The 72,089-nt window shown below is 42.4% G+C and overlaps 2 protein-coding genes across 2 annotated transcripts; one reads left to right on the top strand and one right to left on the bottom strand.

Moving 5' to 3' along the window:
* Positions 1-37,471: 37,471 nt before the first annotated feature.
* LOC127332336 (protein argonaute 4B) lies at positions 37,472-43,534 on the top strand. Its single transcript, XM_051358605.1, has 23 exons — positions 37,472-37,508; positions 38,161-38,411; positions 38,660-38,865; positions 38,961-39,176; positions 39,286-39,422; positions 39,521-39,618; positions 39,715-39,812; positions 39,969-40,134; positions 40,224-40,340; positions 40,444-40,551; positions 40,641-40,703; positions 40,794-40,907; positions 40,979-41,144; positions 41,240-41,352; positions 41,454-41,591; positions 41,708-41,835; positions 41,964-42,029; positions 42,161-42,224; positions 42,341-42,452; positions 42,557-42,630; positions 42,766-42,860; positions 42,949-42,980; positions 43,084-43,534. Exons 1-23 carry the CDS (start codon positions 37,487-37,489, stop codon positions 43,257-43,259), a joined length of 2,760 nt encoding a protein of 919 aa, XP_051214565.1. The 5' UTR covers positions 37,472-37,486; the 3' UTR covers positions 43,260-43,534.
* Positions 43,535-43,665: 131 nt separating this feature from the next.
* LOC127328495 (secreted RxLR effector protein 161-like) lies at positions 43,666-45,337 on the bottom strand. The gene is made up of 2 exons (XM_051355089.1): positions 44,894-45,337; positions 43,666-43,752 (listed from the first exon to the last, which is right to left on the bottom strand). Exons 1-2 carry the CDS (start codon positions 45,335-45,337, stop codon positions 43,666-43,668), a joined length of 531 nt encoding a protein of 176 aa, XP_051211049.1.
* Between the last annotated feature and the right edge of the window lie 26,752 nt (positions 45,338-72,089).

Genomic DNA, 72,089 nt, shown 5'->3' on the forward strand with positions numbered 1-72,089 from the left:
ACCATTGTGTTCTACTCGTGCAACCATCTATGCATAGACACGGCTCTGATACCACTGTAGGATAACGTTGCATAGAAAACAAAAAATTTCCTACCGCGAACACGCAATCCAAGCCAAGATGCAATCTAGAAGACGGTAGCAACGAGGGGATTATCGAGTCTCACCCTTGAAGAGATTCCAAAGCCTACAAGATGAGGCTCTTGTTGCTGCGGTAGACGTTCACTTGCCGCTTGCAAAAGCGCGTAGAAGATCTTGATCACGGCGCCACGAACGGGCAGCACCTCCGTACTCGGTCACACGTTCGGTTGTTGATGAAGACGACGTCCACCTCCCCGTTCCAGCGGGCAGCGGAAGTAGTAGCTCCTCTTGAATCCGACAGCACGACGGTGTGGTGTCGGTGGTGGTGGAGAAATCCGGCAGAGCTTCGCTAAGCGTGCGGGATGTGGTGGAGGAGAGAGGGCCGCTAGGGTTTGGGAGAGGGGGGCGCCGGCCACTAGGGGTGCGGTCACCTTGGTGGTTGTTGGGGTGGCCGGCCCCCTCCCCTTGGCCCTCATTATATAGGTGGAACACCCAAGAGTTGGTCTACAAGTCTTCGAATAAGACCCCAAACCAAAACCTTCCATAACACATGAAACCTACCCAAGCTAGGACTCCCACTAGAGGTGGGATTCCCACCCTTCCTTGGGAGGGGGTGGCCGGCCCCCCTTGGGGAGTCCACTTGGGACTCCTCCCCCTTTAGGGTTGGCCGGCCATGGAGGTGGAGTCCCTCCGGGACTCCGCCTTCCTTAGTGGTTTCTTCCGGACTTTTCTAGAACCTTCTAGAACCTTCCGGATCATTTTAAATCTTATAAAATGACTTCCTATATATGAATCTTATTCTCCGGACCATTCCGGGACTCCTCGTGATGTCCGGGATCTCATCCGGGACTCCGAACAAATATTCGAACTCCATTCCATATTCAAGTTCTACCATTTCAACATCCAACTTTAAGTGTGTCACCCTACGGTTCGCGAACTATGTGGACATGGTTGAGTACTCACTCCGACCAATAACCAATAGCGGGATCTGGAGATCCATAATGGCTCCCACATATTCAACGATGACTTTAGTGATCGAATGAACCATTCACATACGATACCAATTCCCTTTGTCTCGCGATATTTTACTTGTCCAAGGTTTGATCATCGGTATCACTTCATACCTTGTTCAACCTCGTCTCCTGACAAGTACTCTTTACTCGTACCGTGGTATGTGGTCTCTTATGAACTTATTCATATGCTTGCAAGACATTAGACGACATTCAACCGAGAGGGCCCAGAGTATATCTATCCGTCAACGGGATGGACAAATCCCACTGTTGATCCATATGCCTCAACTCATACTTTCTGGATACTTAATCCCACCTTTATAACCACCCATTTACGCAGTGGCGTTTGATGTAATCAAAGTACCTTTCCGGTATAAGTGATTTATATGATCTCATGGTCATAAGGACTAGGTAACTATGTATCGAAAGCTTATAGCAAATAACTTAATGACGAGATCTTATGCTACGCTTAATTGGGTGTGTCCATTACATCATTCATACAATGATATAACCTTGTTATTAATAACATCCAATGTTCATGATTATGAAACTAATCATCCATTAATCAACAAGCTAGTTAAGAGGCATACTAGAGACTCTTTGTTGTTTACATATCACACATGTACTAATGTTTCGGTTAATACAATTATAGCATGGTATATAAACATTTATCATAAACATAAAGATATATAATAACCACTTTTATTATTGCCTCTTGGGCATATCTCCTTCAGGTTGGCGGCCCAATGTTCTTCTCCAACAATATGCATACTCAAACCATTCAACTCATGGCAAATCACCCTTACTTCAGACAAGGCGAACATGCATAGAAACTCACATGATATTCAACAAATAGTGTAACAGTTGATGGCGTCCCCAGAAACATGGTTACCGCTCAACAAGCAACTTATAAGAAATAAGATACATAAGCGACATATTCTTTACCACAATAGTTTTTAAGCTACTTTCCCATGAGCTATATATTGCAAAGACAAGGAATGAAATTTTTAAAGGTAGCACGCAAGCAATTTACTTGGAATGGCAGAGAAATACCACATAGTAGGTAGTTATGGTGGACACAAATGGCATAAGTTTTGGCTCAAGGTTTTGGATGCACGAGAAGCATTCCCTCTCAGTACAAGGCTTTGGCTAGCAAGGTTGTTTGAAGCAAACACAAGTATGAACCGGTACAACAAAACTTACATAAGAACATATTGCAAGCATTATAATACTCTACACTATCTTCATTGTTGTTCAAACACCTTTACCAGAAAATATCTAGACTTTAGAGAGACCAATCATGCAAACCAAATTTCAACAAGCTCTACGGTAGTTCTCCACTAATAGGTTTAAACTACATGATGCACGAGCTTAAACATGATCTACTTGAGAGCTCAAAACAATTGCCAAGTATCAAATTATTCAAGACAATAATATGAAGCATTTTCTATTTCCAACCAAATATCAATAAGTGCTGCGGCTCTCAGCTTCGCTATGAACATGAAAAATAAAACGAAGAACACCAGTGTTCATATGAAAAAGCGGAGCGTGTCTCTCTCCCACACAAGGATTGCTAGAATCCGAATTTATTCAAACATAAACAAAAATAAAAGCACACAGACGCTCCAGGTAAAGAACATATGATGTGGAAGAATAAAAATATAGTTTCACTAGAGATGACCTGATAAGTTGATGAAGAAGGGGATGCCTTGGGCATCCCCAAGCTTAGACGCTTGAGTCTTCTTGAAATATGCATGGGTGAACCACGGGGGCATCCCCAAGCTTAGGCTCTTCACTCTTCTTGATCACATTATATCACCCTTCTCTCTTGACCCTTGAAAACTTCTGCCACACCAAACTTCTCATAAACTTCATTAGAGGGGTTAGTACTCAAAAAACTTTAATCCACTTTAGTTCTGTAGTGACACATTGCAAGAACTCAATAAAACATTAGCTACAGCTCTCCACGTCTAGAAAGCCTTACTTAAAATCCACAAGAGACAATGCAAAAAACAGAGACAGAATCTGTCAAAACAGAACAGCCAGTAAACACGAATTTTTTCGACGTACTTCCGTTGCTCAAATCATAAAACTCAAAACTAATGAAAGTTGCGTACATATCTGAGGAACACGCATGAATTGTTTCAGAATTTTTAGGTTCTCCTACAGAGAGATCTACTCAATGTAACATCCTTATTTTTATGGGCTGAATTTTTTTTCTAAAACGATGGATGTTGCAACGCAGTCAAATAAAATAAATACTTTATTTTGAGTTGTTAAAATCATTTCTCTGAAAGTATTTTAATATGAGACAAGATTAATTTATCTCTTTGCACTTTTATTTGGATTTGCTTTTAGTTGACAATTCTTTTCTTATTTGGTTCTTTCTTAAAATCCCTTTAGATTTGCCTGTAGCATACACGTACTTGCACCAACACATACACAACATTGGTAAGATCCCATGTCTATTCTTTTCTTTCCTCATCCATCGCACAATCCCTCTCCTTCTATTATTTATTTTATTTTATTTTTTCTTTACTTGGCTGCATGCATCTAGGCCTGTCACTTTGTCTGCTCCTTTTCTTTTTCTTGCCTGGCTGCACCACAACGATGTGTTTCTCTTGTTTTCCTTGACACGTATGTGACTTGCACCTATCGATCCTTACCCTGGTGCTTCCTTTCCTTTTCGTTCCAGCGAAATATCGTTTCGTCCGACCGCACCAAACCAGACGAGTCAACCCAGGTAACACCACTTGATCGTTCTCATCACGCATGAACGGGACGCTTGACTCGCACGCACGAGTCCGAGCACAGCACGCCCAGCCGTCGAGCCCAGTCAGTCAATGCGTCGGGCAGTTTCTTCTTCATGTCCCGCATAACCGCATGCACAAGTGCAGCCAAGTGAAACGCCAGCCATAAACGGACTAGCAAACTGCTGCCATTTACCTAGCCATTAACCTCTCTTTAAGCACGTCTCTTGGAGTACCATTCTTCTCCTACACAGCCTCAGACCGACACCCCGCTCTCCTCTTTCATCCCACACCATCACTGGAGCCATAGACTAACACAACAAACCACACTCGCGAGAACGCCGCCGAACGCCGCCGTCGTTCCCGACAACCCAGGCCACGAGAGGAGGAGCTGCTGCGCCAGGGAGATCACCAGGAGCAAGGAAGCCAACCCACGGAAGGAGAAGGGAAATCGTTGATCATCCACGACACCTCCGGCAACGCCATAGACTCCGGCCGCCGACGTCTACCTCAAACTGCGACGAACTCGGTGAGAACCAGCCGTTTCTTTTGCTCGGAACGCGATCCCCATCCATAGAGCTACCTCCTAGACATGATCCTCAGCCTTAGTTCGGTAGTTCGTCGCGCTGCCGGTGAACCGAATGCCACCCAGTGGCATCAGCCTTTTAGTCTATCTTTCACACCTCGAATCTACACAAGCCCAATCTAGAAAACTTGTCTTATGACTCCATGAAGCCAGCAGTGTTGTTACTAGGCGAATACATCTGATGAGTTGAAACCATCGCATCACTATGAGCATGTTGGCATGTATGTGTAGTCGCATATTGCCAAATGTACTGCTACACCTGCTAGCTAATTCTGCATTCGAGTGATTGCCTAGTTTGATCATAGTTTGTAGATTGATCACACATGCTTAGTTATAGGTGTGTAAATTGCTAGATTTAACTCTTGGCTTACGTGAATCTTTTAGCTAGTACGATTCTTATTTTCTAGACTTATTTTAGATCCATTGGTTGTGTCTAATTAGCATTTGAGTTATGAGAATGGTATTTTATTAATACTAGATATTGATTTATTATCTAGAAGGTTACTCATTATTTTTATTTTACATGTGGTTCAGTAGCATGTTAGTTTGTTGGCTACCACAAATTGAAATTGTTAAACGTGATTGCTTGCCATGCTCTAGTTCCATTCATGTTTATTTATAGTTATACTTGTCGTGAGTGATGCATTTTTATCCTACTAGTGTTCTATGTTATAATCCATTCTTAGTAATTCATGCAATATATTGGTATTGTTATGTCGCGACATGATTTATTCGTGTTACTGTCTTATAATATGTGAGTGTACATTATTTAATTACTTGCTTAGTAGCCAAGATTTGCATATAAGATGATGACATTGTTTAATTGCTCTTGTTTCACTAGTAGCTCATGCATACACTTGTTTGGTCTAATATTTCTTTATGCAACTAGCTTTTTGTGATATTACATATGTGTTGTTTAGCTGGTTTATCATTCATGCTTAGCTACCATGGTATCTTGTGTATCGTGTGTCATATAAGATGCTTGATTCTATTTATTTTAGTAACTTATTGTTATAGTAGTGTGCATGATCATGCTTTGCCTATATTATAGTTATATATGTTGTTCATGTGATACTCCATTGATCTAACATTGGTGTTACATACATAGACGATAGCTTATTTTCATGTTAGTATTGCATACTATATATTGAAGTGTCTTCATGTATGCTAGCATATACTTACTTGTCGAATAGATAGTAACATGTCTTACTCTTGTTTAGTTATTAATAGATTTATTTATTGTCTCGTACATGTATGTTACCTTATGAGATGTTTGTTACCTCACGTGGTAAACCATATATTGCTCTGGCTAGTTCGTGTGTCATGGTAGTAGTATTTTATTATTTGTATTGCCCCTTTGTATTGCGGTGTACATATATGGTTCTCTAACGTGGTGCAATTCATGGTATTAGCATTAGCTTGCATATGTTGTTTTATGATGTATGTTTTATCCGAGCCTTTGTCTTGCTTATATGTTGTGATAGCATGTTAGAGAATCTTCGCTATTGTTTATATCACTAATATGTATGATAGGTATTGTTTGATTATAGCATAGTAGTATGGTATGGTTTATTTGTATGTCTTACAAGTTTGCTAGTTGTCTAGTTATGCAATATTGTGTAGTGCGGGTTCACTATGTAACGTGGCGGTTACCAACTATACAATAACCCTTAGATCATCGATATGTAGTTACCAAGTTATAACAAGCATCCGTTTATATCTAATCGTAGATCTCTATCCCGATAATCTATCCCGGCATCATACCCATACTATTTGATCCTTATTCGAGTTACACAACTCACTTTCTCAATTCCATCCAAGTTGTCCCACCCTATTCGACACCTATCCACCCATTCATTCTTATTTGTATTTCATTCGCTTTTGGTGATTATTGTTTTGGTATTTATTTGTTTTCTATTTGCTACCGTTACGATGAGTAGGGAGTGGCGAGGTTGAACGTGGACATCACCAGGTTATTGAGAAAGAAGAAGGATTCATCAACGAAGGCATGCCCTCTCATCATATTTTATCCCAGATTTACAAACTGCATGCTATTTTATGTTTTACAAATATATATGCTATTTTATTCCAGTAGCTAGCGTGTCGATTGACACACCAACCTGATTCGCTTGTCGCCTTTTACTTGATACCCTGAGTAGAGATTATATAATAATCCTGATAGAGTAGAGATGCTTAGCATGCTAAATAATCATTAGGACACTTTCTATTGCCTCTTTGGAGGAATTGATCGACCTTCGGGTCAAACATACCCTTTTGAAAGTTGATGAGCTCGTTGAGCTAGGCTGATTAGCCGTTGTTTCTTCCTCTACTCTCTCTCTTCTACTCTGGGTGAAACTTACCATCTAAACATGGCGCGGATGACAGCTGAATCAAATGTTGAAGGAGCGATTGGCTGCCCTTCACAAGTTGGAGGGAGCAATCCGTCGTTCGTGCCGATTAAGGGTCCTAATAAGTCTTGGATTTGAAGATTGTGACAATCGTACAACCACATGCTATATGGGCACTGGCCTGGTTAAGTAAGTTAGTCAGCCTTAGGTGTTGATGTCGCCGTACCGCAGATGAGGTGGCTGCCTACGGGAGAACCTTCGGCACAGATGGGGGGACCGGTTTGAGGACGTACTCTCAGTACCGTGCGCCAGACCCGGTGGGCATGTCACATCTTTGGGGGATCTAGCTAAAAGACCTTGTCATGATCCCTCTGCCGGTACACCAATTGGTGTGTACTAAATCAGCGACGGCTGGTGGGCAACAAGACGGGGTTGTGTCGTGTGGGCAAAGTGTACAACCTCTGCAGAGTTAAAACTATTCGAATAGCCGTGTCCACGGTCATGGACGACACATGAATCCTTCTTGACATACAGGAACCTGTCTTGCTATTTCCCTCTTTGCCTCTTTCTCTCCTTTCCTTCTTTCCCTGGAATCTAAATCCTATGGAATACGTGAGTTGTCGAGGACAACCACATTGATGAGAAATATTACACTCATTATAAAACATGTTTTCGTCTAAAACTGCTTTTATCAAATATATATTGCAAATAAAATTGGCTTTTATGCAAAAGAACCTACAACCTTCCTTTGAAGCCTCATGTAGATATATTAGGTCTTGCATCGAGGGGGCATGTTGAGTACGAAATGTACTCATGGCAAAACTTTTGTTGATATTCAGAGTACTACAAAGACAAGGAAGACTACAACAACTACGACGACGTTGAAGAGTGAGGCCTCGTGGACTACATCAACTGCCTGTGGCTGAGATGGAGTCACTTTGCGTTTTATTTATCCGCTGTGCTTTCTGATTGTAATGAATGTCACACTATGGGGCTATTCAAACTTTGTAATTAATCTTTTGTACGTCTGTAATGATATACATTTCGCTGTGTCGTCAACTTTGATCTTGGGATTGACGAGTAACACAGGAGGGTCGGAAAGTTAAGTTCCGGTTCTCACAGAAGTGGTATCAGAGCCGATGTTGACCTAGTTGCGTGGCCTTAGTTAGAATGGAAAGCCTTAGTACTCGTATTTTAATAAAAGTATAGTTGCAAAAATGATATGCTTCTTTCCTCTTACTTGTCTCTCTCATTTAGGATTTACACAATGAAATTTGGCTGAGTGATTGTTCTTCTCTTATTCAAATATGCGTAGATGGATGTCCCTTCGACACGTCGAATTGAGGCCGCTGCAGAGGAGGCCATAACCACCGTGCACAATGTAGACGTCGCTATGGAGAACGTGTCCGTAGGTGACGGACAAGAGGAGCCACCACCTAGTGCACATCGACGGAGAATCATGTACCATGGACGTATGCGGGTTTCAGCGAAGAAGACGTGCCATCGCGTGAAGAAGCGTCGTCTTACAGCCAGTGCGCCACCATTGCTCACTATCCCAGCCGCACCATTAGCACAAGAGGAACAAACCAGCCAATTCGAGGAAGAAATAGAGCCGAGAGAGAGGATTCCTACAAACCTCGAAGCGGAAGACACAACTCGGCCTCGCAACGAAATGCAGTTTGTACCGACACCTGGGCAGCCGTATGGAGGTCCAGAGTAGTATGGTTTCCTAGACGAGTAGTATAGCGAACCATGAGAGAGCCCTTTATTTAATATTATGCGAGAAAATGATTAGTTTTTTCCCCTCTTTGATTATGTGTCTAGTAGTAGATTGCACCGATCATGTGGTATATCTATTACTTTTTGTTGAACCTTTTGTGTGTGAGTTTTTAAAGAAGATTTCTTTGGATTTTCTCTGGCTTCGATTTGTTGTATACATGCAAATTCGTTTTGGGTTAGTTTATTTCCCTCTCATCTATCCTACATCGAAGTGACAAGATGATGAGTTCCAGCAAGTTCGTGGTCATGGAGGAAGGGGGCACATAAGTGGAAGTGGCTGTCACCAAATTCGGAACAGTACTTTCTTGAGTGTGAAGTTCAAGTTACTAAACTTTTACTCACACGGAAAATGATGGGATCATGGGAGACTACAAACTGGGAGTAGAGTAGTTCAAACAAATCTGTCAGTGGCCACCCACCTCTACATCTATTAGCATTAAAACATAATTGGTTTTGTCCAGTTTCATTGCTCCCCATCGTTTTCTTTCTAAAAGAAAATATTTTTGGCTTGCCCAGATGTATTATTATTTTTCGGCCGCCACAGACTACAAACCCAAATAGGCATCCCAAAACTGTAGTGGATTTCTTGATGAACAACTTGAAGAAGATGGTTGTGGCTTACATTATAGTTGTTAAGAATACCTAGATGATATTTCGGAGGAGTTGCCGGGTTTGCCACAAGACCGTAAGATAGAGTATACTCTGCAATTAGATTCATGCACCGCCCCTAATGCGAAGAGTATGACATTTAAAATTCTTGCTGAGAAGTTAAGGACAATGGGAAGAAATATGAGCAGTTCTGCAAAGTCCACTGGTGCGACCACACCGAGGAGGAATCACCATGGAAACACGAAGATGCCTTCTACTAGGAGTTGCCAAATCTTTTCTCTTAGGTCAAATCTCGGGGTCGAGATTTCTTTTAAGGGGGGTAGAATTGTAACATCCTTATTTTTATGGGCTGAATTTTTTTTCTAAAACGATGGATGTTGCAACGCAGTCAAATAAAATAAACTAGCGTGGTGGCCCTCGCAAACGCGAGGGTATCATCTTAAATATGTTGAAATTTAATTTCTGTATATTTAATTGAAAGTAATATATCTGTAAACATCCTAAATATTTTATTATCTAAAATAGAAAATGCACATAAACATGTTTAGTCATCTTAAAGTTTGTGGCAGCCTATATTAGTGTGCGTCCCTAACATTAGTGCATTCGATGTACTCTGCTCACCTACCAAAGCACCGCTGGTGGCGACCGGTCCATGCCAACTTCAAGATGTTTCTACTGAGAATAATCTGTGAAGGAAACGGGAAAGGTCCCAACACAAATAGACCGATAAAACCGTAAAAGTGATAGTGGGGCATATCTTTTCCAACTGAAAATTAAAAATTTCATCTCTTCATTTTCTAAAGAAATACTTATTCATGTATCGTAAAACCGAGAGCCTCTAATTATCATCACCACTTAAGTATGGATAGAAATTCTTGATTGCATTCTGAGAAAAGATAAAGATACTAAACAGGATTCTTAAAAAAATGTCTACTTCCAGACATTTACATTCGCAAAAATATTTGAGCAACTGAAAGACCTCGCTATATAGCAACAGGATCACAATATTTATTACTCGGTTTAAAATGTATAGTGTTCTGATAACATACTTAGTTAGAACATGATATAATACCATGATAAAACGTGCACCATTATTCTGAGTTGCCACCAACACAAATGTTACAAACGCTGGAGAAATAGAAGAAAGCAACCGACCTCTTAATTTACTGGAAAATAAATCACTGGATCTTTGTATATTATTACTCAGCTCTAAAATGTATAGTTTGATGATAAAATACCTGGTCAGAACATCATTATTCTGATTTGCAGACAGCCAAAAAACGCAAACATAGAACAAATAGAAGTAAGCAATTGATCTCTTACTTCACTGGGAAGCATACATGAAGTTGCCCGACAGTGAATAAATCATTGGAGCTCATAGAAATTCCATCACACATGAAAATAGTTCTTTCATTGTAGTAAAAGTCCCAGATTGCAGAAGAAGCACCCTAATACCGCAAAGGAGTTTACCGTGCGATACTTCAACAGCTTCTCATGAATTTCAATCGCTTTCATCTGTCATTATTGTTTTAAATCTATCGCTCAAATTTAGTTGTTTATGGATGACATAGTAACATAAGGAAGATATAATACTGCAAAATACATAAACAAATCCCGAGCCTGGTTGGTTCATAAAACAAATTGTATGATTACATACATTTTTTTGGTCACACATATCATAAGCAAAATAGAAGTATGCAAGTCAATGACAATACTACTCAAGAAAGAGCCATCTTTTCCATAGTAGATTTTGTATAGCCTTCTTGGTTATTTATCATCACATATTCCCACAACATATATACAGTTCTTGTGCATATAATTATCTTCCCCACTTGATTCTTCAAGCTTGATGCTGATTTGTCCGAACCATTTAATCCAAACTCAAAGATTGAGATGCCATCCTTAATTAAAATCTTAATGATCAATTTTCCGCCCATGTGTTGTTGTAACAGGATATTATATGAACTGTGAATGAACTCTGAAAATGAATGCACGAATGTAACATGCACGCTGTACGTTGATGACATTCAAACAATATCCGAAGACTGACCTTCAAACCAAAGTAAATTGGATTAACTGGAGAGAACAATTGATCATATGATCAACACAATGCATAAGGATCACTGCGACTCATAAAAAAAGAATCATTGTGGCAATAATAATTATAGTACAACACATACAAATCTATAGTTACCTTTACCACAGTACCTCAAACACAGGTTGGTCGTCTCCAAAAGGTAAAATATGGGAATATTGGAATTGGCAAGCGGAATGGTAGGCATGCATTGTGTTGAAAGCAGACACAACAGGTTCGATCTTGTTTTTGTTCAAGGCGTCGCTGATGAGCTCCGTATGTTATTTAGGAAGACCTCAACATAGGCACAACTAAAATAACTGTATTTGCTGAAAATACTTTTTGAGAAGATTCAAACCAGCGAATGCATAAAAGTTGTAGCATAATAGTTGTCAAAAATAGATTATATGATGTCCTCAGAATTATAGAGATGGAGTGCTTAGTGCGTACCTTCTTCCATCGACCTATATCATTCAATTTGAATTTGTTCATATAGTACTTAGGCGATCATGCACCTGCTTCGTAAAACAGATCTATCTAATATGCAATTGCCCTAGTTCCAACTTACATATAGCAACTTATTGGTGGAACATACTGTATTTGGTGGAGCGGAGTACATCCCATAGCTAACCTGCCGGCCGGCACTTGTCGAGGAGCTGCCTGCAGGGAGTAGCTCTCCCGGCAGTTTCTCTTCTAGGCTTTCTTTGACAGAGATGCAGGCTTCACGATGGTCCATGACAGCCTCCCATCTGGATGGGCAGCAGTAATCGTGACTATGCCATTGATCGGCACGGATCTGGTTGGACGATCCTTCTCGTCTTGATTCCAGCCGCCGTTTCTCCTCTTTGCTGTTTCCGGCTCGTCGCGCCCGCCCAAGCAGTTGTGGATCTGAACAAATCTTTGTTAGCCAATCTGCATCGTCATTGCACGAATTTGCTGATCCACCGGGATAGACACCTGTGTGTTAGTTATCGATTGCACAGATCCGTGACTCACACAAAAAGGTTAGCGTGTTGGCGCAGGACTTTTAAGACCACGTGAGATCCACATTGATTAATCTCAACCATTTATATATTGTAACACTAAATTGGTAAATCCTGGCCGTTCTATGTCTTGTGTTTTAATTATATAATAGATACTTTATTTTGAGTTGTTAAAATCATTTCTCTGAAAGTATTTTAATATGAGACAAGATTAATTTATCTCTTTGCACTTTTATTTGGATTTGCTTTTAGTTGACAATTCTTTTCTTATTTGGTTCTTTCTTAAAATCCCTTTAGATTTGCCTGTAGCATACACGTACTTGCACCAACACATACACAACATTGGTAAGATCCCATGTCTATTCTTTTCTTTCCTCATCCATCGCACAATCCCTCTCCTTCTATTATTTATTTTATTTTATTTTTTCTTTACTTGGCTGCATGCATCTAGGCCTGTCACTTTGTCTGCTCCTTTTCTTTTTCTTGCCTGGCTGCACCACAACGATGTGCTTCTCTTGTTTTCCTTGACACGTATGTGACTTGCACCTATCGATCCTTACCCTGGTGCTTCCTTTCCTTTTCGTTCCAGCGAAATATCGTTTCGTCCGACCGCACCAAACCAGACGAGTCAACCCAGGTAACACCACTTGATCGTTCTCATCACGCATGAACGGGACGCTTGACTCGCACGCACGAGTCCGAGCACAGCACGCCCAGCCGTCGAGCCCAGTCAGTCAATGCGTCGGGCAGTTTCTTCTTCATGTCCCGCATAACCGCATGCACAAGTGCAGCCAAGTGAAACGCCAGCCATAAACGGACTAGCAAACTGCTGCCATTTACCTAGCCATTAACCTCTCTTTAAGCACGTCTCTTGGAGTACCATTCTTCTCCTACACAGCCTCAGACCGACACCCCGCTCTCCTCTTTCATCCCACACCATCACTGGAGCCATAGACTAACACAACAAACCACACTCGCGAGAACGCCGCCGAACGCCGCCGTCGTTCCCGACAACCCAGGCCACGAGAGGAGGAGCTGCTGCGCCAGGGAGATCACCAGGAGCAAGGAAGCCAACCCACGGAAGGAGAAGGGAAATCGTTGATCATCCACGACACCTCCGGCAACGCCATAGACTCCGGCCGCCGACGTCTACCTCAAACTGCGACGAACTCGGTGAGAACCAGCCGTTTCTTTTGCTCGGAACGCGATCCCCATCCATAGAGCTACCTCCTAGACATGATCCTCAGCCTTAGTTCGGTAGTTCGTCGCGCTGCCGGTGAACCGAATGCCACCCAGTGGCATCAGCCTTTTAGTCTATCTTTCACACCTCGAATCTACACAAGCCCAATCTAGAAAACTTGTCTTATGACTCCATGAAGCCAGCAGTGTTGTTACTAGGCGAATACATCTGATGAGTTGAAACCATCGCATCACTATGAGCATGTTGGCATGTATGTGTAGTCGCATATTGCCAAATGTACTGCTACACCTGCTAGCTAATTCTGCATTCGAGTGATTGCCTAGTTTGATCATAGTTTGTAGATTGATCACACATGCTTAGTTATAGGTGTGTAAATTGCTAGATTTAACTCTTGGCTTACGTGAATCTTTTAGCTAGTACGATTCTTATTTTCTAGACTTATTTTAGATCCATTGGTTGTGTCTAATTAGCATTTGAGTTATGAGAATGGTATTTTATTAATACTAGATATTGATTTATTATCTAGAAGGTTACTCATTATTTTTATTTTACATGTGGTTCAGTAGCATGTTAGTTTGTTGGCTACCACAAATTGAAATTGTTAAACGTGATTGCTTGCCATGCTCTAGTTCCATTCATGTTTATTTATAGTTATACTTGTCGTGAGTGATGCATTTTTATCCTACTAGTGTTCTATGTTATAATCCATTCTTAGTAATTCATGCAATATATTGGTATTGTTATGTCGCGACATGATTTATTCGTGTTACTGTCTTATAATATGTGAGTGTACATTATTTAATTACTTGCTTAGTAGCCAAGATTTGCATATAAGATGATGACATTGTTTAATTGCTCTTGTTTCACTAGTAGCTCATGCATACACTTGTTTGGTCTAATATTTCTTTATGCAACTAGCTTTTTGTGATATTACATATGTGTTGTTTAGCTGGTTTATCATTCATGCTTAGCTACCATGGTATCTTGTGTATCGTGTGTCATATAAGATGCTTGATTCTATTTATTTTAGTAACTTATTGTTATAGTAGTGTGCATGATCATGCTTTGCCTATATTATAGTTATATATGTTGTTCATGTGATACTCCATTGATCTAACATTGGTGTTACATACATAGACGATAGCTTATTTTCATGTTAGTATTGCATACTATATATTGAAGTGTCTTCATGTATGCTAGCATATACTTACTTGTCGAATAGATAGTAACATGTCTTACTCTTGTTTAGTTATTAATAGATTTATTTATTGTCTCGTACATGTATGTTACCTTATGAGATGTTTGTTACCTCACGTGGTAAACCATATATTGCTCTGGCTAGTTCGTGTGTCATGGTAGTAGTATTTTATTATTTGTATTGCCCCTTTGTATTGCGGTGTACATATATGATTCTCTAACGTGGTGCAATTCATGGTATTAGCATTAGCTTGCATATGTTGTTTTATGATGTATGTTTTATCCGAGCCTTTGTCTTGCTTATATGTTGTGATAGCATGTTAGAGAATCTTCGCTATTGTTTATATCACTAATATGTATGATAGGTATTGTTTGATTATAGCATAGTAGTATGGTATGGTTTATTTGTATGTCTTACAAGTTTGCTAGTTGTCTAGTTATGCAATATTGTGTAGTGCGGGTTCACTATGTAACGTGGCGGTTACCAACTATACAATAACCCTTAGATCATCGATATGTAGTTACCAAGTTATAACAAGCATCCGTTTATATCTAATCGTAGATCTCTATCCCGATAATCTATCCCGGCATCATACCCATACTATTTGATCCTTATTCGAGTTACACAACTCACTTTCTCAATTCCATCCAAGTTGTCCCACCCTATTCGACACCTATCCACCCATTCATTCTTATTTGTATTTCATTCGCTTTTGGTGATTATTGTTTTGGTATTTATTTGTTTTCTATTTGCTACCGTTACGATGAGTAGGGAGTGGCGAGGTTGAACGTGGACATCACCAGGTTATTGAGAAAGAAGAAGGATTCATCAATGAAGGCATGCCCTCTCATCATATTTTATCCCAGATTTACAAACTGCATGCTATTTTATGTTTTACAAATATATATGCTATTTTATTCCAGTAGCTAGCGTGTCGATTGACACACCAACCCTGATTCGCTTGTCGCCTTTTACTTGATACCCTGAGTAGAGATTATATAATAATCCTGATAGAGTAGAGATGCTTAGCATGCTAAATAATCATTAGGACACTTTCTATTGCCTCTTTGGAGGAATTGATCGACCTTCGGGTCAAACATACCCTTTTGAAAGTTGATGAGCTCGTTGAGCTAGGCTGATTAGCCGTTGTTTCTTCCTCTACTCTCTCTCTTCTACTCTGGGTGAAACTTACCATCTAAACATGGCGCGGGTGACAGCTGAATCAAATGTTGAAGGAGCGATTGGCTGCCCTTCACAAGTTGGAGGGAGCAATCCGTCGTTCGTGCCGATTAAGGGTCCTAATAAGTCTTGGATTTGAAGATTATGACAATCGTACAACCACATGCTATATGGGCACTGGCCTGGTTAAGTAAGTTAGTCAGCCTTAGGTGTTGATGTCGCCGTACCGCAGATGAGGTGGCTGCCTACGGGAGAACCTTCGGCACAGATGGGGGGACCGGTTTGAGGACATACTCTCAGTACCGTGCGCCAGACCCGGTGGGCATGTCACATCTTTGGGGGATCTAGCTAAAAGATCTTGTCATGATCCCTCTGCCGGTACACCAATTGGTGTGTACTAAATCAGCGACGGCTGGTGGGCAACAAGACGGGGTTGTGTCGTGTGGGCAAAGTGTACAACCTCTGCAGAGTTAAAACTATTCGAATAGCCGTGTCCACGGTCATGGACGACACATGAATCCTTCTTGACATACAGGAACCTGTCTTGCTATTTCCCTCTTTGCCTCTTTCTCTCCTTTCCTTCTTTCCCTGGAATCTAAATCCTATGGAATACGTGAGTTGTCGAGGACAACCACATTGATGAGAAATATTACACTCATTATAAAACATGTTTTCGTCTAAAACTGCTTTTATCAAATATATATTGCAAATAAAATTGGCTTTTATGCAAAAGAACCTACAACCTTCCTTTGAAGCCTCATGTAGATATATTAGGTCTTGCATCGAGGGGGCATGTTGAGTACGAAATGTACTCATGGCAAAACTTTTGTTGATATTCAGAGTACTACAAAGACAAGGAAGACTACAACAACTACGACGACGTTGAAGAGTGAGGCCTCGTGGACTACATCAACTGCCTGTGGCTGAGATGGAGTCACTTTGCGTTTTATTTATCCGCTGTGCTTTCTGATTGTAATGAATGTCACACTATGGGGCTATTCAAACTTTGTAATTAATCTTTTGTACGTCTGTAATGATATACATTTCGCTGTGTCGTCAACTTTGATCTTGGGATTGACGAGTAACACAGGAGGGTCGGAAAGTTAAGTTCCGGTTCTCACACTCAAATTCGTGACAGCTAAAAATATGTTTCTGCGCAGAAATCCAAATCTAGTATCAACTTCCTATTAGAGACTTTACTTGGCACAACAATGCAATAAAATAAAGATAAGGAGAGGTTGCTACAGTAGTAACAACTTCCAAGACGCAACAAAACAGTAGCAAAATAAAACATGGGTTATCTCCCAATAAGTGCTTTCTTTATAGCCATTAAGATGGGCTCAGTGATTTTAATGATGCTCACATAAGGATGAGAGTTGAAGCAAAGAGAGCATCAAAAAGCAAGTATGAAACAAATTTAAGTCTAACCCGCTTCCTATGCATAGGAATCTTGTACACAAATAAATTCATGAAGAACAAAGTGACAAGCATAGCAAGATAAAACAAGAGTAACTTCAAAATTTTCAGCATATAGAGAAGTGTTTTAGTACTATGAAAATTTCTACAACCATATTTTTCTCTCTCATAATAATTTTCAGTAGCATCATGAACAAACTCAACAATATAACTATCACATACAGCATGCTTTTCGTGATCTACAATCACATAATTTTTATCAAGCTCAAAAATAATGGGATTAAAACTTTCAAACCCACTCTTATCAATAATATAACAAGATGATTGATCAATCTCAAAAGATATGGGACTACTAGATGAAGTCAAGACCTTTCCAATCCCATTTTCATTAGTGGTACAATTAATATTATCAAGTAACATAGGACCATCATCTAGAGCTTTATCATAAACATTTGCTAAGCAAAACTCTTTAGTACCATGCATTTCGATATCAGGCACAAACAAAGCATTATCATAAGATTTATCAAAATAGCATGGATTATCATAGATAACAGTAGCATAATTATTCTCACAAGTTTTACTCATAGGGAATATTTCAAGAGAATCCACAGGAACATAACATTCATCCTCCTTTGGTAAGCATGGAGGACAATCAAATAGTGTAAGAGATAAAGAGTTACTCTCATTAGAAGGTTGGCATGGGTAGCTAATCCATTCTTCCTCCTTTTGTTCATCACTCTCCTCTTCTTTTTCATCCAATGAGCTTTCAGGTTCATCAATTTCTTCTTTCACAGGTTCCTGCAAATTATGAGTGCATTCTTGTGCATGAATGTGTCTCTCTTTATAATCAATGATATAAGGATTATTGTTGTAACTTTCTATGCAAAAATTAAGGATAGAAGAGACATAATCTTTAAGGTTCTTACAAGCAATACAAGTTTCATAATTTTTAGACATGAAGGATTCTATTTCAGAAGCTCCCATAAATAAAACAAATTGTTCCACTTCTTCGAACCCAAGATGAATATAGTTATTCCAATTATAGTTCATAATTAAAACTTCTTCACTAAAACCACATTGGAATTTAAGATGTTTAGTATCTGTTTAGAGCAACAGTTTATATCATGGAGTTTAAGCAAGATTTTAGCAATTGTATTCAATTTTTCTATCACAGCACTCATGACTTTACCCTTTCCTGATTCTCTATAATTCATATATATTTCAATAAGCTCCAAATAGGTTGTGGGTTCTTCCATAACAACAGTTCTTAATTTTTCGTTTTTTCAAATTTTTATGGATTTTCGGGTATATAAGAAAAATAAAACAAGACAAAAACAAACTAGACAAAAGTAAACTAAGTAAAATAATACTAGACAGAAATAAACTAAGCACAAATAAACTAGACAAAAGTAAACTAAGGAAAACAAAACAAAATAAAAACAGAGAGAGAGAGGTAGAGTGTACTCCCCAGGTGAACTTATGAGTAGAGCTATGCCTCCCCGGCAACGGCGCCAGAAAATAGTCTTGATAACCCACAAGTATAGGGGATCGCAACAGTCTTCGAGGGAAGTAAAACCCAAATTTATTGATTCGACACAAGGGGAGACAAAGAATACTTATAAGCCTTAACAACTGAATTGTCAATTCAGCTGCACCTGGAAAAGCACTAGTAACAGGGGTGATGTGAAAGCAGCAGTAATATGAGAGCAATAGTAACAGTAACACAACAGCAGTAACAATAACACAGAGGTGATGGCACCAGAAAATAGTTGGTACTACTTCCAATGGCATATAGGACCGAGTGAGTATTTGATGATGAAAGATGGACCGGGGTTCCCAACTATCTACACTAGTGGTAACTCTCCAATAACAAGTGACTCTGGGGCCTTCCCCTCTAGTTATCCCAGTTGCTGTCACTCTGGGGTCTCGGGTTTCGGACATACATATGTGCAAACAACTTGTAGATACAATCTAAGCAATAATTATAGAGCTCAAATCTAAGATCATGCCACTCGTGCACTAGTGACAAGAATTAAACACAACAAGATTGCAGCAACAATAACTTCACAAACTTTATAGATAGACTTATCATAATGTAACAATTCATCGGATCTCAACAAACACAACACCGATTGCATCAGATGGATCTCAATCATGTAAGGCAGCTCATGAGATCATTGTATTGAAGTACATGGAAGAGAGAGTACCAACTAGCTACAGCTAGAACCTGTAGTCCATGGGGGAACTACTCACGGAGCATGATGGAGGCGGTGGCGTCGATGGAGAAGGCTTCCGGGGGCACTTCCCCGTCCCGGCGGCGTGCCGGAACAGAGATTCTGTCCCCCGAAACGGAGTTTCGCGATGGCGGCGTCGCCCCTGGAGTCTTTCTGGAATATGATTGATTGTTGTAGGGTTTTCGCGTCGCGAGGGATTATATAGGCGAAGAGGCGGCACGAGGGGGTGCAAGAGGGGTCCACACCCTAGGGCGGTGCGCCCCCCCTCTTGGTCGCGCCGCCAGGTGGTGTGAGCCCCCTGGCCCTTCTCCGTCTCTTCTTCGGTGTTCTGGGTCCGTCTCGGTAAAATACGAGGTTCGGCTTTTGTTTCGTCCAATTCCGAGAATATTGCCCGAACAGCTTTTCTGGAACCAAAAACAGGAGAAAACAGGAACTGGCACTTCGGCATCTTGTTAATAGGTTAGTCCGGGAAAATGCATAAAATCATTATAAAGTGTGAGCAAAACATGTAGGTATTGTCATAAAACTAGCATGGAACATCAGAAATTATAGATACGTTGGAGACGTATCAAGCGGCGGTCAGGAGGGGTGGTGGCGGCGTCCGTTAGGCCAAGATCTGGGCCCCTTTTGGGCCCGATCTAGGCTTGGCGGGCCGTAGGCCCCTGGTTCGACCTTGCTGTTCCCTGGTGGCGGAAGAGGCTCGTCGGCGGTGGCAGGGTGGTGGCGATGCCATGGCCGGCCTGCTGCAGCTTGGCGGCGAGGACTTCACGGGCCTGGTTGGGCCCGGCTGGGCCAGGAGGGGCCTGGTTTGTCCTTGCTGCCTCGTCCAGTCGGCTGCCATGAAAACCGCCGGTAGTGGTCGTCCGGTGGAAGTTGTTCCCTCCCGCCGGTAGTGGTGTGCTACCCCGGGCCCTGCTGTCTCCCTCTTCCTCCTCTAGGCCTTGCGCCGGTGTCCACTGATGCGTGCAATTAACACGTCCGTTGGGAACCCCAAGAGGAAGGTGTGATGCAGACAGTAGCAAGTTTTCCCTCAGAAAGAAACCAAGGTTTATCGAACCAGGAGGAGCCAAGAAGCACGTTGAAGGTTGATGGCGGCGGGATGTAGTGCGGCGCAACACCAGGGATTCCGGCGCCAACGTGGAACCTGCACAACACAACCAAAGTACTTTGCCCCAACGAAACAGTGAGGTTGTCAATCTCACCGGCTTGTTGTAACAAAGGATTAGATGTATAGTGTGGATGATGATTGTTTGCAGAAAATAGTAAAGAACAAATATTGCAGTAGATTGTATTCGATGTAAAGAATAGGACCGGGGTCCACAGTTCACTAGAGGTGTCTCTCCCATAAGATAAATAGCATGTTGGGTGAACAAATTACAGTCGGGCAATTGACAAATAGAGAGGGCATGACAATGCACATACATGATATGATAAATATAGTGAGATTTAATTGGGCATTACGATAAAGTTCATAGACCGCTATCCAGCATGCATCTATGCCTAAAAAGTCCACCTTCAGGTTATCATCCGAACCCCTTCCGGTATTAAGTTGCAAACAACAGACAATTGCATTAAGTATGGTGCGTAATGTAATCAATAACTACATCCTCGGACATAGCATCAATGTTTTATCCCTAGTGGCAACAACACATCCACAACCTTAGAACTTTACATCTTGTCCCAGATTTAATGGAGGCATGAACCCACTATCGAGCATAAATACTCCCTCTTGGAGTTAAGAGCAAAAACTTGGCCAGAGCCTCTACTAATAACGGAGAGCATGCAAGATCATAAACAACACATAGGTAATAGATTGATAATCATCATAACATAGTATTCTCTATCCATCGGATCCCGACAAACACAACATATAGCATTACAGATAGATGATCTTGATCATGTTAGGCAGCTCACAAGATCCAACAATGAAGCACATAAGGAGAAGACGACCATCTAGCTACTGCTATGGACCCATAGTCCAGGGGTGAACTACTCACTCATCACTCCGGAGGCGACCATGGCGGTGAAGAGTCCTCCGGGAGATGATTCCCCTCTCCGGCAGGGTGCCGGAGGCGATCTCCTGAATCCCCGAGATGGGATTGGCGGCGGCGGCGTCTCAGTAAGGTTTTCCGTATCGTGGCTCTCGGTACTGGGGGTTTCGCGACGGAGGCTTTAAGTAGGCGGAAGGGCAGGTCAAAGGGCATCACGGGGGCCCCACACGCTAGGGCCACGCCGCCCTAGTGTGGCGGCGCCCCGTGGCCCCACTTCGTCTCCCCTCCGGTCTTCTGGAAGCTTCGTGTAAAAATAGGCCCCTGGGCGTTGATTTCGTCCAATTCCAAGAATATTTCCTTTGTAGGATTTCTGAAACCAAAAACAGCAGAAAACAAAGAATCGGCTCTTCGGCATCTCGTTAATAGGTTAGTGCCGGAAAATGCATAAATATGACATAAAGTATGCATAAAACATGTAGATATCATCAATAATGTGGCATGGAACATAAGAAATTATCGATACGTCGGAGACGTATCAGCATCCCCAAGCTTAGTTCCTGCTCGTCCCGAAAGGTGTAAACGATAACAAAGATAATTTCTGGAGTGACATGCCATCATAACCTTGATCATACTATTGTAAGCATATGTAATGAATGCAGCGATCAAAACAATGGTAATGACATGAGTAAACAACTGAATCATAAAGCAAAGACTTTTCATGAATAGTACTTCAAGACAAGCATCAATAAGTCTTGCATAAGAGTTAACTCATAAAGCAATAAATCAAAGTAAAGGTATTGAAACAACACAAAGGAAGATTAAGTTTCAGCGGTTGCTTTCAACTTATAACATGTATATCTCATGGATATTGTCAATGTAAAGTAATATAACAAGTGCAATATGCAAGTATGTAGGAATCAATGCACAGTTCACACAAGTGTTTGCTTCTTGAGGTGGAGAGAGATAGGTGAACTGACTCAACATAAAAGTAAAAGAAAGGTCCTTCAAAGAGGAAAGCATCGATTGCTATATTTGTGCTAGAGCTTTTATTTTGAAAACATGAAACAATTTTGTCAACGGTAGTAATAAAGCATATGTATCACGTAAATTATATCTTACAAGTTGCAAGCCTCATGCATAGTATACTAGTAGTGCCCGCACCTTGTCCTAATTAGCTCAGATTAACACGGATTATCATTGCATAACATATGTTTCAACCAAGTGTCACAAAGGGGTACCTCTATGCCGCCTGTACAAGGGTCTAAGGAGAAAGTTCGCATTGGATTTCTCGCTTTTGATCATTCTTCAACTTAGACACCCATACCGGGACAACATAGACAACAGATAATGGACTCCTCTTTTAATGCTTAAGCATTCAACAACAGTTAATATTCTCATAAGAGATTGAGGTTTTATGTCCAAACTGAAACTTCCACCATGATTCATGGCTTTAGTTAGCGGCCCAATGTTCTTCTCTAACAGTATGCATACTCAAACCATTTGATTGTGAAAACTGCCCTTACTTCAGACAAGACGAACATGCATAGCAACTCACATGATATTCAACAAAGAGTTGATGGCGTCCCCAGAAAACATGGTTACCGCTCAACAAACAACTTAATAAGAGGTAAAGTGCATAAGTACATATTCAATACCACAATAGTTTTTAAGGCTATTTTATCCCATGAGCTATATATTGCAAAGGCGAATGATGGAAATTTAAAGGTAGCACTCAAGCAATTTACTTTGGAATGGCGGAGAAATACCATGTAGTAGGTAGGTATGGTGGACACAAATGGCATAGTGGTTGGCTCAAGGATTTTGGATGCATGAGAAGTATTCCCTCTCGATACAAGGTTTAGGCTAGCAAGGTTATTTGAAACAAACACAAGGATGAACCGGTGCAGCAAAACTCACATAAAAGACATATTGTAAACATTATAAGACTCTACACCGTCTTCCTTGTTGTTCAAAACTCAATACTAGAAATTATCTAGACTTTAGAGAGACCAAATATGCAAACCAAATTTTAGCAAGCTCTATGTATTTCTTCATTAATGGGTGCAAAGTATATGATGCAAGAGCTTAAACATGAGCACAACAATTGCCAAGTATCAAATTATTCAAGACATTTTAGAATTACTACATGTAGCATTTCCCGATTCCAACCATATAACAATTTAACGAAGAAGATTCAACCTTCGCCATGAATACTATGAGTAAAACCTAAGGACATATTTGTCCATATGCAACAGCGGAGCGTGTCTCTCTCCCACACAATGAATGCTAGGATCCATTTTATTCAAACAAAAACAAAAACAAAAACAAACAGACGCTCCAAGCAAAGCACATAAGATGTGACGGAATAAAAATATAGTTTCAGGGGAGGAACCTGATGATGTTGTCGATGAAGAAGGGGATGCCTTGGGCATCCCCAAGCTTAGACGCTTGAGTCTTCTTAAAATATGCAGGGGTGAACCACCGGGGCATCCCCAAGCTTAGAGCTTTTCACTCCTCTTGATCATAGTATATCATACTCCTCTCTTGACCCTTGAAAACTTCCTTCACACCAAACTTCAAGCAAACTCATTAGAGGGTTAGTGCACAATCAAAAATTCGCATGTTCAGAGGTGACACAATCATTCTTAACACTTCTGGACATTGCACAAAGCTACTGGACATTAAAGGATCAAAGAAATTCATCCAACATAGCAAAAGAGGCAATGCGAAATAAAAGGCAGAATCTGTCAAAAACAGAACAGTCCGTAAAGACGAACCTGGAAGGGGCACTTAACTTGCTCAAACGGAAAAACTCAAAACTAATGAAAGTTGCGTACATATCTGAGGATCACGCACGTAAATTTGCAGATTTTTTTGATTTTTTTACAGAGACTTCTGCGCGAATTCGTGACAGACAGCAATGCTGTTTCTGTGCAGCAATCCAAATCTAGCATCAACTTTACCATAGAGACTTTACTTGGCACAAAAACATGATAAGGAGAGGTTGCTACAGTAGTAAACAACTTCCAAGACTCAAATATAAAAAAAAGTACTGTAGTAAAAACATGGGTTGTCTCCCATAAGCGCTTTTCTTTAACGCCTTTCAGCTAGGCGCAGAAAGTGTAAATCAAGTGTTATCAAGAGATGAAGCATCAACATCATAATTTGTTCTAATAATAGAATCATAAGGTAACTTCATTCTTTTTCTAGGGAAGTGTTCCATACCTTTCTTGAGAGGAAATTGATATTTAATATTACCTTCCTTCATATCAATAGTAGCACCAACGGTTCGAAGAAAAGGTCTTCCCAATATAATGGGACAAGATGCATTGCATTCAATATCCAAGACAACAAAATCAACGGGGACAAGGTTATTGTTAACCATAATACGAACATTATCAACTCTCCCCAAAGGTTTCTTTTTAGCATTATCAGCGAGATTAACATTCAAATAACAGTTTTTCAATGGTGGCAAGTCAAGCATATCATAAATTTTCTTAGGCATAACAGAAATACTTGCACCAAGATCACATAAAGCGTTACAATCAAAGTCATTGACCTTCATCTTAATGATGGGCTCCCAACCATCTTCTAACTTTCTAGGAATAGAGGTTTTGAGTTTTAGTTTCTCCTCTCTAGCTTTGATGAGAGCATTTGTAATATGTTTTGTAAAGGCCAAATTTATAGCACTAGCATTGGGACTTTTAGCAAGCTTTTGTAAGAACTTTATAACTTCAGAGATGTGGCAATCATCAAAGTCTAAACCATTATGATCTACAGCAATGGGATCATCATCCCCAATGTTGGAAAAAATTTCAGCAGTTTTATCACAAGCAGTTTCAGCAGTTTTAGCAGTTTCCGGCAGTTTTGCAGGCTTTGCATTAGAAGTAGAAACATTGCCAACACCAATTCTTTCACCATTATTAGTAGGAGGTGCAGCAACATGTGGAGCATTAACATTACTAGTGGTGGTAATAGTCCAAACTTTAGCTACATTATTCTCTTTAGCTAGTTTTTCATTTTCTTCTCTATCCCACCTAGCACGCAATTCAGCCATTAATCTTATATTCTCATTAATTCTAACTTGGATGGCATTTGCTGTAGTAGTAATCTTATTATCAATGTCCTTATTAGTCATAACTTTCAATTTTAAAAGATCAACATCAGAGGCAAGTCTATCAACCTTAGAAGCAAGAATATCAATTTTATCAAGCTTTTCCTCAACAGATTTGTTAAAAGCAGTTTGTGTACTAATAAATTCTTTAAGCATGGCTTCAAGACCAGGGGGTACACTCCTATTATTGTTGTAAGAATTCCCATAAGAATTACCATAACCATTACCATTATTATAAGGATATGGCCTATAGTTATTACTAGAATTGTTCCGATAAGCATTGTTGTTGAAATTATTATTTTTAATGAAGTTTACATCAACATTTTCTTCTTGAGCAACCAATGAAGCTAATGGAACATTATTAGGATCAACATTAGTCCTATCATTCACAAGCATAGACATAATCACATCAATCTTATCACTCAAGGAGGAGGTTTCTTCGACAGAATTTACCTTCTTACCTTGTGGAGCTCTTTCCGTGTGCCATTCAGAGTAATTTATCATCATATCATCAAGAAGCTTTGTAGCCGCCCCCAAGGTGATGGACATAAAGGTACCTCCAGCAGCTGAATCCAATAGGTTCCGCGAAGAAAAATTTAGTCCTGCATAGAAGGTTTGGATGATCATCCAAGTAGTCAGTCCATGGGTTGGGCAATTCTTTACCAAAGATTTCATTCTCTCCCATGCTTGAGCAACATGTTCATTATCTAATTGCTTAAAATTCATTATGCTACTTCTCAAAGATATAATTTTAGCGGGAGGATAATATCTACCAATAAAAGCATCCTTACATTTAGTCCATGAATCAATACTATTCTTAGGCAAAGATAGCAACCAATCTTTAGCTCTTCCTCTTAATGAGAAAGGAAACAATTTCAATTTTATAATATCACCATCTACATCCTTATACTTTTGCATTTCACAAAGTTCGACAAAATTATTAAGATGGGCAGCAGCATCATCAGAACCAACACCAGAAAATTGCTCTCTCATGACAAAATTCAGTAAAGCAGGTTTAATTTCAAAGAATTCTGCTGTAGTAGCAGGTGGAGCAATAGGTGTGCATACGAAATCATTATTATTTGTGGTTGTGAAGTCACACAACTTAGTGTTTTCAGGAGTATTCATTTTAGCAACAGTAAATAAAGCAAACTAGATAAAGTAAATGCAAGTAACTAATTTTTTTTTGTGTTTTTGATATAGAGAGCAAGACAGTAAATAAGTAAAACTAGCAACTAATTTTTGTGTGTTTTGTTTAAGTGCAGCAAACAAAATAGTAAATAAAGTAAAGCAAGACAAAAACAAAGTAAAGAGATTGGATCGTGGAGACTCCCCTTGCAGCGTGTCTTGATCTCCTCGGCAACGGCGCCAGAAAATGTGCTTGATGCGTGCAATTAACACGTCCGTTGGGAACCCCAAGAGGAAGGTGTGATGCAGACAGTAGCAAGTTTTTCCTCAGAAAGAAACCAAGGTTTATCGAACCAGGAGGAGCCAAGAAGCACGTTGAAGGTTGATGGCGGCGGGATGTAGTGCGGCGCAACACCAGGGATTCCGGCGCCAACGTGGAACCTGCACAACACAACCAAAGTACTTTGCCCCAACGAAACAGTGAGGTTGTCAATCTCACCGGCTTGTTGTAACAAAGGATTAGATGTATAGTGTGGATGATGATTGTTTGCAGAAAATAGTAAAGAACAAATATTGCAGTAGATTGTATTCGATGTAAAGAATAGGACCGGGGTCCACAGTTCACTAGAGGTGTCTCTCCCATAAGATAAATAGCATGTTGGGTGAACAAATTACAGTCGGGCAATTGACAAATAGAGAGGGCATGACAATGCACATACATGATATGATAAATATAGTGAGATTTAATTGGGCATTACGATAAAGTTCATAGACCGCTATCCAGCATGCATCTATGCCTAAAAAGTCCACCTTCAGGTTATCATCCGAACCCCTTCCGGTATTAAGTTGCAAACAACAGACAATTGCATTAAGTATGGTGCGTAATGTAATCAATAACTACATCCTCGGACATAGCATCAATGTTTTATCCCTAGTGGCAACAGCACATCCACAACCTTAGAACTTTCTGTCACTGTCCCAGATTTAATAGAGGCATGAACCCACTATCGAGCATAAATACTCCCTCTTGGAGTTAAGAGCAAAAACTTGGCCAGAGCCTCTACTAATAACGGAGAGCATGCAAGATCATAAACAACACATAGGTAATAGATTGATAATCATCATAACATAGTATTCTCTATCCATCGGATCCCGACAAACACAACATATAGCATTACAGATAGATGATCTTGATCATGTTAGACAGCTCACAAGATCCAACAATGAAGCACATAAGGAGAAGACGACCATCTAGCTACTGCTATGGACCCATAGTCCAGGGGTGAACTACTCACTCATCACTCCGGAGGCGACCATGGCGGTGAAGAGTCCTCCGGGAGATGATTCCCCTCTCCGGCAGGGTGCCGGAGGCGATCTCCTGAATCCCCCGAGATGGGATTGGCGGCGGCGGTGTCTCAGTAAGGTTTTCCGTATCGTGACTCTCGGTACTGGGGGTTTCGCGACGGAGGCTTTAAGTAGGCGGAAGGGCAGGTCAAAGGGCGTCACGGGGGCCCCACACGCTAGGGCCGCGCCGCCCTAGTGTGGCGGCGCCCCGTGGCCCCACTTCGTCTCCCCTCCGGTCTTCTGGAAGCTTCGTGTAAAAATAGGCCCCTGGGCATTGATTTCGTCCAATTCCGAGAATATTTCCTTTGTAGGATTTCTGAAACCAAAAACAGCAGAAAATAGCAACTGACTCTTCGGCATCTCGTTAATAGGTTAGTGCCGGAAAATGCATAAATATGACATAAAGTATGCATAAAACATGTAGATATCATCAATAATGTGGCATGGAACATAAGAAATTATCGATACGTCAGAGACGTATCATCCACGGCGAGACAGCGATGAGGACTTCAAGACCGCGGGGGCATGTGTTGGTGGGCGGTAGGTTGGGGGAGCTCATCGAATCGTCCGGGATGGTGGTTTTGGGGGGTTGGGAGAAATCCATGTCGGCTCATCCGACTCTGACGCGGTGGCGCCTGAGGGTGCCGCCTTGCCTTCTTGGAGGGTGTCACATGTACCCCCTCTCCATTTCCTTCCGTATACCGGGGGAAACCCTAGGAGTACTCCGGACAGCAGCGGCGTCGTCGTCGCTCTCCTTGTTGAAGGTGTTGTTTTGGTATGCGGCGGTTCGAGGTGCTAGGAGTGTGGTGGGAATCCTCCGGAGGAAGCAACGGTTGCGGGGTCGTCATCGTTCTTGTCGAGCTACCGGTGTCGGCATTTGTTTCCTTTTTTCCTCTCTTCCGTTTCTTTTGGACCTGGTTGTGCTGCGGCCCCAGCATGCTTGTATCGTGTGGTTGCTATATTAATATAGCGGGGCGAAAACCTATTTCGAGGAGAGGAAGCTTCAGAGAGAGAGAGAGGGTGGAATGGAGGACTGAGAGCGATGGCCGATTTGGGCGTTCTTTTCTCATTTTTCGTAGGAGAGACCGACTGAGCGTTACATTTCTCAGATGTACCATCTATCTCTCCTTTAATTCTTGTCCACCTAAATTATGTGAGTATTTAAAAAAACAAATACACTTCCTGGTGGTTCCGATTATCAATTCAAGCTTTTTAAAACAGACCAAAAGCAAAGATCTCATCTGATTTGGTTACAATGAAACTAATGTTAGTGATTTCTTTTGGTCTAGCTAACTTTAGGATTATATTCACTTTGAGGATTATATTTCAAATTTCAAACAAACTGTTTGCTTCTAAATATTTAAACCTTCTAACACCTTTTTAGCATTTTTGAATTGATTATATTGAAAAATGAATCGCTAAAAATACTATATATGGATGTTAACTTTATGTAGTACTCAATGAGAGATATTTTGTCCGACATTTATCAATATATATGTATTTCCCTTGACGTCATTGTACTTAGTCTTTGGCATACTATTATTTGAAAATTAAATTCCTCGGATTCATATGACACATTTTAGGACAGAAGCTATTGTCTTAGTCGATCGAGTCTGACACTTCACATATGGCGTAAGTAATATGAACCCCTCGAATTAAAAAAGATGTCGTGGGTGGATTATACATTCCATGTGAACGCTTACACCGTTGGGACATGGGGCCTATTTTAAATGGCACATTGAATAAAGATTTGCTATAATGAATTATTTAAAATATAGATGAGATTTTTTAAACATGTGACATGCTTTAAGATAAAATATTTGTGTTACATATTATAATACGTGCGTGGCACGTGCACCTTTACTAGTTCTAAGAAAAACATCATCAACCAATCCTATTGGTTACTTCATTGTTTTATCAGCCATTTAGAGAGTTATACAAGTAGGGATATAATTGTGCAAGTTAAACATCTTACATAAATAAAAAAGCATAACACTCACTCCTGCCCCCAAGTCGCAAAGAGCATTATTAATGATTGCATTACCAGTTCCACATGTGATCGTATGTATACATGTGTCTTCTAATTTGGCTGGCAATCGCCCGACTGACCTATGACTTGTTAACATATCAACTGAATGTTTTTATCTTTAGTTTGTCTCTTATTTTTTACATAAGTATGGACTTGAATAGCATCATTTAAGGGTTGTTGCAAACGACAGTCTTTTTGGGCATACAAAAAAGAGTCATATACTTCACTATCCTTTAGTTTCTCATGTCGACCTGGATATGGTAATGGTTTACCTCCATCTGATTTGTTGCTTATCTGTGGACGTGGTTCCGGTTTATTCGAAACTCGTTTCTTCTTCGAAGGTTTCGAGCTCTTCTTTTCTTTAGTAATTATAATCTTTTCATGCTGCTTGCGACTTGATTTCTCTTTGTCCTTGTCACCTAACGCTTTAGATTCTGAATTGTTTGGTTCTTCTTCCTCTTCGGCTTCACTTTTCTTACTAACTCACTTCTTGGTCCTGTTTTCGCTTTTGCGCTTGTTCTTCTTGGAACAAGTCTAGGCCTAGAGGTCCCTCACTACAACACCTCCTTTAGTAACAAAATTAGTAAGTGAAGTTCTTCTTAAATCCTTTCTTTAAAGATAAGAGCTTGGGTATTAGCTATTTTCTCACATTGTGTATTAACCACAATTGAATGCATTTTTTTAATGTTTAATAACTCGACCCATATCATCTATGTCCTCATTTAATTTTGAAGCATTTTCTCATGGAGGTTGATACAATTATGAATATTATTTTTTCCATTTTTCTTATTCATACTTAAATTGTTGCAAGGTTAAATGGAGTCTATCTTCTGGTTCATATTCTCTAGCAAGATCTACATTATAGTTCTGGATCTCAGCAAGAAGAATATTGTGGTTCTTCATGGCATCCATTCCTCCCTCCTTTCTTTCGTCATCTAACACAGGTATCACTATCCCTTGTTGTATTGCTTTAGCAAGATAGTATTGCTCTTCACTAAGGGATATAATTTCTATCTATTCTCTTCCTTGATCCACTGAAATAAACATAAAGACTCCTCCTACACTTCCATCGAGTACTTGTTTAGAATCATCATTCAAACCATTATAAAAATGTGTGATAAATACCATATTCGGGATAACCATGATTACAGACAAAGTTAATGAGATTTTTCAATATCCCTCAAGCTTGGGAAAAACTTTCTCCAATCTTCAGAGTAAAGCCCACTATGTCGTCCATAGATTGCATCATCATCCCGTAAGAGGTAAATTTCTGCAAAAAGAAAGTAATACACTTGTCACTGTTGGTTATATATCAGTGTGGTAAACCAGGCAGGAGCCTGGCCCTTCAAGGACCAACAGAATAATTTCATAAAAACAAAATCTAGGGATAATTCCTTTTGTTTAAACGTCCTACAAATAGAACCAAATGTTGATAAATGTAGTCTAGGTTCTTCTCCTTCGTGTCCCACATAATTAGCATGATGATGCACTTGTTTGATAATACCTATATTGATACAATATTCATTAGCATATACTTCTGGGATAACTATAGGAATTTTATGATTTGTTTAGATGGAGCACCATACTTCCTCAAAGTCTTTTTCAGGCCTAGGTATGATGGTCAATCTTTCCATCATTGAGTTTAAGTCAATAATTTTTAACTTCATATAATTTTCTACAAACTTCTGACATCTTTCGTCAAGCACATGCTCCAAATATCCACGCAAATATTTTTTTTACCGGAGAGGGTCAGCCCTCTATCATAAACAGAGAGCATTGGTGATCCCAATACTTACTTCTGTCAAGAAACAACACTTGGAATTTAGCTCCTAGCCAATGCCACTAGAAAGTAGCTTGATGGCCTACAAGAACACATGTTCGTCAGAGCATATATTCGTGGAAGTATTATTTTAGTTTTATGTCGAAACCCAATGAAGAAGCGTAAGCAAGTGCTAGTTATGGGAGTTTCACCCCAGGTTTCACTAGTCTTGAGTGATTTGAATGCAAGTATTGAAAATGAAAGCGGTGAATGAGAAATGGTTTTCTAGAAAGAGTATTGAGCATATCGTAAATGAGGATAATAATTTTGTTTGGAGTTTCCTGCACAAAAGAGATTAGGCACCGAGACTCTTAGTTCATGATGATAGTGAGTGTGCCTTATAATATAATGATGAATGAATAAGTATGTGATTGTAACTCCTCTTATTGTGATACAGTTAGGCGAGCAACCTCTGCAATAATCGGTCTCGTCCATGTCAGGATCAACTGACACTATTGTCTTATCGCCTGCTACCATAGACTCATGGTCAACCCGAATGATTAAGTTTGTGAGACCATACCAACACATTAAGGTTTATGGTTACTCGTTATCCTCGAATTGTTTATCGCTTCTCTCTGATATCTCCACTGCCTGTGGAGTCACTACAAACTAGTTCTTACCTATGTAGGTCTCCGGATCATGTTGTCTCAGCCCTTTATTAGACAACACACATTACACAAAACATAGGTAATCAAACTCGTAAGCAATAAAAACAATAGTTTTCACAAGTCTACGAAATAGAATTAAGGCACGTCACTTCTCATTAATCCCTTTGATCTACCACGCCTAAAGAGATTTACTCACACATAAGAGGATAATAACACAAAGACATATTGATAATAATATTAGGGTTCATCTAGATATTACCGTAGCAAGCCACAATAAGAACAAAAATCATACCAAAATCAGTCTCAAGTCACGATGCAAATGTAGTTTACAAAGACGTATATCTCTCTATGCAAGGTCTATATATGATGGGGGAAGCGGTGGAGGTTGAAGAGGAAAATCGTAGGGAAGACTGAAGGATGGGTTCTTCTTCCCCGGATCTCTTCTCTTTTGTTCGAGAGGTTGATTATAGCCGCTGCGTGTCCATTACGAAAGTTGTTCCCTTTGATGAGGCAAAGGCGGCGGCATGCCGTACAGTCATACTATACAGGCGTCCATGACCGTACCACTGGTCCTTAAGACGTTCTGGAACTCCTATGATGGTTCTTCCAGCTGAGGAAGTTGCTTGATTTCCTCTAAGTCTTCACTTAATTCCTTTGTTTCATTCCAAAAGTACTTAATTCCTGAAATCAACATGAAGATACATGGTTTATCTGTTTTCTATAAAATCATGTTAGTTGGAAAACAAAATCCATTGAAACCAAATCAAAACTCAATGAAAACACTATAAAATGGAGCTATCAGATGTGTGAAACCACTCACACCCTGGGATTACTTCCTTGTTGCCATGCACGTCAATTTTTATTGACGCGCACTTGTATCATATGATCAATGTTTTACCTACCGTGTAATTTTGCTTTGTTTCTGGACCTTTCTATAAGTTCGGATGTTTGATATTATCGTCTGTCTCCCGCAAAAAAAAAAGTTTTGCCTACCGTCGCGCCCGTGGGGAGGGAGGGGGGTCTGTCTAGTACTTATTAGCATCACGTATTCACCTCTCCTTCTACCCAACGTAGACAGCGTATTAAATGTTTTTGTTCTTGTAACCATTTTTGGGCTATCAAGTGGCATCATAGGATTTTCAGCAAACTCCTTTTTTGCTGTAGGATCTTACCTTCGTATGGTCACTTATTTTCTCTCAATGAATAGCAAAAACTATGGATTTTTTGTAAGGTTGACTTGAACTGGGTTTTGATCTGCACTTATGCATGTACGACAACATAATAAATTAAGCAACATTACATAATATGTGAATTAAAAGATAAAAACAATTACTTTTTTATCCTACAAATCCTAGAGTTACCCCTTTTTTTTGTTTTTCTTGTATTCTCCAAGCTTTGGCTATCGTGAAAAGGAAGCAATTATAATATAATTAAAACAAGATCTAATTTAATTTAATCTAAAAATCATATCTAGTTGTAAATACCTTTTTAATTCTCTAGCACTAGAGTTAACATGTTTTTTGTTCTTCTTAGTTGTAGTTCCCAAGCTTTGACTATGGTTAGAAGCAATCTACCTTAGATTTTAAATCTAGTTTTCATGTAATCACATGAATAAATGTAAAATTGCTAACTTCTGTGGAAAACACATCCTTGTTGGTGCTCCATCCTCAGAAGGCACTTTGGATGGTTCCGCTATTTTGGCGGTATTTGTCCTCTTATTTGGTGGTTCTCTATATGCACAAAAAGAAAGCAGTTAACATATATGTATAGTTGTTTACAAAATAATAATGCAAGAGTGAGTAAATCTATATTTTACCTCACAACTATCATTCTACCAATGTCTTGAGGGTTTTCCATGGGGAGATTTAGGCTACTAGGAATTGGGCACAAGCTACCACTAGTAGGAAATAGACTACTCGTGGTGTGCTATTTTCGGTACCAATGGTGTGTGGGTGGAACACAATTAATATGGCACCACTGGTAATCCATGTTAGTGGCATGATAGCCACATACCATTAGTAACATGAAAACTAGTGCCATGTTACATTACGCCACATCATTAGTGAAGATTTCCGAAAATAAAAAATACAACAGCGTGTTCGTCCAAGCATTGGATCTAGACGTCGTCGTGGTAGTCCATGTTGGCGAGCTCCTGGTCGTCCATGCTAGCAAAAAATGCACCTGCGAGGCGGCAGTAAAGTGGTGTTGAGCTTGGGGATAGGAGAGGATACGCGCCGATGGCAAGGTCACGATGCAGGTGGCCAAAGGAATCCCACACATGTAGCAGGTTCTGGAGGAGGCAACCACGGCCGTGGTCGTGGAGTTAGAGGATGAAGGCGATGTGGCGGCCCTGGTCCTGGAGTTCAAGGATGGGGGCGGTGATGGGGAGCTGCTCTTGGGGGAGAAGGCGGCGGGGCTTCGCTAGCTAGAGATGGAGGAGAAGAGGTTCGCTAGCGCTAGGGACTTGTAGCATCGAGCGCAATTGAGGGAGCACCGTTGACAAATTGCGTGCATGAGAAAATTCGGGTGGAGAGAGAGGGAGCTTGAGAAGAGGGAGTCTGGCGAGACCGGCTGCAGTGGAGCGAGCGGTGATGCATGCTCGGGGCAAGGGCTTGCTATAATCAGGAGGTTAGGTGGGTTAGGGTTTAGAGTTGGTGGACCATATTATACATTATTACTTAATTTTAGAGCATTATTATTGGATTTTGTTGCCTTATTACTAGATTTGGAGCATTATTAGCAATATTCTAGAGCATTAAGCATTATAGCAATATTGGTTGATTTTATTGCATCATTACTACATTTAGAGCATTATTACAATATTCTAGAGCATTATTACACGATTTTGTTGCATCATTACTCGATCTTTTTGCATTATTACTAAATCTTAGAGCATTATTACTGAATTCTATTGCTTTATTACTAGATCTTGTTGCATCATTACTTGATCTTATTGCGTTATTATTAAATCTTAGAGCATTGTTACTGAATTTTATTGTATTATTACTAATTTCAGAGCATTATTACTGGATTTTTGATGAATACGTTTGCATCATGTTTTACCTAATGTTTCTTCATTAATAGTGTTAGGATTTTCTTATTTTACCGCGTTGCGTGCACTTATTTTATTGACTTCGTCAGAAACTTAGAAATAAAGAGATTGATAGCCAAATCAATTAAGCAATCTTTGGGTACAGAGGGGAAGTCGCCCGGTGGCTTTATGGGCCCAGGATCCGAGTCGTTACTGCTGCGGCCTATGGTGGGTGGTGTACGTACGCGTGTCGTGATTCTTGTGCCCGTTGCTGCTCGTGTCACTTGCGTGGGTGGAGCAGCAGGAGTGCACCTTACTTGTGGGTACACGGCAGTTTCACGCGACGCATGCAGCCGATACGTACTCTGACTCAACTGTGGATAGGCGGGCGGGTGACTGAACCGTGGGCCTCCTCCGACCAGCCGTCGCCGGAATGGATCCAGGCCGTAGAGTTGTTGTGGGTAGTACAGTACAACAGCACGGGTATACGTGACGTGACCCTTTGGAGGGGAGATAGACCAAAAACCGTGGGCTCCACCGCCCACCCACCACTGCGTCCCTTCTCCTCCTAGGGAAACAAATACACTCTCCATCCAAGAGCCAGAGTTGGAACGCCCACATTACTCTCCCCTTCAAGGCAACCAACTCGCCGGAGAAGACGAGAAACCGCACTACATCAAGCCACCCACCGGAGACCAGGAGCCCAGCCGCCTCGTCCTCGTCCTCGCACTCGCCTCGCCGGTAATGCTTTCTCCGATCGCGTCCCCAAACCCCTCGCTGCTTCCACATTTCCATGGTTGATTTCTCTCTTGTTACCACGGTTGTTCCTTCCTTACTCCTCAGCCCCCTTGTTTCCCCCCTTCATCTTCCTTGCGATGCGACATTGCGACGCAATGCGCATGCCATCCCATGCCTTTGAGCGCGGCGATTCATCACAATGTTTCCTTCTTTGGTTGCTTCTTCCCTTCCGCTGTAATCCGAACCCCACGGATTCCCCATTGGATTCCGGGGAGTTCCTTTGTAGCTGTAGATTTGACGTCCGAGGTTCCTTTAGGGTTCTGTCCGTTTCATATGTTGTAGTACATTGCTCTGCCTTTGGGTAGTGTAGTTCTTAGGGGATTTCTTTTTCTTTTTTCAGGGAGAAAGCTTCGTCGTCGTCGCCACTCTTTTCTTGTGATTATTAATTTACGACAGCTTCCTTGCTCCTTCATTCATGCTGTCTTGGGGAGAGGCTGAGGCCCTTCACTCGGGCTACTATATGTTTTGCTCTGTTTTGTACTACACAGGCAGTGTTTATGTTCTGCACACAGCTTCAGCTTCGCTTCTTCCTCTCTTTTTCTCGTGTCGTGAAAGATTCTTGGCAATATTTTCTTTGCTTCAGTGTCAAGATTTTTACTACCAAAATCTGTCTTGTCTCCTCTACTCAACTTCCCAGCCATAAATCTTTGAACCACTGTTTTTTATAGAATAACTAAAAAGAACGAAAACGCTCTACACTAATCCTTCACCAGGGTACATGTTTTACTCTGTTTTGTAAAAAAGGCAGAGTTTATGTTTGCAAAGAGCTTCTGATTCCTTCTTCGTCTTCAGGCAGATTTTCTCTGCTTCAGTGTCAAGATTCTTCTACCAAAATCTGTCTTGCCTCCTCTACTCAACTTCCCAGGCATAAAGGTTTAAACCACTGTTTTTTGGGAATAAATAAATAGAACGAAAATGCCTTAGACTAGGCTCTTCATCCGGGTACATGCTTTGCTCTCTTCTGTACAAGAGCGAGTTTATGTTTTGCAAACAGCTTTGGCTCCGCTTCTTCATCTTTTTATGGTGTCTTGGAGGATTCTTGGCAAGATTTTCTCTTATTCGGTGTCAACATTTTCTACCAAAATCTGTCTTGCTTTCTTCCCTCGATCTCGCAGGCAGAAATCTTTGAACGACAATTTTTTTCTCCAGGATAAATAAAAAGAGGGAAAATGCTCTAGAATGACCCTTCTTCTGGTTCCGGGTACATGTTTTTCTCTGTTTTGCACAAGATCGAGCTTCTGCTTCGGGTCTTCCTCTTATTTTCGTGCTGTGGAGGATTCTTGGCATGATTTTTCTCTGGTTCAGTGTCAAGATTTTTCTCCGTTTCAGTGTTAAGATTTTTAGTATCAAAATCAATCTTATCTTCTTTACTCTCGCCCTCCGAGACATAAAATCTTTGAACCCCTGTTTTTGTAGAATAAATAAAATTTAGGAAAAATGCTCTAGACTAGAAAGTGTTATTAGTTCGTGACCAAGTCAGCACCACAACCTCTCTGTGCTTCTATAATACACAATGCTGCATTTTCTTTGCATCATACTTACAGTATATCCCACCAAATATCAATTTATATTATTTCGCACACTTTTTAATCTGATTTAGACCAGATATTATAGCATTCTGGTAAATCTTTATTCCAACTTCGAGTAAATTTTATAGACCAATTTTCTATGATCAAAATACAAATATCATCACTGCTTGCTATAGTAAGCTGCATTGGCATAATGCATACATTATCCTTCATCTTCATTTAAACAAAGTTAATGATTTATTCGTGGCATTTTTTTTGTTATTTTGAAATTTATCTTGTTTTGTATTTTGTACTAATTACTATTTTTACCCCTTGCATTTGCAGAGAGGTCTTTTTGTCCTCTCATGATGGACCCGCATGATGAGTTGCCACCACCACCTCCTCTACCTCCTAACGTGGTGCCCATCAAAGCTGAAGATGCTGCCAAGGAATCGCCACCAAACAAGCCAACAAAGCCTACGAGGCTCCCAATAGCCAGGCCTGGATTGGGAAAGAAAGGCCAGCCCATCCAACTCCTTGCAAACCACTTTAAAGTCTCTGTGAAGAGTTCAGATGACTTTTTCCACCACTATCATGTAAGTATATGCTATCCCTAGTTCACCGCACATAACTTAGCTCGCCATGCCATTTCTCTAGGCCTAGGGCGCCATCTGTGGCTGCTGGAACCCCATGATCCTATATTGATTCCTGTAGTGGCCTTTGATCAATAAAAATGAGCAAGTTATTCTCCAAAAGAAAATAGTGTTTCAAAGGAGACAAGTTTGTGACCATAATTTTATATATCTCCATGCTTTTGGTAATTCTGTTATACTTTGCTGGGTAGGTTAATCTGAAATATGAGGATGACCAACCAGTTGAAGGGAAAGGGATAGGCAGGAAGGTGATTGATAAACTTCAGCATACGTACCGCTCTGAGCTTGCAAATAAAGACTTCGCCTATGATGGTGAAAAGAGTCTTTTCACAGTTGGGTCTCTTCCTCAAGTAACAAATGAATTCACTGTCATCTTGGAGGACATAGGAACTGGAAAGTTAGTTTCTGCTCCTTGACCTGCTTCCATGCTATATGTACCTATCTAATACCATGATCGGCGTTCAGCATAACTCAATTCTTACCTGGTTGTAGGAGTGCTGCCAATGGGAGTCCCAGCAGTCCTGGAGGTGGGGACAGGAAGAGAGTGAGGCGACCATACCAGACAAAGACGTATAAAGTAGAGTTGTGTTTTGCAGCAAAAATCCCAATGGCTGCAATTGCAATGGCCATTAGAGGTCAAGAATCAGAGAACACCCTGGAGGCTCTTCGAGTTCTTGATATCATACTGAGGCAGCATTCTGCAAAACAGTATGTATTTTTGTGAATGTATTACAAAACTCCAAAGCACTCCCCTGTGCTTAGACTTCTATATGACTTCCATGCCACGACTATGGTTGATTCTTCTGACTATACACAGGGGCTGCCTTTTGGTTCGTCAGTCATCTTTCCACAACAATCCTGCTAGCTTCGTTGACTTGGGCGGTGGTGTGATGGGTTGCCGAGGATTTCACTCAAGTTTCCGTGGCACACAGAGTGGCCTCTCCCTGAACGTCGGTATGCATCTCACTCCATCGTATTGCAGGACTCCATGGTTCATTTTGCCATGGCTACATTAGATTTTACATTCTTATGTAACTTCTTTTAACCTGCAGATGTTTCAACTACAATGATTGTTAAGCCTGGTCCTGTTATTGACTTTCTTCTTGCTAACCAGAAAGTTGATCACCCTGACAGAATTGACTGGCCAAAGGTAAGTGGCATCTATAGTGTTCTTGATAATATTGCATGAAAATTTACCCAACCACATTTGTTTTTGATAATTCTGATTTGGATGTTTGCCTAACAGGCTAAGCGTGCTCTCAAGAACTTGAGGATCAAAGCCGCTCCTGGAAATTCAGAATTCAAGGTTGTTGGTTTGAGTGACAGAAAATGCAACGAACAGACGTGAGAGTTCTTCTTAAGCCTTTCATTAATTTTTACAGTGCTTATATTAATAATTCGGAAAGAGGCTCCTACTGTTTCTAGCTTGTTCTACAATTTATTTTTCTGTACAGTTTACTGCTATTTATTGAGTGCTCTCTGATTGGCTTGTTTAACTAGGTTCCCATGGAGGCAGAGGAATGGTAACAATGGAGATACTAACATTGTCGAAATAACAGTCTCTGATTACTTTTTGAGGCACAAAGGCATAGAGCTCCGATATTCTGGTAATTTCCCCTGTATCCATGCGGGGAGGTCAAAGCGTCCGACGTATTTCCCCGTGGAGGTTTGTTTCTGCTACATCCTCAAAGCCTCCTCCCTTCTGGAATTTCATCCATTATCTCAAGTCCTGATGTGAACTTTTTGTATGACCAGCTTTGCACGCTTGTTCCTCTGCAAAGATATACCAAAGCTCTGTCTACACTGCAAAGGTCCTCGCTTGTTGAGAAATCCAGACAAAAGCCTCAAGAAAGAATGTCAACTCTCAATGATGTGAGTTATCATCTATATTTTAGTTTGATGCAACCATGTATAACTTGCTGTTTTTTGTGATATTGGCTATTAACTTGATAGTTCATGCTACCCAAAATGCAAGGCACTTAAACGTAGCAACTATGACTCCGACCCCATGCTGATGGCATGTGGCATTTCAATTGCACCAAAGTTTACTCAGATTGAAGGGAGGGTTCTGCAAGCACCCAAGGTCAGTGAGAATCCACCAAACTTAGTTTGGCATTCTCGTGCTTGCTGTTCTTCTGGATGTATCTAACTAGTAAGCATTCTATCATGTAGTTGAGAGTCGGTAACGGTGAAGATATGTTACCACGCAATGGACGCTGGAATCTTGCGAACAAGGTCAGCATGTTTTCTCTTTCTAACTTTTCTTTATTACTTCTGTATCGTTGATGGAGCTTCTATTTATTTGATGATTCTTTCCTGTTTCAGAAGTTCCTTCGGACCTGTTCTGTCACGAGGTGGTCGGTTGTTAACTTCTCTGCACGGTGTGACGTTCGGGGTCTTGTCCGAGACCTTAAAAGGCTTGGAGCTGCAAAGGGAATCGTATGTCTTACTTTTTCTGCTAAATTTTCAATAGTTCTTCTTTTTCTGTTGCTGAACTTAGTCGTTTGCAGGAAATAGAGGAACCTTATACTGTGATTGAAGAGATCCCATCAATGAGACGAGCGCGTGTGTCAGATAGAGTGGATAAGATGATTGCTGAGATAAAATCCAAGCTGCCTGGATTACCCAAGTTCCTTCTGTGCCTTCTTCCTGAGAGGAAAAACTGCGAAGTTTATGGTTGGTTCATATTTTCGATTGTCATCATTTGTTACCCTTCCCTATAAGCTTGATTACCTGCTGCACAACATATAATATATGTTTGCTTCAATCAGGTCCTTGGAAGAGGAAGTGTCTTGCGGATTTCGGCATTGTTACACAATGTCTAGCTCCAACAAGAGTAAATGATAATTACCTAAACAATGTCCTGTTGAAGATAAATGCTAAGGTTTGTTGATATGGCCCTGTTTTCCCTGTTTTATTTTCTGCATTTATTACTGGCTACCGTATATGCTTACGATATTTGTCTTTTCGCCGGTTGTCACCTAGCTTGGTGGGCTGAACACATTGCTGCAAATCGAAGTATCCCGTACAATTCCTATTGTGTCAGAGAAGCCTACTATCATCTTGGGCATGGATGTGTCACACGGTCAACCTGGGCAGTCTGATAGACCTTCCATTGCTGCGGTAAGAGTGATACAGTTTTAGTCTCTGAATAGTAGCCACATGTCATCTGAATGACAACAAAATTTATAAGTGCTGTTATAGCTCTACTTGTAACTATGGCTTTGGATTCTGTTTAGGTGGTTAGTTCTCGCGAGTGGCCTCTCGTCTCTAGATACAGAGCAACAGTACACACTCAGTCACCCAAACTAGAAATGATGTCCTCCTTGTTTAAACCAGACGGTACTGCCGATAATGGTCTCATTCGGTAAGGCATGTCGTTTGATGCAATGTTAAGTTCAGTTATTGTCAGTAATATGTGTGTGTGTCCTTCTATGTTATGCTTTCCTGCACACCTTCCTAACCGAATGACATCATTGCACTTGGTACCTCCAGGGAATCACTTATCGACTTTTACACTACTTCTGAGCAGCGAAAACCAGATAATGTCATTATTTTCAGGTATTAGATTCTGAAATTTCTATTTGCAAACACCAGATGATTTTCAGCAAAACTTTTGAAATGTTTTTATCTACTGAAAATGGATTGTTGATGTCTTAATCACCATGGTACACGTCATATGCTAATTTCAGGGATGGCGTAAGCGAAAGCCAGTTTACCCAGGTCATAAACATTGAGCTTGAACAGATCATTGAGGTAGTGTATTTATTTGGTGCCAACGTGTGCTTATTACAGATCTATACAGGTGCTTTGGTACAAGTAATTATCCCCCATTGGACATTGTTATATCATCTAGTTTTTTTATCATGCAGGCATGCAAGTTCCTTGACGAGAAGTGGGAGCCTAAGTTCACAGTCATTGTTGCCCAAAAAAACCATCATACCAGATTCTTTCAGACTGGATCTCCAGAGAATGTTCCTCCCGGTAAACTCTATTTTGACCCTACTTTTCTTATGGAGTGAAACATTGCCCTTGTCATGTAATATTTATGAAATGAGGTAAAAACAAGTGTTAATGTCATTCTGTAGGTACCGTGGTAGATAAACAAGTCTGCCATCCCAAAAATTTCGACTTCTACATGTGTGCTCACGCTGGCATGATTGTAAGCAATCTCTGCTTTCTCCTGTTTATTCTTCTTACCACGTACCAATATGTTGGTGGTAGTTTGCAGGTCTCTTAAGTTACTACTGTCCAATTTACGTTGGTGTAATTGTTTTGTTTTTGTTGTGTATACCAGGGAACCTCAAGGCCAACACATTATCATGTTCTGCATGATGAGATCGGCTTCACTGCCGATGCGCTTCAGGAATTTGTGCATTCTCTTTCTTACGTGTACGTAGACGACAGATGGTACCACATGTCGTTCTCACAAAAGTTGTTGTCAAACTATGTTTTGAACTTGTTGCTGTTGCCTTTTCAGGTATCAGAGGAGCACAACGGCGATATCTATCGGTAAATGACGCTTAACACCATCCTCACTACATCTGCCTTCGCTAATGCATAATAATTTGTCCATGCTGTTCCTTATAGCCTGGCTTGTTTTGCATGCGTGCAGTTGCTCCGATTAGCTACGCCCATCTCGCGGCAGCCCAGGTTGGCACGTTCATGAAATTTGAAGACATGTCGGACGTGTCGTCAAGCCAAGGAGGGCACACGTCTGTGGGCAGCGTTCCGGTGCCGGAGCTGCCTCGTCTCCACGAGAATGTCCGGAGCACCATGTTCTTCTGCTGATGTGCTCTCCTGGTGGCTGATGCTGCTGTTGGATGTTGACCCATGTTTCGGTCTGTCTGTGTAAAAGACTTAAAGATTAGCTTAGTTGGCACCTGGAAACGACTCTCTATGGGTGCGCCCGTAGACCTAGTAAGTTAGATTATGTGGGCGTCGTATCTTATGAATCCGACAGACTTGCGTATCTGTGAATTTGCAAATACTTGGCCAGGTGCTACCTTAAACTTGGCCAGTAGGGCTGCCGGTTTTGCAATGAACACCTATTGCCCTGGCCCCAATCTCCCCATGGGATCCATAACATGGCGCCGACAGAGGATGATTGCTCAACCAAGGAAGCCATGCCGGCCTTCATGGTGATTCACGGCGTTGTGCGTGCAGAAGCAACCAAGGGCAGCCCTGCTTTTAGTTTTCATTGTGTGGCTGTCAATGACCTGGCAAGGCTGGAGACCAGGGAGCGGCTTCCAGCAGCAGGCAACATGGCCTCGTCATCCGGCTTCTGTAGGAAAACCATCAAAATCATACTAGTAACACGATAAGTTTCTGCCACTAGGCTGAGATATACAAGGAAGACGACGCTGGACAAACGCTCGTCCCCGTGTATCGCTCCCTAGGGCGACACCGGGGCCGATCCAATCGTGCCGCCGCCAAGACTCCCGCACCGCCTGCCTCTCTCGCCGCCGCCGGCCCTTGCCGCGGTGGTTGTGTCTGACAATGGTCGTGTCGAAGGCATTGTTTTGAGAGTGGGAACTATCTCCTGGATCAAAACCTAAGATCTTTTGATTTTCGGGCGATGACGACGTTTGTGCAATGTTTCCTTCTTGGAGGCGTCGCTTGTGGAGAGACTGGATTTCAGGTGTTGTCTTGGTGGTGATTGTAATGTTGTTGCTAGGACTAGAGTACCATAGCGGGACTTTTTTTTCTTAGTTTTTCTTTTCTTTTTTAGCTGTGTGTATTCGTACTACCATTAGGATATTGCGTTGTTGCAGACGCTAGGTGTAATTGATATCTATCGATATTAATATATTCCCTTTATCGAAAAAGAAGTTTCTGCCACTAGGGCAGTTCTTTTTAGACTCATGCATTGGCTCAAAAGAACAAGCAAACCCCAAAAAAATGATATTATAATAACACTGATCAGGCTCCAGGGGTTAGTTAGACTCAAAAGATCGATCAAGTAACAAACACGTAAATTTGGTGTAGAGTAGCATAGCTCAATCGGCCGGCCCTCCTCTGCCTTTTATATTGCTCATGTCTTGCGTTACAAGGTTACAAGAGATAGATACAGATATATAACAACTAACAGCTACGGTTAGGATACTAATCAGCTAACGTGCTAACAAACACGTTTTAACACCCTCCCTCAATCTCAGCCACTTTCAATAAGGTTGAGATTGCGCCTACAAGCATGAAAAGCTGGTAAAGGAAGAGGCTTAGTGAAGATATCTGCAATTTGATCCTTGGATGAAATAAATCGAATCTGGAGCAACTTCTGAGCAACCCTTTCTCTGACAAAATGAAAATCCACCTCAATGTGTTTTGTCCGTGTTGGATGACAAATATGTAGCTCCAAGATTGTCACACCACAGAACAGGAGAGAGATCTTGCATGATTCCAAGTTCCTTAAGAACCGACTGTACCCAAATTATCTCAGCTGTGGCATTGGCAAGCGCTTTATATTCAGACTCAGTACTTGATCGAGAAACAGTGGCTTGTTTTCTTGCACTCCAGGCGATCAAATTACCACCAAAGAAGATAGCATAGCCCCCCGTTGATCGCCGATCATCAGAATCTCCTGCCCAATCTGCATCAGAAAAGGCAGACAACAATCTGGCAGGAGAAGGACACAAATTGAGTCCTTGAGAGACTGTCAACTGAACATAGCGCAGAATCCTCTTGACCACAGCCCAATGAGTATCTCTAGGTTCATGGAGGAGCTGACAAACCCTGTTAACTGCATAAGACAAATCTGGTCTAGTCACAGTGAGATATTGCAGACCACCAACCACACTGCGATATTGAGTGGCATCATCAGATAAAAGGGGAATCCCAACCGAGGAGCTCAAAGGGTCAGTCACAGTCATGGAGTGTTGGCTGGTTGGCACTTCTGCATACCAGCACGTCGAAGGAGTTCATGTGCATACTTCCGCTGAGTGAGAACAAGACCACCAGACGGCTGACAGAGCACCTCTATCCCAAGAAAGAAATGCAAGGGACCCAGATCTTTGACTGCAAAATCAGACTGTAATGCTGCAATAAGCTGAACACTAGCATTAGAGAATGTGCTGACCACTATGATATCATCCACATAGACAAGAAGATAAATTGTACCATCAACCCGCTGACGAATAAAGAGAGATGTATCAGCAGCTGAAGCTATAAAACCAAGTTTACCTAGGACAGAACTCAACCTTGCATGCCATGCCCTCGGTGCCTGTTTGAGCCCATATATTGCTTTCACAAGGCGACATAGATGCCCTGGATGAGTATCATCCTCAAAACCAGGTGGCTGTCTCATATAGACTTCCTCATCCAATATACCATGCAAAAATGCATTTTGAATATCCAACTGACGCAAGTGCCATCTTCTAGAAACAGCGAGAGAGAGCAACAGACGAATGGTAGTAGGCTTCACCACAGGACTGAAGGTATCTGCATAGTCCACACCATAACGCTGCTTAAATCCCTTTGCGACCAAACGAGCTTTGTATCTTTCAACAGACCCGTCAGCATGGTGCTTGACTTTGAACACCCACTTGGAATCAATCACATTCATGCCAGATTGCCTTGGAACCAATCGCCAGGTCTTGTTCCTTTGCAGCGCATCAAATTCTTGTTGCATTGCTTCTCGCCAGTGAGGGATCAACAGAGCACGGCGATGATCAGCTGGTTCAGCATCTGCTGCATCTGCATGAGGCATGCACGTCGCGAGCCATGCCACGGTACCATCTGTACGCGTCTTGGGGCACCGTATGCCTTGGCGCAGCCGCGTAACGACGCCGCGAGCTGGAGGAGGCGGGACCGATTCAGAGGCTGACGGCCCGGGAGACTCTGCAGCCTGATGCGAAGAGGCCCGTGCGGAAGAGTGCGGTGATGATGGCTCGGCCTGGTGCTCGTGCCCTGGACCGCGTGCAGGAGACGGAGGAGCAGGGGACGCGGGATCTGCATGACGATCAACGTCCGCGTCACCCGAGGCTGAATGGTGATCGACGTGACCATGGGCGTCAGCGTCACTGTCTGGTATTTCCTCCAAACGCGCTCCACGGCCGATTCCTGTACCATGGTTAGGAAGAAAATTCGGTGCATATGCAAAATCATTCAGTTGGTCAGACGTGGGAGTGGAACGGTGCATGGAGGAATTATGAGGTGTGTGGGGTATATTGGAAAAGGGAAAATGCATCTCATCAAATACTACATCACGAGAAATGTATATCCTATGTGTAGGAACATGGAGACATTTGTACCCTTTATGAAGTGGACTATACCCAAGGAACACACACTTTTTGGACCGAAACTCGAGCATCCGTTTGTTGTAGGGTCGAAGATGGGGCCAACAGGTACAACCAAAAACCTTAAGAAAGGTGTAGTCTGGTTTTTCTCCAAGAAGACGCTCAAGGGGTGTTTGCATGTTGATAACACGACTTGGGACACGGTTGAGAAGAAAACAGGCAGTACTAAACGCATCACCCCAAAATCGAGAGGGAACAGACCCATGTGCAAGCAGCGTGAGCCCTGTTTCAACAATATGTCGATGTTTGCGTTCAGCCATGCCGTTCTGCTGATGTGTGTGTGGGCATGACACACGATGAGATATGCCATGATCGGTAAAGAACTTGTTCAACTTAAGATATTCACCTCCCCAATCAGATTGTACATGAATAATTTTATGACCTAGAAGTCTTTCAACATGTTTCTGAAACTCAAGAAATATATGGAACACATCTGATTTATGCTTAAGGAGGTATAACCAAGTAAAACGACTGTAGCCATCGATGAAACTGACATAATAGCTATGACCACTGACAGAAGTTTGTGCAGGGCCCCACACATCGGAATAAATATACTCAAGGGGTTTCGTTATTACACGATCTGAACTAGGGAATGGCAACTGATGGCTCTTGCCTTGTTGACAAGAGTCACAAATTACATTATTTGATGAAGAATCTAAGGGAAGTTTATTCCTATGGAGAATATGCTTGACAACTGGTGTGGCTGGATGACCTAGGCGTGCATGCCATTGCTCCCGTGACACTCAAAGCCCGCTGAAAACACGTCTCACGGATGGATTATCAACACGATAAAGGCCACCATGAACTCCTCCTCTAAGGAGTATTTCCCTCGTTGCCCGATCCTTAACAAAAAAATACCAAGGATGAAACTCAAAGAAGACATTGTTATCTCTAGTGAATCTAGGAACTGATAAGAGATTTCTAGTTACACTAGGAACATGAAGGACATCTCGGAGTTGCAAAGGTCTAGAGGAATTATGAATAGTGGATTGACCAACATGATGAATTTGCATACCTGACCCGTTTGCAGTTTGGATTTTTTCCTTGCCTCCATAGCGTTCCTTCAGGGTGAGCTTGTCAAGCTCCGAGGTGAGGTGATCGGTTGCTCCCGAGTCAGCATACCACCCAGGGTCGATGGCGTACGAGGGAGTGTGGCCGCCATGATTCTGGCCGCCATTGCCAGTATGGTGACCGCCATGAGTGGCTGCAGCAGCCTGGCGATCTCCATTGTTGCGCCCGTCGTTGCCGATGCCAAGAAAATCCTTCTTGAAGCGCTTGTAGCACCTGGAAGTTACATGGCCTAGCTTGCCACATAGCTGACAGGTAGGATGCGGACGATCTTGGGATTGCGTCTGATCGAACCCGCGAGCCCCCGCACCACCATCGCCGCGCACGAAGTTCGGGGTAGGCAACATCGAGGGCGGTGGAGACGGCTTGAAGAAGTCCGGGCGAGACGGACGTGAGCCACCGTTGCCACGGTGACCGAGATGCGCGGAGTGAACGTCCCCGCGGAGCTGAGCCTTGCGCGCCTCCATGCGCTGCTCATTGCTGCAGAGCTGCGCGTAGACGTCGCGGATTGGCAGTGGTGTCTCCCTGTTTGAGACACGGTCGACGAAGGCGTCGTACTCCTCGTCCAAGCCGGCGAGGAGGTAGGAGACAAACTCCTCCTGGCGCAGCGGATGCCCGATGGAGGTCAGCGTGTCGGAGATCGCCTTGATCCTGTTGAAGTACACTGAGGCCGGCGAGTCCAGCTTCTTGGTCTCGGCGAGCTGATTCCTCAGATGCATGACCCGTGAGGTCGATTGGCTCGCGAGGCTGGAGGCGAGCGTGGTCCACGCCTCCTCCGCAGTGTTGGCGAGGACGACGATCCCGAACACCTCGGGCGTGAGCGAGGAGAGGAACGCGGTGAGGATCGCCTGATCTTGCTTGTACCAGGCGATGTAGGCGGGGTTGGGGATTCTCGCCGGCGCACCGGCTTCCCCCGCCTGGGGATTGACGATCTTGGCTGGTGGTGCGGAGTCCTTGCCCACATGGCACATGAGACCATTGCTTCGAAGGATGGGGAGGACCTGAGCACGCCAAAAGAGATAATTGTCCTCAGTCAACTTTACCGTGATCTGATTCGTAAGGCTGATCGGAGCTCCGGCAATCGATGAAGACGCCATGTTGATGCAGGCGATGGTGCGAGCGACAGACGCGACTTCGCTTTCGGAGTCGGAGCTTGACATGGGACGACGGCAGAGGAGTGGAGATTAGATCTCAGGCTCTGATACCATAACAAACATGTAAATTTGGTGTAGAGTAGCACAGCTCAATCGGCCGGCCCTCCTCTGCCTTTTATATTGCTCATGTCTTGCGTTACAATGTTACAAGAGATAGATACAGATATATAACAACTAACAGCTACAGTTAGGATACTAATCAGCTAACGTGCTAACAAACACGTTTTAACATCAAGCACATGGCATGGCACAAAGATCAGGTCTATAATTCAAGACTTGCACATTCAAGTACGTCCCATTAAGATCATCCATATGGCTTTAAGCTTACAATGCTTCAGCGGAATCCCTAAGTCAACTGAGCAAACCCCGCTGGACTAATCAAACAATTTCAGGAGGGAAAAAACAAGTCGGACACCACTCGCCGGCATGATGTGCAGATGTTGCAGCTGCTTCTGGCAACAATGGTGTGATCTTCCCATTCCTCGTGTTGTACACACCAGAATCGAGAACTGGATTCACAGAATAAGAGTATCTCCAGCAAACGGCGCCGGATTTAGGGTTTGGAGGACGCGTTTTTTTCGTGCAGCGTTTAGAGGACGTTGCTCCTCAGCCGCTTCTCCCAAACTGAATTTAAGATTTTAAAATTTAATTGAAAATAGTTGAATTCATTTAAACTTGCTATATATTACATAGATTCGAACGAAATTCAATGAAATTTAAACCTAAACCCTAATAGTACTTGCGGCGGTCAGAGGGGTCGTAGTACAGGTGGAAGTTGTACATGTCGTCGACGACGACGTTCTGCTTGCCGCGCTCGTCGGGTTCGTCGACGGGCTCATCCTACACCGCGCCGCTTGGCCCAGCTTCGCTATCGTCGGTGAGGTCGACGAGCGGCATCCCAGTGTCGCGGATGGACATGGCGATCACAGCGCCGAGGTCGCCCTTCAGCGTCCTTGTCGTTCAATGGCGCCATGCACGCCATCGCTGCTGCCGCTCGTACTCCGCCAACTGCGCGGCCTTCGCGGCTTCCTCGTCGTCCTACTCCTCCTTCACCTCCTGCTTCAGGATGAGGAGGGCGCCGACGGCGCGCCTTTGCTGCTGCCGCGCTGGTTCGCGGATGCTGACGCTGCTGCCGCCTCGCCTCCGAATGGCGGGCGGCGTCGCGTACTCCGGCTCTTCCTTCACCTCGCGCTTCGGCACGCTTTAGGGCGTGGCGCGGTGCGAGGAAGGTGCCGATCGCGCCGGCCTCGACTGCCAGCGCGCTGCAGGCGAAGGAGATGGTGGCGGCGAAGGTGGCATCTCCAGCCTTGGGGCGCCGTTCTGGATGTCCTCGACGACGTGCTCGAGGGTGCGCCCGGGAACACCCCAGAATCGGAGGCGCCCCTCCCTATTCCAGGTGTTCCTCCGACCGATGAGGCCGTCGGTGTTGTTCATATCGGCGTCATGTTGCGTCTGGAAGTAGTCCGCCCACTGATGTCTACGCACGCTTCTATTCCTGTAGACAGTGTTGGGCCTCCAAGAGCAGAGGTTTGTAGAACAGCAGCAAGTTTCCCTTAAGTGAATCACCCAAGGTTTATCGAACTCAGGGAGGTAGAGGTCAGAGATATCCCTCTCAAGCAACCCTGCAATTAAGATACAAGAAGTCTCTTGTGTCCCCAACATACCTAATACACTTGTCATATGTATAGGTGCACTAGTTCGGCGAAGAGATAGTAAAATACAAGTGATATGGATGAATATGAGTGGTAATAACAATCTGAAATAAATATGGCAGCAAGTAAACATGTAGCAGAACTTGTTGGAAACGGTGTTTCAATGCTTAGAAACAAGGCCTAGGGATCATACTTTCACTAGTGGACACTCTCAACATTGCAATCATAATTGAATATAAATAAGCACTTCATCATGTTATTCTGAATTACTCTCTGGTGGGATAACGAACACTAATTCACCGTGTAGGGCTGCAAAAGCAAACCTTAAAGATGTATTCCCAAGTATTAATAAACACCCCACGCTGTCACTGTGAGCATTCATAGGAGGTACTAACACACCACAATTTCATAGAGACATCCAACTCAAGTCATAACCCAGTGAACAAGTATTCTGTGAAATATAGCCTAAGAGACCCACACGGTGCACACACTGTCACCTTTACACACGTGGGACAAGGAGTCTCCGGAGATCACATAAGTAAAATCCACTTGAATAGCATAACGACATCTAGATTACAAAGCTCATCATATGGATCTCAATCATGTAAGGCAGCTCATGAGATCATTGTATTGAAGTACATGGGAGAGAGATTAACCACATAGCTACCGGTAAAGCCCTTAGCCTCGGGGGAGAACTACTCCCTCCTCATCATGGGAGACAGCAGCGGCGACGGAGATGGCGGTGGTGTCAATGGGATGGCTTCCGGGGGCAATTCCCCGTCCCGGCGGCGTGCCGGAACAGAGACTTCTGTCCCCCGAACTTGGCTTCGCGATGGTGGCGGCTGCGTAACTTTTCTCGTCTCGTGGCTTATATTTTTAGGGTTTTCGCGACGGAGAGTTTAAGTAGGCGGAAGGGCAGGGTCGGTGGAGGCATGAGGGCCCCACACCACAGGGCGGCGTGGGCCCCACCCTGGTCACGCGGCCATGTGGTCTGGGCGCCTCGTCGCCCCACCTCGTATGCTCTTCGGTCTTCTGGAAGCTCCGTGGAAAAATAAGACCCTGGGCGTTGATTTCGTCCAATTCCGAGAATATTTCCTTTGTAGTATTTCTGAAACAAAAAATAGCAGAAAACAACAACTGGCGCTTCGGCATCTCGTTAATAGGTTAGTGCCGGAAAATGCATCAAAACGATATAAAGTATGAATAAAACATGTAGATATTGTCATAAAACTAGCATGGAACATAAGAAATTATAGATACGTTGGAGACGTATCAAGCATCCCCAAGCTTAGTTCCTACTCGCCCTCGAGTAGGTAAACGATAACAAGGATAATTTCTTAAGTGACATGCTACCAACATGATCTTGATCACTACTATTGTAAAGCATATGAGATGAATGAAGTGATTCAAAGCAATGGTAAAGATAATGATTAAACAACTGAATCATATAGCATAGACTTTTCATGAATAGTACTTTCAAGACAAGCATCAATAAGACTTGCATAGGAGTTAACTCATAAAGCAATAGACTCAAAGTAAAAGGCATTGAAGCAACACAAAGGATGATTAAGTTTCAGCAATTGCTTTCAACTTGTAACATGTATATCTCATGGATAGTTGTCAACATAAAGCAATATAACAAGTGCAATAGGTAAACATGTAAGAATCAATGCACAGTTGACACAGGGGGGCGCCCCCCCACTTGGCCGCGCCGCCCTGTGGGGTGGGGCCCCCAGGGCTCTCCTCTGGTGCCTCTCTGGCTCTCTGGAAGCTTCGTGGAAAAATAAGATCGTGGGCGTTGATTTCGTCCAATTCCGAGAATATTTCCTTTGTAGGATTTCTGAAACCAAAAACAGCAGAAAACAGGAACTGGCACTTCGGCATCTCGTTAATAGGTTAGTGCCGGAAAATGCATCAAAACGATACAAAGTATGAATAAAACATGTAGGTATTGTCATAAAACTAGCATGGAACATAAGAAATTATAGATACGTTGGAGACGTATCAAGCATCCCCAAGCTTAGTTCCTACTCGCCCTCGAGTAGGTAAACGATAACAAGGATAATTTCTGAAGTGACATGCTATCATAATCTTGATCAATACTATTGTAAAGCATATGAAATGAATGAAGTGATTCGAAGCAATGGTAAAGATAATGATTAAACAACTGAATCATATAACAAAGACTTTTCATGAATAGTACTTTCATGACAAGCATCAAAAAGACTTGCATAGGAGTTAACTCACAAAGCAATAAATTCTTAGTAGAAAGTTTTGAAGCAACACAAAGGAAGATATAAGTTTCAGCGGTTGCTTTCAACTTCAACATGTATATCTCATGGATAATTGTCAACACAAAGTAATATGATGAATGCAAATAAGCAAGTATGCAGGAATCAATGCACACAGTTGACACAAGTGTTTGCTTCTAAGATAGAAAGAAGTAGGTAAACTGACTCAACATAAAGTAAAAGAATGGGCCCTTCGCAGAGGGAAGCATGGATTACTATTTTTGTGCTAGAGCTTTTATTTTGAAAACATAGAAACAATTTTGTCAACGGTAGTAATAATTCATATGTGTTATGCATAAGACATCCTATAAGTTGCAAGCCTCATGCATAGAATACCAATAGTGCTTGCACCTTGTCCTAATTAGCTTGGATTTACATGGATTATCATCGCATAACATATGTTTCAACCAAGTATCACAAAGGGGTACCTCTATGTCGCCTGTACAAAGGTCTAAGGAGAAAGTTCGCATTGGATTTCTCGCTTTTGATTATTCTCAACTTAGACATCCATACCGGGACAACATAGAAAACAGATAATGGACTCCTCTTTAATGCATAAGCATTCAACAACAGATAATATTCTCATAAGAGATTGAGGATTAGTGTCCAAACTGAAACTTCCACCATGATTCATGGCTTTAGTTAGCGGCCCAATGTTCTTCTCTAACAATATGCATACTCAAACCATTTGATCATGATAAATCGCCCTTACTTCAGACAAGACGAACATGCATAGCAACTCACATGATATTCAACAAAGGTGTAATAGTTGATGGCGTCCCCAGAAACATGGTTACCGCTCAACAAGCAACTTATAAGAAATAAGATACATAGCAACATATTCAATACCACAATAGTTTTTAAGGCTATTTTCCCATGAGCTATGTATTGCAAAGACAAGGAATGAAATTTTAAAGGTAGCACTCAAGCAATTTACTTTGGAATGGCAGAGAAATACCACATAGTAGGTAGGTATGGTGGACACAAATGGCATAGGTTTTGGCTCAAGGATTTGGATGCACGAGAAGAATTCCCTCTCAGTACAAGGCTTTGGCTAGCAAGGTTGTTTGAAGCAAACACAAGTATGAACCGGTACAACAAAACTTACATAAGAACATATTGCAAGCATTATAAGACTCTACACTGTCTTCCTTGTTGTTCAAACACTTCACCAGAAAATATCTAGACTCTAGAGAGACCAATCATGCAAACCAAACTTCAACAAGCTCTATGGTAGTTCTTCATTAATAGGTGAAAAGTACATGATGCAAGAGCTGAAACATGATCTATTTGAGCACAACAATTGCCAAGTATCAAATTATTCAAGACAATATACCAATTACCACATGAAGCATTTTCTGTTTCCAACCATATAACAATGAACGAAGCAGTTTCAACATTCGCCATGAACATTAAAAGTAAAGCTAAGAACACCAGTGTTCATATGAAACAACGGAGCGTGTCTCTCTCCCATACAAAGAATGCTAGGATCCGAGTTTATTCAAACAAAAACAAAAACAAAAAAAAACAGACGCTCCAAGTAAAGCACATAAGATGTGACTGAATAAAAATATAGTTTCACTAGAGGTGACCTGATAAGTTGTCGATGAAGAAGGGGATGCCTTGGGCATCCCCAAGCTTAGATGCTTGAGTCTTCTTGAAATATGAAGAGATGAACCACGGGGGCATCCCCAAGCTTAGACTTTTCACTCTTCTTGATCATATTGTATCATCCTCCTCTCTTGATCCTTGAAAACTTCCTCCACACCAAACTCAAAACAAACTCATTAGAGGGTTAGTGCATAATCAAAAATTCACATGTTCAGAGGTAACACAATCATTATTAACACTTCTGGACATTGCCCAAAGCTACTGGAAATTAATGGAACAAAGAAATCCATCAAACATAGCAAAAGAGGCAATGCGAAATAAAAGGCAGAATCTGTCAAAACAGAACAGTCCGTAAAGAGGAATTTTTCTGGGGCACTTAACTTGCTCAGATGAAAAAGCTCAAATTTAATTAAAGTTGCGTACATATCTGAGGATCACGCACGTAAATTTACAGATTTTTCTGAGTTACCTACAGACGGGGCTGCTCAATTTCGTGACAGTAAGAAATCTGTTTCTGCGCAGTAATCCAAATCTAGTATCAACCTTACTATCAAAGACTTTACTTGGCACAACAATGCAATAAAATAAATATAAGGAGAGGTTGCTACAGTAGTAACAACTTTCAAGACACAACAAAACAGTAGCAAAATAAAAACATGGGTTATCTCCTAAGAAGTGCTTTCTTTATAGCCATTAAGATGGGCTCAGTAATTTTAATGATGCACTCGCAAGAAATAAGAGTTGAAGTAAAAGAGAGCATCAAGAAGCAAATTCAAAACACATTTAAGCCTAACCCACTTCCTATGAAAAGGAATCTTGTAAATAAACAAGTCATGTAAGCACAATGCAACAAGCATAGAAAGGCAACACAAGCGCAACTTCAAGATTCTCAACACAAAGAGGGGAAACTTAATATTATTAAGATGCATATAACCATGTTTCCCTCTCTCATAATAACTTTCAGTAGCATCATGAACAAACTCAACAATATAACTATCACATGAAACATTCTTATCATGAGCTACATGCATAAAATTATTACTCTCCACATAAGCATAGTCATTACTATTAATTGTAGTGGGAGCAAATTCAATAAGATAGCTATCATTATTATTCTCATCACCATAATCATCATATATAGGAGGCATATTGTAATCATAATTAATCTTCTCCTCAATAGTAGGTGGACTGAAAATATGGTAGTCATCATTGTAATCATCATATATAGGAGGTAAAGTATCATCAAAGTAAATTTTCTCCTCCATGCTTGGGGGACTAAAAATATCATGCTCCTCAAAACCAGCTTCCCCAAGCTTAGAATTTTCCATATCATTAGCAACAATGGTGTTCAAAGCATTCATACTAATAACATTGCCATTAGCATGCATATAAAGCTCCATAGGTTTTTTAATTTTCTCTTCAAACACCTCATGTCCTAACTCAAGATAAATACTATAAAGATCTCTAATATTTTTGTTGTTTTCCATTAAGCCTAACTAGTGAAATAAAAACAAGAAACAAAAAGATATAATTGCAGAATCTAAAGGAGATACCTTCGAGCACTCACACACCGGCAACAGTGCTAGGAAATAGCTTAGTAGTCGGAGGATGTGAATACCTTTTACCTTACCTCCCCGGCAACGGCGCCAGAAAATAGCTTGATGTCTACGCACGCTTCTATTCCTGTAGACAGTGTTGGGCCTCCAAGAGCAGAGGTTTGTAGAACAGCAGCAAGTTTCCCTTAAGTAAATCACCCAAGGTTTATCGAACTCGGGGAGGTAGAGGTCAGAGATATCCCTCTCAAGCAACCCTGCAATTAAGATACAAGAAGTCTCTTGTGTCCCCAACACACCTAATACACTTGTCAGATGTATAAGTGCACTAGTTCGGCGAAGAGATAGTAAAATACAAGTGATATGGATGAATATGAGTGGTAATAACAATCTGAAATAAATATGGCAGCAAGTAGACATGTAGCAGAACTTGTTGGAAACGGTGTTTCAGTAGTTAGAAACAAGGCCTAGGGATCATACTTTCACTAGTGGACACTCTCAACATTGCAATCATAATTGAATATAAATAAGCACTTCATCATGCTATTCTGAATTACTCTCTGGCGGGATAACGAACACTAATTCACCGTGTAGGGCTGCAAAAGCAAACCTTAAAGATGTATTCCCAAGTACTAATAAACACCCCACGCTGTCACTGTGAGCATTCATAGGAGGTACTAACACACCACAATTTCATAGAGACATCCAACTCAAGTCATAACCCAGTGAACAAGTATTCCGTGAAATATAGCCTAAGAGACCCACACGGTGCACACACTGTCACCTTTACACACGTGGGACAAGGAGTCTCCGGAGATCACATAAGTAAAATCCACTTGAATAGCATAACGACATCTAGATTACAAAGCTCATCATATGGATCTCAATCATGTAAGGCAGCTCATGAGATCATTGTATTGAAGTACATGGGAGAGATATTAACCACATAGCTACCGGTAAAGCCCTTAGCCTCGGGGGGGGGGGGGGGAACTACTCCCTCCTCATCATGGGAGACAGCAGCGACGATGGAGATGGCGGTGGTGTCGATGGAGATGGCTTCCAGGGGCAATTCCCCGTCCCGGCGGCGTGCCGGAACAGAGACTTCTATCACCCGAACTTGGCTTCGCGATGGCGGCGGCTGCGTAACTTTTCTCGTCTCGTGGCTTATCTTTTTAGGGTTTTCGCGACGGAGAGTTTAAGTAGGCGGAAGGGCAGGGTCGGTGGAGGCACGAGGGCCCCACACCATAGGGCGGCGCGGGCCCCACCCTGGCCGCGCGGCCCTGTGGTCTGGGCGCCTAGTCGCCCCACCTCGTATGCTCTTCGGTCTTCTGGAAGCTCCGTGGAAAAATAAGACCCTGGGCGTTGATTTCGTCCAATTCCGAGAATATTTCCTTTGTAGGATTTCTGAAACCAAAAAACAGCAGAAAACAGCAACTGGCGCTTCGGCATCTCGTTAATAGGTTAGTGCCGGAAAATGCATAATAATGATGTAAAGTTTGTATAAAACATGTGAGTATTGTCATAAAATTAGCATGGAACATAAGAAATTATGGATACGTTTGAGACGTATCACCCACCAGTCGTCGTTACCGGTGGGGCCCTAGTTCGGATCGGCTCGCTCCTCGGTGGTGAGGCGAGCCCGCCGGGTCCGGATCGCATCCCTCCAGCGCTCGGTTCCCGCCGGTGGCGGCGGCGGGACATCGACCCCGTTGACGGCCATCCTCCAGCCGACGCTGCTTGGCAGGCGCATGTCCAGCGGGAAAGAATACCGCGCGCGATACAGCGCCTACGCCTCCGTGATACGTCTCCAACGTATCTATAATTTCTTATTTTCCATGCTAGTTTTATAACATTACCTACATGTTTTGTTCACACTTTATGATGATTTTATGCATTTTCCGAAACTAACCTATTGACGAGATGCCGAAGTGCCAGTTCCTGTTTTCTGCTGTTTTTGGTTTCAGAAATCCTAGTAAGGAAATATTCTCGGAATTGGACGAAATCAACGCCCAGAACCTTATTTTTCCACGAAGCTTCCAAAACACCGGAGAGAGACCAGAGGGGAGCCAGGGGGCCCCACACGCCAGGGCGGCGCGGCCAAGGGGTGGGGCGCGCCCCCTAGTGTGTGGCCCCACCAGGGCCCTTCCGAGGCTGCCCTTCCGCCTACTTAAGGACTCCGTCGCGAAAACCCTAAAACAATAAGCCACGGGACGAGAAAAGTTACGCAGCCGCCGCCATCGCGAAGCCAAGATTCGGGGGACAGAAGTCTCTGTTCCGGCACGCCGCCGGGACGGGGAAGTGCCCCCGGAAGGCATCTCCATCGACACCACCGCCATCTTCATCGCCGCTGCTGTCTCCCATGATGAGGAGGGAGTAGTTCTCCCTCGAGGCTAAGGGCTGTACCGGTAGCTATGTGGTTCATCTCTCTCTCTCATGTGATCTTTATGTGATCATGAGCTTTGTGATCTAGTTGAATATCATCTATGTGCTACTCTAGTGATGTTATTAAAGTAGTCTATGCCTCCTTCATGATGTAATGGTGACAGTGTGTGCATCATGTAGTACTTGGTATAAGCTATGATTGTGATCTCTTGTAGATTATGAAGTTAACTATTGCTATTATAGTATTGATGCGATCTATTCCCCCTTTCATAGTGTAATGGTGACAGTGTGTGCGCTATGTTAGTTCTCGGTCTAAATTGCAATGATCTATTATGCACTCTAAGGTTATTTAAATATGAACATCGAATGTTGTGGCGCTTGTTAACTCCGGCATTGAGGTGCTCTTGTAGCCCTACACAATGAATGGTGTTTGTCATCCAACAAGAGAGTGTTGAGAAAGTAGTATTTGTTTATTCAGTTATGTGATCAATGTTGAGAGTGTCCACTAGTGAAAGTATGATCCCTAGGCCTTGTTTCCGAATAAGTTACACCACAGAAAATTGCTTCCCACGCCAGCAAGCTATTTTCTGGCACCGCTTGTTTACTGTTTTACTGCATCTTTACTTCCTGCAATATTACCACCATCTATACCACCTGCGTTTTAATATCTCTTTGCCGAACTAGTGCACCTATACATCTGACAAGTGTATTGGGTGTGTTGGGGACACAAGAGACTTCTTGTATCGTGATTGCAGGGTTGCTTGAGAGGGATATCTTTGACCTCTTCCTCCCTGAGTTCGATAAACCTTGGGTGATCCACTTAAGGGAAACTTGCTGCTGTTCTACAAACCTCTGCTCTTGGAGGCTCAACACTGTCTACAGGAATAGAAGCGTGCGTAGACATCAAGCATATTTTCTGGCGCCGTTGCCGGGGAGGTAAGGTAAAAGGCACTCACACTCCGGTCCCAGGTAACTAAGTTATTTTCTGGTGCCGTTGTGAGTGCTCAAAGCTATTTCCTTTAGATCCTGCAATTGCATCTTTTTGTTTCTTGTTTTACACTAGTAAGGCATAATGGAAAACAACTGTGAGCTTTTTAATCTATTTCCTGAGTTAAGACATGGATGGTTTGATGCGAAAATTAAAAAACCTATGGAATCTTATTTGCATGCTAGTAGCAATGATATTAGTATGAACGCTTTGAACAACATTGTTGCTAATGATATGGAAAATTCTAAGCTTGGGGAAGCTGGTTTTGATGAGCATGACATTTTTAGTCCCCCAAGCATTGAGGAGAAAATTTTCTTTGATGATACTTTGCCTCCTATTTATGATGATTATAATGATAGTGGTCTTTTGGTGCCACCTACTATGGAGAGTAAATTTTATTATGATTATACTATGCCTCCTACACTTGATGAGAATAATAATGATAGCTACTTTGTTGAATTTGCTCCCACTACAACTAATAAAATTGATTATGCTTATGTGGAGAGTAATAATTTTATGCATGTAGCTCATGATAAGAATGTTTCATGTGATAGTTATATTGTTGAGTTTGTTCATGATGCTACTGAAAACCTTTATGAGAGAGGAAAATATGTTCGTGTTACTAAAACACCTCTCTTTTTGCTGAAAATCTTGAAGTTACACTTGTTTTATCTTTCTATGCTTGTTGCATTATGCTTCATGAATTTGTTTACTTACAAGATTCCTTTTCATAGGAAGTGGGTTAGACTTAAATGTGTTTTGAATTTGCTTTTTGATGCTCTCTTTTGCTTCAACTCTTATTTCTTGCGAGAGCATCATTAAAATTGCTGAGCCCATCTTAATGGCTATAAAGAAAGCACTTCTTGGGAGATAACCCATGTCTTTATTTTTCTACTGTTTTGTTGCGTCTTGGAAGTTGTTACTACAGTAGCAACCTCTCCTTATCTTTATTTTATTGCATTGTTGTGCCAAGTAAAGTCTTTCATAGCAAGGTGCATACTAGATTTGGATTATTGCGCAGAAACAGATTTCTGTCTGTCACGAATTTGGGCAGGGTTCTCTGTAGGTAACTCAGAAAAATCTGCCAATTTACGTGCGTGATCCTAAGATATGTACGCAACTTTAATTCAATTTGAGCTTTTTCATCTGAGCAAGTTCAGTGCCTCTAAAAAATTCGTCTTTACGGACTGTTCTGTTTTGACAGATTCTGCCTTTTATTTCGCATTGCCTCTTTTGCTGTGTTGAATGGATTTCTTTGTTCCATTGACTTCCAGTAGCTTTGGGCAATGTCCAGAAGTGTTAAGAATGATTGTGTTACCTCTGAACATGTGAATTTTTGATTATGCACTAACCCTCTAATGAGTTTGTTTAGAGTTTGGTGTGGAGGAAGTTTTGAAGGGTCAAGAGAGGAGGATGATATACTATGATCAAGAAGAGTGAAAAGTCTAAGCTTGGGGATGCCCCCGTGGTTCATCCCTGGATATTTCAAGAAGACTCAAGCATCTAAGCTTGGGGATGCCCAAGGCATCCCCTTCTTCATCGACAACTTATCAGGTCACCTCTAGTGAAACTATATTTTTATTCAGTCACATCTTATGTACTTTACTTGGAGCGTCTGTTTGTTTTTGTTTTGTCTGAATAAATTCATGCTTGTGTGGGAGAGAGACACGCTCCGCTTTTTCATATGAACACTGGTGTTCTTAGTTCTATCTTTAATGTTCATGGCGGAGTTGAAAACCGCTTCGTTAATTGATATATGGTTGGAAACGGAAAATGCTTCATGTGGTAATTGGTATAATGTCTTGAATAATTTGATACTTGGCAATTGTTGTGCTCATATAGATCATGTTTAAGCTCTTGCATCATGTACTTTGCACCTATTAATGAAGAACTACATAGAGCTTGTTAAAATTTGGTTTGCATGATTGGTCTCTAGAGTCTAGATATTTTCTGGTTAAGGTGTTTGAACAACAAGGAAGACGATGTAAAGTCTTATAATGCTTACAATATGTTCATATGTGAGTCTTGCTGTACCATTTATACTTGAGTTTTCTTCAAACAACCTTGCTAGCCTAGCCTTGTATTGAGAGGAATTCTTCTCGTGCATCCAAATCCTTGAGCCAAAAACTATGCCATTTGTGTCCACCATACCTACCTACTACATGGTATTTCTCTGCCATTTCCAAGCAAATACTTCATGTGCTACCTTTAAACAATTCAAAAGCTATTATCTCTTATTTGTGTCAATGTTTTATAGCTCATGAGGAAGTATGTGGTGTTTACCTTTCGATCTTGTCATTTACTTCGGACAAACTTTCACCAATGGACTAGTGGCATATCCGCTTATCCAATAATTTTGCAAAAAGAGCTGGCAATGGGGTTCCCAGCCCCAATTAATAACAACTTGCATTAATAATTCTCTTCACGTGTTTTGCCCTGATCTATCAGTAAGCAACTTAATTTTGCAAATAGACACTCCTCCATGGTATGTGAATGTTGGAAGGCACCCGAGGATTTGGTTAGCCATGGCTTGTGTAAGCAAAAGGTTGGGAGGAGTGTCATCAATAATGAAACTAAAATACATGTGTAAACAAAAGAGAAGAGGGATGATCTACCTTGCTGGTAGAGATAACGTCCTTCATGGGAGCCGCTCTTGAAAGTCTGGTTGACAAGGTAGTTAGAGTACCCGCTACCATTCGTTGACAACAACAAACACCTCTCAAAACTTTACTTTTATGCTCTCTATATGATTTCAAAACTTAAAAAGCTCTAGCACATGATTTAATCCCTGCTTCCCTCTGCGAAGGGCCATTCTTTTACTTTATGTTGAGTCAGTTTACCTACTTCTTTCTATCTTAGAAGCAAACACTTGTGTCAACTGTGCATTGATTCTTACATGTTTACCTATTGCACTTGTTATATTGCTTTATGTTGACAATTATCCATGAGATATACATGTTGAAGTTGAAAGCAACCGCTGAAACTTAATCATCCTTTGTGTTGCTTCAATGCCTTTTACTTTGAATCTATTGCTTTATGAGTTAACTTTTATGCAAGTCTTATTGATGCTTGTCTTGAAAGTATGAAAAGTCTTTGTTATATGATTCATTTGTTTACTCATTGTCTCCATCATTGCTTCAAATCGCTGCATTCATCTCATATGCTTTACAATAGTATTGATCAAGATCATGTTGGTAGCATGTCACTTAAGAAATTATCCTTGTTATCGTTTACCTACTCGAGGGCGAGTAGGAACTAAGCTTGGGGATGCTTGATACGTCTCCAACGTATCTATAATTTCTTATGTTCCATGATAGTTTTATAACATTACCTACATGTTTTGTTCACATTTTATGATGATATTATGCATTTTCCGGAACTAACCTATTGACGAGATGCCGAAGTGCCAGTTCCTGTTTTCTGCTGTTTTTGGTTTCAGAAATCCTAGTAAGGAAATATTCTCGGAATTGGACGAAATCAACGCCCAGAACCTTATTTTTCCACGAAGCTTCCAGAACACCGGAGAGAGACCAGAGGGGAGCCAGGGGGGCCCCACACGCCAGGGTGGCGCGGCCAAGGAGTGGGGCGCGCCCCCCTAGTGTGTGGCCCCACCAGGGCCCTTCCGAGGCTGCCCTTCCGCCTACTTAAGGACCCCGTCGCGAAAACCCTAAAAGAATAAGCCACGGGACGAGAAAAGTTACGCAGCCGCCGCCATCGCGAAGCCAAGATTCGGGGGACAGAAGTCTCTGTTCCGGCACGCCGCCGGGACGGGGAAGTGCCCCCGGAAGGCATCTCCATCGACACCACCGCCATCTTCATCGCCGCTGCTGTCTCCCATGATGAGGAGGGAGTAGTTCTCCCTCGAGGCTAAGGGCTGTACCGGTAGCTATGTGGTTCATCTCTCTATCCCATGTGATCTTTATGTGATCACGAGCTTTGTGATCTAGTTGAATATCATCGATGTGCTACTCTAGTGATGTTATTAAAGTAGTCTATGCCTCCTTCATGATGTAATGGTGACAGTGTGTGCATCATGTAGTACTTGGTATAAGCTATGATTGTGATCTCTTGTAGCTTATGAAGTTAACTATTGCTATTATAGTATTGATGCGATCTATTCCCCCTTTCATAGTGTAATGGTGATAGTGTGTGCGCTATGTTAGTTCTCGGTCTAAATTGCAATGATCTATTATGCACTCTAAGGTTATTTAAATATGAACATCGAATGTTGTGGCGCTTGTTAACTCCGGCATTGAGGTGCTCTTGTAGCCCTACACAATGAATGGTGTTTGTCATCCAACAAGAGAGTGTAGAGAAAGTAGTATTTGTTTATTCAGTTATGTGATCAATTTTGAGAGTGTCCACTAGTGAAAGTATGATCCTTAGGCCTTGTTTCCGAATAAGTTACACCACAGAGAATTGCTTCCCACGCCAGCAAGCTATTTTCTGGCACCGCTTGTTTACTGTTTTACTGCATCTTTACTTCCTGCAATATTACCACCATCTATACCACCTGCGTTTTAATATCTCTTCGCCGAACTAGTGCACCAAGTGTATTGGGTGTGTTGGGGACACAAGAGACTTCTTGTATCGTGATTGCAGGGTTGCTTGAGAGGGATATCTTTGACCTCTTCCTCCCTGAGTTCGATAAACCTTGGGTGATCCACTTAAGGGAAACTTGCTGTTCTACAAACCTCTGCTCTTGGAGGCCCAACACTGTCTACAGGAATAGAAGCGTGCGTAGACATCACTCCGCCACCGTGAGGCTGCCGCGGCCGAAACCGTTCGCCGCGACGTTTTTGCGGGAGGATGACATTGCGAGCGCCGAGGGAGGAGGTGCGGCGAGAGGAAGGGGTCGCGGCGAGATTGGGAGCGTCGATATTGGAAGCGGCGAAATTGGAATGGGGAAGGAAGGAGGGGTGCTCTTATTGTACAGCGGTGGCAAGCAAAGCGGCAGCGGGGCGTTGGCTGCAATAAATGCCGGCGCGCATGGCCAGGCGGCCATGCACGACGAGACGCGTCAGTGCGTCGTCTGGGAAGTTGGGCACCATTAATGTCGCTTGACCAGAGGTAGGCGATGGGGTTTTAGACTTCCGTGTCGCTGACGCATCGGGACCGTCACTCCCTGCCTCGCTTTTCGTTGTGTTCGGCGTGCCCGGAGCGTCCCCTGTGGACCGGGGATGGGCTTGGAGCACCAAACACCATATTAAGCCGCGCCGGATGGAAAGGGCCTTTAGGGCGCGCGGCTGGAAATGAAAATTTGTCCTTTGGAACCGCTTTTGGGACGCGGCTGGAGATGCTCTAAGAGCATCTCTAGCAGAGCCCGTAAACGGGCCAAAACCAAAAAATAACCGTCAGTTTAAGGGTTCGGGCTGAAAAATGGCGGCGATCAATTACCGTAAAAGGGCCAAAACCGAAACACTTTTTTCGGGCCGAGACCGAAAACCCAAATCGGCATGTATTTGTAGGGGTCGCTCGAGCGAACCGAACGCTCGATCCATATCTAGAGCACGCTAAAATTTTAGCTGATGCAACTGCCCGCTTTCTCCCTCCCCGCGCCGCCACCACACTCCGTCGCCGCAGCACTGCCCGATTCCCCCGAGCCCCGCATCCTGGAGCTAGCGCAGGTCGCCCCGCGCCCCGCCCGCTGTTCCTCGCCCAACTCCGGGTGCCGCCGCCGCACCGTCCGAATCGAGGATGAGCTCGGGCGACGAGTTCGTCGATGTCGATCGGTCGGATTCGTCGAGCTTGGACGATTCCGACCTCGACGAGCTGCTCCAGGATGACGAGATGGAGGACCGCGCAAAGCTGCTGAATCGGGGGCGTGGGTTAGTGATGGGCCGGAACCACACCCAGCGGAATCGCCTCCTCAGCCACGAGCAGCTGATGGGGGACTACTTCGCCGAGGTACCTACCTATCCGCCCCATCTATTCCGTAGGAGGTATCGCATGCGGCGTAGTTTGTTCGTCAAAATCGTCAAGGCCTGTGAAGCCAATTCGAATTACTTCAAGCAACGTAGAAATGCTGTCGGCGTGATGGGTTTCAGCCCGTTCCAAAAAAAAAATATGCTGCCATGAGGGTGATTGCGTATGGCATCCCTGCGGATTACACTGACGAGTATCTTCAAATTGGCGAAGATACTACATCGGAGTCGGTGCGTATGTTTGCTCGCCTGATTATCAAGTTTTTTGGACCAACCTATCTCCGATCTCCCAATGAGGATGACACCAAAAGATTGATGGAGATAAATGAGAAAAGAGGTTGGCTGGGCATGCTTGGTAGTCTTGATTGTATGCATTGGACATGGAAGAATTGTCCCAAGGCATGGCATGGACAGTACTGTGGCAAGAGCAAAGATGCAACCATTGTACTTGAGGCAGTTGCATCACAAGATTTGTGGATTTGGCATTGTTTTTTTGGTTTGCCAGGAACACTCAATGACATCAACGTGCTGCAAAGATCCCCTTTATTTGCCAAATTAGCAAAGGGGGAAGCACCCACTTGCAACTACAAGGTCATGAACAATGAGTACACAATGGGATATTACCTAGCCGATGGCAACTATCCGGATTGGGCAACTTTTGTTAAGTCTGTCAAGGATCCCCAAGATAGAATAGAAGCTGAATTTACCAAAGCTTAAGAAGCAGCTCGCAAGGACATTGAGAGAGCTTTCGGTGTTTTGCAAACAAGGTTTGCCATTGTTCGTGACCCAGCCCAATTTTGGGACAAAAAACCCTTGTTACATCATGACATGTTGTGTGATTCGTCACAACATGATCATCGAGGATGAAACAGAGTTGAGCTTGCCCTGCTTCTATGACAACGTTGGCACCCGAGTGGAACCCCAACGCAATCCGGATCGCATTGAAACTTTCCTTGGAACTCATCGGTAGATTGAGAATGCCACTACCCATGCCCAGCTCGTTTATGATCTGAAAATGCACCACTGGCAGCGACATGGCCGTCGCCTTTGATCCTACCATTCCATTCATTTATTTGTCACATGTATCATTGTTGAGACATTTGTTCATTTATCCAATTTTCTGAGAATTATTGTAATTTGGTTGAGATATTTTTTATTTGTTCAATTTTCCCAAAACTGTTGTCATAATTTGGTTGAGACTATTGTTTATGTGTTGTAACAATTTGGATGATTATTAGTACAGGTGGAAGTTGTACATGTCGGCGACGACGACGTTCTGCTTGCCGCGCTCGTCGGGTTCGTCGACGGGCTCATCCTACACCGCGCCGCTTGGCCCAGCTTCGCTATCGTCGGTGAGGTCGACGAGCGGCATCCCAGTGTCGCGGATGGACATGGCGATCACAGCGTCGAGGTCGCCCTTCAGCGTCCTTGTCGTTCAATGATGCCATGCACGCCATCGCTGCTGCCGCTCGTACTCCGCCAACTGCGCGGCCTTCGCGGCTTCCTCGTCGTCCTGCTCCTCCTTCACCTCCTGCTTCAGGATGAGGAGGGCGCCGACGGCGCGCCTTTGCTGCTGCCGCGCTGGTTCGCGGATGCTGACGCTGCTGCCGCCTCGCCTCCGAATGGCGGGCGGCGTCGCGTACTCCGGCTCTTCCTTCACCTCGCGCTTCGGCACGCTTTAGGGCGTGGCGCGGTGCGAGGAAGGTGCCGATCGCGCCAGCCCCGAGGAAGAAGAGTTTGAGGAGGATGGGTACGTCCTCCTCGACTGCCAGCGCGCTGCAGGCGAAGGAGATGGTGGCGGCGAAGGTGGCATCTCCAGCCTTGGGGCGCCGTTCTGGATGTCCTCGACGACGTGCTCGAGGGTGCGCCCGGGAACACCCCAGAATCGGAGGCGCCCCTCCCTATTCCAGGTGTTCCTCCGACCGATGAGGCCGTCGGTGTTGTTCATCTCGGCGTCATGTTGCGTCTGGAAGTAGTCCGCCCACTGATGTCTACGCACGCTTCTATTCCTGTAGACAGTGTTGGGCCTCCAAGAGCAGAGGTTTGTAGAACAGCAGCAAGTTTCCCTTAAGTGAATCACCCAAGGTTTATCGAACTCAGGGAGGTAGAGGTCAGAGATATCCCTCTCAAGCAACCCTGCAATTAAGATACAAGAAGTCTCTTGTGTCCCCAACACACCTAATACACTTGTCATATGTATAGGTGCACTAGTTCGGCGAAGAGATAGTAAAATACAAGTGATATGGATGAATATGAGTGGTAATAACAATCTGAAATAAATATGGCAGCAAGTAAACATGTAGCAGAACTTGTTGGAAACGGTGTTTCAATGCTTAGAAACAAGGCCTAGGGATCATACTTTCACTAGTGGACACTCTCAACATTGCAATCATAATTGAATATAAATAAGCACTTCATCATGTTATTCTGAATTACTCTCTGGTGGGATAACGAACACTAATTCACCGTGTAGGGCTGCAAAAGCAAACCTTAAAGATGTATTCCCAAGTATTAATAAACACCCCACGCTGTCACTGTGAGCATTCATAGGAGGTACTAACACACCACAATTTCATAGAGACATCCAACTAAAGTCATAACCCAGTGAACAAGTATTCTGTGAAATATAGCCTAAGAGACCCACACGGTGCACACACTGTCACCTTTACACACGTGGGACAAGGAGTCTCCGGAGATCACATAAGTAAAATCCACTTGAATAGCATAACGACATCTAGATTACAAAGCTCATCATATGGATCTCAATCATGTAAGGCAGCTCATGAGATCATTGTATTGAAGTACATGGGAGAGAGATTAACCACATAGCTACCGGTAAAGCCCTTAGCCTCGGGGGAGAACTACTCCCTCCTCATCATGGGAGACAGCAGCGGCGACGGAGATGGCGGTGGTGTCAATGGGATGGCTTCCGGGGGCAATTCCCCGTCCCGGCGGCGTGCCGGAACAGAGACTTCTGTCCCCCGAACTTGGCTTCGCGATGGTGGCGGCTGCGTAACTTTTCTCGTCTCGTGGCTTATATTTTTAGGGTTTTCGCGACGGAGAGTTTAAGTAGGCGGAAGGGCAGGGTCGGTGGAGGCATGAGGGCCCCACACCACAGGGCGGCGCGGGCCCCACCCTGGTCACGCGGCCATGTGGTCTGGGCGCCTCGTCGCCCCTCCTCGTATGCTCTTCGGTCTTCTGGAAGCTCCGTGGAAAAATAAGACCCTGGGCGTTGATTTCGTCCAATTCCGAGAATATTTCCTTTGTAGTATTTCTGAAACAAAAAACAGCAGAAAACAACAACTGGCGCTTCGGCATCTCGTTAATAGGTTAGTGCCAGAAAATGCATCAAAACGATATAAAGTATGAATAAAACATGTAGATATTGTCATAAAACTAGCATGGAACATAAGAAATTATAGATACGTTGGAGACGTATCAAGCATCCCCAAGCTTAGTTCCTACTCGCCCTCGAGTAGGTAAACGATAACAAGGATAATTTCTTAAGTGACATGCTACCAACATGATCTTGATCACTACTATTGTAAAGCATATGAGATGAATGAAGTGATTCAAAGCAATGGTAAAGATAATGATTAAACAACTGAATCATATAGCATAGACTTTTCATGAATAGTACTTTCAAGACAAGCATCAATAAGACTTGCATAGGAGTTAACTCATAAAGCAATAGACTCAAAGTAAAAGGCATTGAAGCAACACAAAGGATGATTAAGTTTCAGCAATTGCTTTCAACTTGTAACATGTATATCTCATGGATAGTTGTCAACATAAAGCAATATAACAAGTGCAATAGGTAAACATGTAAGAATCAATACACAGTTGACACAGGGGGGCGCCCCCCCCACTTGGCCGCGCCGCCCTGTGGGGTGGGGCCCCCAGGGCTCTCCTCTGGTGCCTCTCTGGCTCTCTGGAAGCTTCGTGAAAAAATAAGATCGTGGGCGTTGATTTCGTCCAATTCCGAGAATATTTCCTTTGTAGGATTTCTGAAACCAAAAACAGCAGAAAACAGGAACTGGCACTTCGGCATCTCGTTAATAGGTTAGTGCCGGAAAATGCATTAAAACGATACAAAGTATGAATAAAACTTGTAGGTATTGTCATAAAACTAGCATGGAACATAAGAAATTATAGATACGTTGGAGACGTATCAAGCATCCCCAAGCTTAGTTCCTACTCGCCCTCGAGTAGGTAAACGATAACAAGGATAATTTCTGAAGTGACATGCTATCATAATCTTGATCAATACTATTGTAAAGCATATGAAATGAATGAAGTGATTCGAAGCAATGGTAAAGACAATGATTAAACAACTGAATCATATAACAAAGACTTTTCATGAATAGTACTTTCAAGACAAGCATCAAAAAGACTTGCATAGGAGTTAACTCACAAAGCAATAAATTCTTAGTAGAAAGTTTTGAAGCAACACAAAGGAAGATATAAGTTTCAGCGGTTGCTTTCAACTTCAACATGTATATCTCATGGATAATTGTCAACACAAAGTAATATGATGAATGCAAATAAGCAAGTATGTAGGAATCAATGCACACAGTTGACACAAGTGTTTGCTTCTAAGATAGAAAGAAGTAGGTAAACTGACTCAACATAAAGTAAAAGAATGGGCCCTTCGCAGAGGGAAGCATGGATTACTATTTTTGTGCTAGAGCTTTTATTTTGAAAACATAGAAACAATTTTGTCAACGGTAGTAATAATTCATATGTGTTATGCATAAGACATCCTATAAGTTGCAAGCCTCATGCATAGAATACCAATAGTGCTTGCACCTTGTCCTAATTAGCTTGGATTTACATGGATTATCATCGCATAACATATGTTTCAACCAAGTATCACAAAGGGGTACCTCTATGTCGCCTGTACAAAGGTCTAAGGAGAAAGTTCGCATTGGATTTCTCGCTTTTGATTATTCTCAACTTAGACATCCATACCGGGACAACATAGAAAACAGATAATGGACTCCTCTTTAATGCATAAGCATTCAACAACAGATAATATTCTCATAAGAGATTGAGGATTAGTGTCCAAACTGAAACTTCCACCATGATTCATGGCTTTAGTTAGCGGCCCAATGTTCTTCTCTAACAATATGCATACTCAAACCATTTGATCATGATAAATCGCCCTTACTTCAGACAAGACGAACATGCATAGCAACTCACATGATATTCAACAAAGGTGTAATAGTTGATGGCGTCCCCAGAAACATGGTTACCGCTCAACAAGCAACTTATAAGAAATAAGATACATAGCAACATATTCAATACCACAATAGTTTTTAAGGCTATTTTCCCATGAGCTATGTATTGCAAAGACAAGGAATGAAATTTTAAAGGTAGCACTCAAGCAATTTACTTTGGAATGGCAGAGAAATACCACATAGTAGGTAGGTATGGTGGACACAAATGGCATAGGTTTTGGCTCAAGGATTTGGATGCACGAGAAGAATTCCCTCTTAGTACAAGGCTTTGGCTAGCAAGGTTGTTTGAAGCAAACACAAGTATGAACCGGTACAACAAAACTTACATAAGAACATATTGCAAGCATTATAAGACTCTACACTGTCTTCCTTGTTGTTCAAACACTTCACCAGAAAATATCTAGACTCTAGAGAGACCAATCATGCAAACCAAACTTCAACAAGCTCTATGGTAGTTCTTCATTAATAGGTGAAAAGTACATGATGCAAGAGCTTAAACATGATCTATTTGAGCACAACAATTTCCAAGTATCAAATTATTCAAGACAATATACCAATTACCACATGAAGCATTTTCTGTTTCCAACCATATAACAATGAACGAAGCAGTTTCAACATTCGCCATGAACATTAAAAGTAAAGCTAAGAACACCAGTGTTCATATGAAACAGCGGAGCGTGTCTCTGTCCCATACAAAGAATGCTAGGGTCCGAGTTTATTCAAACAAAAACAAAAACAAAAACAAACAGACGCTCCAAGTAAAGCACATAAGATGTGACTGAATAAAAATATAGTTTCACTAGAGGTGACCTGATAAGTTGTCGATGAAGAAGGGGATGCCTTGGGCATCCCCAAGCTTAGATGCTTGAGTCTTCTTGAAATATGCAGGGATGAACCACGGGGGCATCCCCAAGCTTAGACTTTTCACTCTTCTTGATCATATTGTATCATCCTCCTCTCTTGATCCTTGAAAACTTCCTCCACACCAAACTCAAAACAAACTCATTAGAGGGTTAGTGCATAATCAAAAATTCACATGTTCAGAGGTAACACAATCATTATTAACACTTCTGGACATTGCCCAAAGCTACTGGAAATTAATGGAACAAAGAAATCCATCAAACATAGCAAAAGAGGCAATGCGAAATAAAAGGCAGAATCTGTCAAAATAGAACAGTCCGTAAAGACGAATTTTTCTGGGGCACTTAACTTGCTCAGATGAAAAAGCTCAAATTTAATTAAAGTTGCGTACATATCTGAGGATCACGCACGTAAATTTGCAGGTTTTTCTGAGTTACCTACAGACGGGGCTGCTCAATTTCGTGACAGTAAGAAATCTGTTTCTGCGCAGTAATCCAAATCTAGTATCAACCTTACTATCAAAGATTTTACTTGGCACAACAATGCAATAAAATAAAGATAAGGAGAGGTTGCTACAGTAGTAACAACTTTCAAGACACAACA

This window comes from Lolium perenne, chromosome 4 (assembly GCF_019359855.2).
Source record: "Lolium perenne isolate Kyuss_39 chromosome 4, Kyuss_2.0, whole genome shotgun sequence".
In the NCBI taxonomy this organism is placed as follows: Eukaryota; Viridiplantae; Streptophyta; class Magnoliopsida; order Poales; family Poaceae; genus Lolium; species Lolium perenne.

What these genes read in the sequence shown, in the direction of transcription:
- LOC127332336 (XM_051358605.1), top strand. Translation starts at nt 37,487, where the DNA reads ATGACCCTTCTTCTGGTTCCGG. An exon ending in TGGCCTCTCCCTGAACGTCG is followed by an intron (nt 39,423 to 39,520) that starts GTATGCATCTCA and finishes TTTAACCTGCAG; the next exon opens with ATGTTTCAACTACAATGATT. An exon ending in GAATGTCAACTCTCAATGAT is followed by an intron (nt 40,341 to 40,443) that starts GTGAGTTATCAT and finishes CCAAAATGCAAG; the next exon opens with GCACTTAAACGTAGCAACTA.
- LOC127328495 (XM_051355089.1), bottom strand. Translation starts at nt 45,337, where the DNA reads ATGACTGTGACTGACCCTTTGAGCTCCTCGGTTGGGATTCCCCTTTTA. An exon ending in CCACAGCTGAGATAATTTGG is followed by an intron (nt 43,753 to 44,893) that starts GTACAGTCGGTT and finishes GTTTTCCTACAG; the next exon opens with AAGCCGGATGACGAGGCCAT.